This window comes from Pinus tabuliformis, chromosome 4_1 (genome assembly GCF_031772625.1).
Source record: "Pinus tabuliformis cultivar Carrire ecotype Pingquan chromosome 4_1, CPIR1, whole genome shotgun sequence".
In the NCBI taxonomy this organism is placed as follows: Eukaryota; Viridiplantae; Streptophyta; class Pinopsida; order Pinales; family Pinaceae; genus Pinus; species Pinus tabuliformis.
The window spans coordinates 499,986,033-500,058,121 of record NC_142303.1 but is presented as its reverse complement, the minus strand read 5'-3'; the positions used below and the strand labels follow the sequence as shown (position 1 = coordinate 500,058,121).

At 37.0% G+C, this 72,089-nt stretch overlaps 1 protein-coding gene and 1 pseudogene across 1 annotated transcript; both read right to left on the bottom strand.

The window, feature by feature from the left end:
• Positions 1-48,843: 48,843 nt before the first annotated feature.
• On the bottom strand, positions 48,844-49,940 carry LOC149176719 (protein BPS1, chloroplastic-like; annotated as a pseudogene).
• A 12,438-nt stretch (positions 49,941-62,378) lies between these two features.
• LOC149176718 (uncharacterized) lies at positions 62,379-63,043 on the bottom strand. The gene is made up of 2 exons (XM_089421547.1): positions 62,872-63,043; positions 62,379-62,781 (listed from the first exon to the last, which is right to left on the bottom strand). Exons 1-2 carry the CDS (start codon positions 63,009-63,011, stop codon positions 62,379-62,381), a joined length of 543 nt encoding a protein of 180 aa, XP_089277673.1. The 5' UTR covers positions 63,012-63,043.
• Positions 63,044-72,089: the final 9,046 nt, after the last annotated feature.

The window sequence follows — 72,089 nt, the reverse complement described above, 5'->3', positions numbered from 1 at the left end:
ATCCTTATAAGTACCAATCTGTATATCTACCTTGCATTGTTCTGTCACAATAACCTGATGTCCTTTTTGCATCCATGACAATTTGTAAGGACTATTACTAGTCCTAACTTGTTCACCATTTCTGTAGAAACAAGGCTATCAGCACTTCCATTATCAATTATCACTTTACAAAATTTTCCTTTGGACTTGCATGTAGTTCTGAATAAACTCTTTCTCTGAGCTAGTTCTCCTGTCTCTTTCTCTGCCTTAAGCGATACCCTTTCCAACAACAAGGATTCTCCTACTTCAGGTGATTCTTCATTGTTTGCAATTTGAGGTTTTTCTTCCCTTGCTTCAGCCACATTCACATTACTCTGACTCATTACTTTGTTATGAGGATATTCCCATGATCCGTGTCCCTATTCTACAAATGTATAACACTGAATTTCTCTTCCTCGGCCTCTTCCTCTAAGTGCAAATCTTCATCTAATAAATTCTTCTCTCTGTCATGGTCTACTACTTGAACCTACTGCTTCACCCTAACAGTGAATAAATCTTCATATGGTAGTTCCTCTACCTCTTGCTGAACTTTTTCCTCTATTCATCTGATTTTGCTTCCTCAACATCTTCTCTTCTGCCTTGAAAGCTGCTTGATAGGCATCTTCAATTGTCTTAAGACTCACCAAGCTTATTTCGTCCTATATGTCATATCTCAACCCATTTATGTATCTGGCTACCTTTTCCACATCATCTTCTGGATGTACTCCTCTAATGCTCATCTTATAAAACTCTTACGTGTATTCTTTGACAACCATTCCTTTTTGCCTCAAATTTTGGAACTTTCTGAAAAGATTTTATTAATAATCTTTTGGCATAAATTTTTCTTTCAATCTACTTACCATTTTATACCATTGTTTGATCTTAGGCTTTCCCTTTCTCCCTCTACATGTTTGTAATTCATCCCACTAGATAGCTGCATGACCCTTCAATTTGGTAACTAAAAATTTCACCTTATTTTTATCATCAACCTCCTCATAGTTAAAATACTTGTCTAATGAACTGATCCAGTCCATCAATTCTTCTACATTGAGGTTTCCATCATAAAAATGTATTTCGACCTTTGGTATTCCACTTTCTTTCGCCAATATCTTGAGAAATTTGGTAGCTTCATTTTCATCCTCTTCTTCTTCCTCAAAATATTATTCTACAGCACTGACATCTCCTTCATCAGGTGCTTTCATCTGAGCAGTCTCCATTGTCTCCATCCTTGTATGCAGATTTCAGATCTCATCTAGCAGAACTGCATTCACTACAGGTCTTCCCTGACCTATGCCATCTCCTCTCCTCGGTGGCATGTTTACTGTAGCAAAACTTAGTCCTTGATCTGATACCAAAATAATGTAGGAGGTTGACAAAAATGGGGTGGTAGTCTAGAATTAGACTACTAGTTAACTTTAGAACCAATCAGCTATGCTTTAATCAGATTCTTTACGTGTATTTCCTCCTGAGGGTCCCACCTTCATGATCAATCACCGTCGGTCCTTCTTTGACTTTTCCTTTTGTCAGGCACTTCAATCCACACTGTCAATTTCACTCATTCAGATCTAATGGATATCACGCAATCTCGCATGAAATCTTGCACCACTGATATCATGTCGAAAGCATGTAAAATTTATGGTTTTCTCATGCTACATGTCACCCACTTAGGCTGATCACGTGAATTTTAGAAATACCATTTACCACTTTTAGGGCATGTGAGATATTGCTTATCACTTTCCATACACTACCCACGTGCTTAATTCATACTTTCAAGAAAGACGTTTAAGGAAACGTTTAGTGCTTAAGCTCAATATTAACCCTTAATACTAATCGACTATGATTATCAATAAAATGTATAAATAGAGAAAAATGCTCAAATCGGTCCAGAATATCAAAACAAAAATAAAAATGAATTTCTACCCCAAGATTAACATGCAACACCACACATAATCATTTATTCAATCAAATAAAATTTCTGGAGTCTTGGCCCTCTTGGCTCGCTTACAACAGTTTATTTGACCTTTGTTCACTCTCCAACCCTATCTCTCACACACCTCTCACTTACTTACACTATTCTCGATCATGTGATCTCTCTGTCATTACATTATTTCCTCTTTTATGAATCAAATCCTATCCTAACTGCATTGACAACTCAATCTCTATTTTTATCAACTCAACCATTAAATCTCTATTCTCAATCTCTCATACACACCTATACTAACAACTTATCTCCTATTCTAAAAATAATACAATATTCTAATTATTACAATAATTGGTGTAAAAATAATTTTCGAGATATCCAACCCTCTCTACTAAGAATTGATTTTGACCACTCAGGTCAATGAAATTCATCTCTTGTTAGCCACAACATGTGAACTTGCAATCACATTCTTGGCTAAGTCCGGATTCTCCTGCATCAAGAGATTAGATGAAGAGACAGACCATTCAAACAAATAGAGTGTAATGATTACCTTTGACAAGATATGGATCACAGAAGCCTAAATTCAAACTTACTTAATCTATTTTATGCATCAAAACACGTGCTTTATGGTACATCTCGTTTTTGCTAAAATAAAAAAATCCATAAAAACTAACTAAATTATAAATTTATTTTGAATTATATATATATATATATATATATATATATATATATATGTATGTATGTATGTATGTATGTATGTATGTATGTATGTATGTATCTGTATATGTATATGTATATGTATATGTATATGTATAAGTTAATGTGAGATCCCCAACAAATGTAATTATTTATTTAATGCAGAACTCAACAAAACGATTATTATTATTTTATAAAAAGCAAAATTGTTTGCTAATTTAAGTTATGCAAGAACGAATAACAGTTATATGTAAATATTGTCTTTTACATGTTGAGTAGTTAGGATTGATAGTTACTTGTCCCTAACTAATTTCTTGAAGACTTATTCAAGAAACATCAAGAGGATAGGGGTATCTGAGATCAATAGGAGGAAGAGAGAGAGAAAAGAAAGAAAAAGAGGAAACTGCGCTGAAGTGTGAGGCAAAATTCCAAAGCTAAGTCTAGTTTGGACTCGATAACTGTTTCCATGAGAAATATAGTCTCAGGATAGTTCTTTTCTATTAGGAACAACTCGAGGGGAGACAACGCTTCAAGGTAGTCTCACAGTTTGAAGGAAAAAGAGCAACATATGTAACAGCCTGGTGGCAGACCCTTGTCAGGAAATTGGCTTTATAGAGATAAGTAAATTTCCAGATTTCCTACTATAGTGGATTATCCAGAGAAGGGAAAGCATAGAATTGTTAGCAAGTTTTTCTCCATTTGTTATCAGTAAAGTTATAACTCGTTTACTGAAAAGCTATGATATTTGTAAGAGTAAACAATAGATAATAAGTGAATGTAGAGGTAAAATTACAATCAGACTTGCATTCCCCTATGCTAGAGAGGATATTTTCTTTAGGCCTATTACTACAAAGATGTTATAAATAATTAAGGATAAACAGGGTTTACTTCCATAAACAATTTAATAACTCGAAAACAGGGTTTTAGCTCCACAGACATTATATTAATAGAGCTCCACCCCAAATAATAAATCGAGAATGTTAAGGAAACTTGATGATGGTTCCATAATTTGATTCCAAGCTAAACCCAAGTCACAAGAAACCCTAAATCATTTCGCAGGGTTTTAGCATGACCTTTAAATCTCAACAATAGTCGAAAACTAAGAAATGCAACTGATATAATTGAAATTGTAGAATATGAAAAATTCAGAAACATTGAAATAGTATTATAATAGAGGATAACACGCAAACGGAACCCAGAAATTTCAAGGCGCTGCGAAAATTAACCCAGCAGAATTTCAGGGATTTAACAAGACTAGATACAATCTATATATTTTAACAAATAACTCCATTATCAGAAAACTCAGAAGGAAAGAATTAATCCATTAAGGCGAATGTTATTTCTAATGATTAAGGGAGACAACCCTTACCGTAGACGACCAATACTATCATCCATTATACAAAAATAGTAACACAGCTAATAACCAGAAAGATGCAATGAGTATAGGCGTGAAAATTTTAAGTGTGGAACCACAACCATATGATTAACAGCAACCGAGAAATATATAAAATGTATGTGCATAAGACATAAATACATTCTTATCTAAAGATTCCAGTCCAGAACATGGTTTACAATCCAAACAACAATGAAGTAAAAAAGTGAGTACGACTTGCCCAGAATAAGTCTCCACCAACCCCTTAACCAACTTAAATAAGCCAACCACGAGGGTTAAAAAATTACATTATATTAAACTCAAATGCCTGATATATTGGATAAATAGCAATTACAATGCTCTAACAGATTATAGGATAGAAGACAATGCCTCCATTTAGATTGTACCCAGAGAATAAGCTTGGCGGGTCTTCTCTAAAGGAACTAAATGCAAACCCCAGATTCCTGCTCCTATAGATAGCCTTTCCCTCTACCTCGCAAAATAACAGGGAAGCACTAGTCAGAATGAGTAATGAAATAGGTACAACAGCAAAACTAAAACTCATTTCCACAATTTAATAAATAAATATAACAACAAGAGGAAAACCCATGGTCATGACTTGGAAGAATCGTTACATGAGATAAAAATCAGGCTGGAGTCACCTCCAGGTAGCCATTTTCCATGGAGAAAATTCACGGCCTCCATGTGCAAAACCAACAATAAAATCCCTCGTTGACCAGAGACTCAAACCAAAGAACCTTAACCCCCACATGGTGGAAAAGAGAAAAATGAATTGTGAACAATACCATTACCGCATCAAAAAAAAATTCCCTGTAGAGAACGCCAAGGGATAGACTTCAACAGTTGCATCAGGAAGCACAATAAACCTCCTTCATTCAATGAAGAGCAGTGATCGCCACCGTAGATGGACACAAGGTACCGAGGCCAAGAGGCCCAGCTAGAGTCCAACAGAGAGTCTAGATCCATTCCATTGACGGATCTAGCAAGACATACTACCAACCAATTAATTGCAGATTTAAACAATCAATAGAATAGTAAATCCAAAGGAGTCGACAAGCTAGAATATTTAACATGGCAAGTTGTATAAAAACCTTAATCTGACTATGTATTAACCAACAACAATAAATGAATGTGACTTAAATTAAATACAGAATGGTGTAGATACTTGGGATAATTTTACCGCTTAAAACATGAACAATGTATTTTTATGTTTACAATAATTAAAAGAAATAATTAATTTTTTTCAGTCATTTATATATCATATGTATTTCAGTTAGATGGGTTTGTGACATGTGGTATTAGAGCGCTAAGCTTGCAAAAATGAGACCTCTGGAATATAAGTAAATAACAAAGTTTGTGATGTGCATAGAGAGAAAGCAGACAACATGAGGAGAACTAGAATGACATCACACCGCACCGTAATAGGAACAGGGCCAGCGTCCTTTTAGGAAACCAACCCTGAAGTATGGGTACAGTTGGGGGAAGAGTCGCGGAATACTAATACTGCAATCTTGGAAACTCTACAAGAACTAAAGGATGAGATGGCTCAGTTATGAGTAGATACCGAGAGGCTAATGCAACATGAGGAGAAAATTATGAAGAGCCTGTTGAATAGACATAATCATTAACCAGCAATTCCTAGTCCTAAGCACGGAAATATGGCTGGAGAAAAAGAATATCGGATTGAGAACGTGGAAATGGAAGGTGGCAAAGAAAATCATGAGGAAGAATCCAATAATGTATTGGAACAAAAGACATAGAAAAGATAGAAAATATAACTTCAAGGGGAATTTCGGAAAATAAAATCTCCCCTCTTTGACGGTGAATAAGAGGAAGCAGCGGAAGCCTGGCTCACCAATATGAACACGTATTTTTAGTTTTATGAATACGATCATAACTTAAAGGTTCATCTGACTATTTTTCAGTTGCAAGGGAAAGCCACCCTCTAGTGGGAAGAGGTAAAAACGGTACGAGGAGTAAATAAGCAAACCATAACCTGGGAAAAATTTCAAAGGTATTTTAATGAAAAATATATAACCAAAAGATTTTATGATGAAAAAGCAAAGGAGCTTCATGATCTTCAATTGGGTCAGCTGTCTATGGATGAGTTCAAAGTGAAATTCACATTCATGCTTTGGTATGTTCCTTATATATGAGAAGAAAAGGCGAAAGTACAACTATTTATCAGCAGTTTGTCGTTGTTCATGAAGGAGTTCCTTGAGTCTGATAACCCAAAAACCATGGATGAAGTTATATGAAAAGCTCAAATATGTTATTAGCAAAACAAGAAAAAGGGAGATGTGGGAAAGAGATGGGTTGACAAAAAGGGAATAAAATTTACCTCCAGCCATAAGAATGATATGGCTATAGCCAATAAAGAACCATACAAGGGTTAAACAAATAGAAACTTGAACAAGAATCAACCTAGATTTAAGCTTCCATGGGAAACAAAGACAAATGAACAGTCAGGAAGAATTGAAGTGGAATTAAAAACTAGACCCCCTAAACGGTGTTAGGGATGTGGTGGGCCCCATTATGTTAAAAATTGTCCACACCGCAAGCTGATCAGACTTCACATATTCAAGAAGCATCTAATGTAGGAGAAGTGGCAAGGAGTATACCTAAGATTAATTCTACTCTAGAGAACCATCAGACAGAATACCAACCAATCATGATAGAATTTGAACGTAAAGCCTTTGACCTAACTATATCTATTTTAATTGATTCAGGAGCTACTTTGAGTTATATTAGCCCCAACATAGTAGAATAATGTTGTTTGCAAGCTGTTAAATTTAAAAATACTTGGTTAGTACAACTAGCCACAGGAGCAAAAATAAGGGTGTTGGCCAAGGTAGTAGCTATCCTATTAAGTTAGCTGGTCAGTCTATTATGGCAGACCTGAATGTGTTACCTCAGGGATATTACGATATCTCTATAGGTATGGATTGGTTGAAAAAACACTGGTCCCTCATTAACTGTAAAACCAAAACTATTAACTACATGGATGAGGAAGGAAAGTGGTAGGAAATCTAAGGCATACTAAGACCTCCGAAGCTGAGATCCGTGACAACCTCCTAGTTGGCTAAGTATATTAGAAAAGGTTTCCAAATTTATGCAATACAAGTAGGATATACTAATGCAAAGGTAAATCTATCACTCTAGAAAATATACCCATGGCATAGAACTTTCCAGATGTATTTCTGTGTATCACCTTGGGGAGCTCTGGTGGTCTTTTTTGAAAGGGAAGATTGAACCTTGTGGATGTGCATGAATTACCGTCAGTGAAATAAACTAACTATCAAAAATAAATACACCATAACTCGTATAAATGAGCTATTTGACCAAGTGAAAGGAGCGACTGTGTTCTCAAAGATATACCTTCATTTTGGTTATCATCAGATTAGGATTAAGGAATAGGATATACAAAAACTACTTTTAGGACTCGTTATGGACATTATGAGTTTTTGGTGCTACCCTTTGGGTTGACTAATTCTCTCGCTACCTTCATGTGCCTCATGAATGGTATATTTCATCAGTATTTGGATAAATTTGTGTTAATTTTTAACCATGACATACTAATCTACTCTCAAAACATAGAAGAACATAAGGAGCACCTCTGAATCATTCTGCAAGTTATAAGAGAGCATCAACTGTACGTCAAATACAATAAATGTTACTTCTTCAAGGAACAAACCAGTACTTAGGACATGTCATCACTAAGGATGGGACTGTTTTTCACCCAAAAATGATAAAAACTATCATGGAATGGATGGTACCAAAGGACGTGGTTGATATAAGGTCATTCATGGGTCTAGCCAGATATTATAGGCACTTTGTTGAAGGTTTTTCTAGAGTGGCATACCCGATCACTTCCTTGTAGAAGAAAGGAAAATATTTTAAGTGGACCATGGACCATAAAAAAAAAATTGAGTAGCTCAAACATTTACTTGCCGCTGCACCAATTTTGAGCATTGCTGATCCAAACAAATATTATGTGCTTTGTACGGATGCTAGCAAGGAAGGCGTAGGTTGGGTATTAATGCAGGAAGGCAGAGTGGTTTCCTATGACTCTAGAAAGCTTAAGTATAATGAGTAGAAATATTCAACCTATGATTTAGAACTGACATTAGTCAATCACACCTTAAAGATGTGGCGACACTACTTAATGGGTAAGAAATTTCTGCTAATCATTGATCACCACAGTTTGACTAATTATTTCAAACATCCCACCTTGAATGCTAGATAATCTCATTGGATGGACTTCCTAAGTGAATTCGATTTTGAAATCAAGCATTTGAAAGGAAAGGAGAACCAGGTTGTGGATGCCTTAAGTCGAAAGGTAAATTGTTCATATGAGATCACTTTCAGTGAATCATGAACTACCTTTTAGGAGAAAATTAGAGACGTGGTAACACAAGATTTAGAGTATAACTATTTATGGTAGCAAGCTCAAATTTTGAATAGTTGTGAGCAGCAAATGGGATATGAGGTAAATTTAGAAAATTTAATGATTTATAGAAAAATAGTATATGTGCCTAACCAGAAAAATCTTAAAAATTTAATTCTAGACGAATATCATAAGAGTCTGTATGCAGGCCATCCCAGTTACCAGAAGTTAATTACTGCACTTAGGAAGGAATATTTCTGGTCTGGCATGAAGAAGGAGGTGGTAGAGTATTTAGCCCATTGTCTAGAATGCCAACAAGCAAAAACGAAGCACCAACACCCGACGGATTACTCCACCCATTACCTATTCCAGAATGGAAATGGGAAACCATTTCCATTGATTTTATTACTGGTCTACCAAAGTCAAAGAGGAAAAAGACTCCATAATGGTAGTGGTTGACAAACTAATAAAATATGCTCATTTCATACTGGTACAGTCAACCTTCAAAGTGCGCAGATTTCTAACAGATTTATGCAAACCATTTTTAGATTGCATGGGATGCTCAAGATGATAATTTCTAACCGATATGTGAACTTCACCTCATATTTCTAGAAAGCTTTGTTTATAGGTTTTGGCACAAAGTTGCACTTCATCACTGCTTACCATCCTCAAATGGAGGGACAGACTGAACGAGTAAATCAAGTGGTAGAAGATATGTTGCAGACTTATGTAATGCAACAGTCATCCAAATGGGAAGACTACTTGATTTTGGTGGAGTTTGCATATAATGATGGATACCACACATCATTACAAATGAGTCGAATTGAAGTATTATATGGAAGTAAGTGCAGGACCCCCTTGAGTTGGGGTGGCCCAGAAGACAAATTGGTGCAAGGATCAGACATGTTAAAAGGAATGGAGGAAATGGTTAAGAAGGTACATTCCAGCATTTAGCTCCTCAGGATCGACAAAAGAATTATGTTGATCAGAAGAGAATTTTCCGAGAATTTCAAGTGGGAGATCACGTGTATGTACGAGTACAGCCCAAGAATAGTTCATTGCAATGGACCGGGTGTGCTAAGTTGGCACCCTGATTATGTCGTCCCTTTCAAATTTTGGCCCAAATCGGGCCAGTAGCCTACCAACTTGCTCTACCCAGGAATATTCAGGTGCATAATGTTTTTCACGTTTCTGTACTTAAGAGATACATATATGATTCTAAACATTTAATCAATTTGTAGGACATCTAGGTAATTTACAAAGATTACTTAAAGATAGGGCATCCTATAATAGGTTGATTAATAGTAAAGAAGATTGAATAACTTCTGTCTTCTTGTGTATAGGTCGAATTTTTTAGTACCTGGATCTACCTCAGGCTGAAGGTAGGTAAGTATAGGGTAACATCAAACCATGCTTAACTTGGTAGCTAACCCTACCAAGTCTGGAGAGGGCTCTATCCTTGTCAATCTCAGTTAGATATTGGCAATTAAGACTTGAGATGATTGAACTTAATATAGATTTTAGGCTAGGTATAGTAGCTCTGGGTTTCTGGTTTGTTTTTTAGGTTTTGGTTGTTGGATCAATTGGAGAAGGCAGATGAGTCCAGGAAATTAACTCAGGGATACAGTCATGTTCTGTGGGGAAAGGTAGACAAGGGTTTATGTACTCAAAATGGATTGAGATGGTAGATTAAGTCAGCTAAGGAGTTGAGGAGGGCATAAAGAAACTATGAATCCTCTTCAAACAGTTGAAAACATTGAAAACCAAATGCATTCCCAAGACAAATCACAGCAATGTATTTTGTCCATTCACCTTGATTCATTTAGTTTTAGAAGAGAAATATGGATTTGGATACATATAAAACACAAGAAAAGGTAATTACAACGAAGAAATACTACATAAACTCACTTTCATAAGAATCCCACGAAAGTCGCTATGAAACCTGGTTTTATTCCTTGCCAAACTGCTAATACAAATGTTCAATGAGTGCCAACACTCCTGCCAAAGTCCAACCTTTACAAATGACTAAGAAATTACATAATATAGGCAAGGAAAAAACTCATGCTAACTATCAGGGTCAAATCCATGAGAAAAGGGGTGGTTTCAACCATATCTAAACTAGGAACACAAAAGTACATAGTGGAATAGCTTGCCTCTAAAACTTAGGAAACCAGTTCATTATAGCTCAAAACCACTTGGAACTTGATGTATCTACCCAATGAGGAAATTTTCATCTATATTTACATCAAATACATCATTTTCCATGCATACATTTACCTAAACGAGAAGAAAAGTCAACCACTGAAGAAACTGGGCGAAATTTTTAGTTTAGGGAAAATTGACAAAATCTGCCTGATGTGCAGCACCCCGAGCCTGATGCGCAGTGCCGCTTCAAGAATGCTTTTGGAGGCCTTGCGCTTCACCAAATCAGGCCCAAGATAGCTTGTTAGAAATATCTACTTGTCTAGTTTCTGGAACATCTTTAATTTCAGGATTTGTAGTTGATTTCCCCTTCAAAAATCATTTCTCCCAAGACAACTTCTTGTGGGTCCAAAAAGTTGTAGAGAGGGCATCTTTTGGGTGTTTTTTTCCCTTTAGGTTACCCATATCTTCTCCAAAACTGATGAAATTTTCTGGGTTTGGTTTTTTTTTTTTATGCTGAATCCAAATATACAAGCGATTTGTCAGCAATATGCACCAATTTAATGCGTAGTGCCGGTGGCGCTACGTATCAGTCGGAATTTCCTCTATTTCTATTTTCAAAAATGCAAAACGACAAAAAGTTTCCAAAATTTCCTCAAATTTGGTAAGAGGAAACCTCATTAGGTGCTTTGCTGAGCTAATGAAGCTTTAGCCAAGATTTTGAGTTTATCATGTTCTTTCTTGGCCCTCAAGGCTCTCCTTAATTTGTATTTTAGCCTCTTTACCCTTGTTTTGCAAATCTTGTTCCGGGTTAGGTAGTGATAGGCCATATGGCGCAACATTTTCTTCTCTTTGTTGGCTTTCTCAAGCAACTTCTCAAGCTGAATGTTAACCCTTTCCAACCATGTCTCTCAGTCATTCTCAATTTCTTGCTCAAGGGGGGTCATCTGGATCTCTCTTTTCTTTGCCTCTTGCCTATCTTACCTAATCATTTATAGCTCCATAATAGTTTGTTTATCTGTCAACTGTTTTTTTTCCTGCTCAGGAAAGTTGATGATCCATTTGGTCCTCTCAAGGTTAAGTGAAAAGGCTTTTATTTTAGCCTCCTTCTCTTTGATAATCATGTCCTTGAGTCTAGAGCTTTGAGAGCCCAAATCAGTGACATCCTCCTCAATCAAAATAAACTCTCTGTCTTGCCCTTTAGTAGCGCTCTCCTTATGCATCTTTTGCTTTCCTCTATCTCTTCCCTTCTGTTGTTGTACAACTTGTACTTGTTTAGCCGAAGAAGAAGGAAAATCCCATTCTACCCCTTATGGAGATAGTACTTGCTTGGCAATTGCAAAGAGCATCCTAGTGCCTCTTTCATAGGTGAAAAACACAAGAATAGGAACCTCCTCTGTTTTATTTTTAGGCTCCTTTTGTTTCCCAAAAGGTTCACCTTCCTCTTGAGGATATAAAAATATTTGAGGCCCCTTGAAGCACTCATGGGCAATGAAACTTTCCCATGGCATTCCAAACTGAGTGAGTTGATGCAAAACAACAAATTTGATGATAGAAAAATGATAAATGCTATTTAGTTTCTCTGTATATGGTTTTCTTTTTGCAATCACTATCACCCTCTCTATGTTTTTGCATATGAAATAAGGGATGCTCATCATTCTGACCCTAGTGAAGTGCATGAGTAATCTGAAGTGGTAGGAATCAAGTCTGGAGAACCTACCTTCACATGTAAAGTATTTAATGATAAGTTTCATGAGTGGAACATACCGGTCCTCCAGGTATTTAAAAGGAAGCACCCTGTTGATTTTGCCATGCTGCTTGGCCTTGACATAACGCTCAGAATCCTGCTTACTAATGCTTTGCCTTTTGTTCCACTTTTCCCCTACATCTGGAATTCTTGTGGCCTCTACAATGATAGTTGGTGAAAGAGTGAAGTTCACCCCACCAAGAAGTACCATATTGTTATTCGTGTTTATCACAAACTGCCTTGCTAACTCATGGTGAAATTTGACCCTCTCAACCATTTCACAAAACTCAAAGCAAGACTGATATCTGAAACATGTGGTGGCTAGTGGGCAAGCAAGGAGTTCACTCATGCTGATAGGTTCCTCCCTGATGATTTTTCCACCTTTGTGAGGTTTCCTGGATTGCACATTTCTTTCCCTTGAGTTATCACTAAGTGTATCCTCTTCAAAATCTAATTCACTGCTTCTTTCCATGCTTGTCTCTATGAGAATAATGGATAATAGGTGGGAACAAAAGGTGAGTATGGAGAGATTTTTTAAATGGAGCAATAGTAATGAGATGGGGTAGGGGAATGAAGGGAAGGATTTGGGGAGCTAGGGTTTTGATTTATGAGGGACTTAGGGTTTAATAAAGGGGATTAGGGGAATAGGGAAAGGGAAAATAGAATCAAGGGGTAGTTTTAGTGCAATGAAGTTTGGGAAAAGGGACAAGGGAAAAGGATTTTGCAGTGATGTGAAGGTTTTGCAATGATGTGAAATAAGGTATGGAGCAAGCTAGGGTTTTACCTTTAAGAAGCAAAAAGTATGAACCAAATATGAAAAAACCTTATTTCAGCTTAGAATGTATGAGAAATTACTTGTTAGGAGGTCAATGCAACATTTGGGAGGATTTGAGATGAATTTGTTTGATTTTGAAGCCTCACTGGCCAATGCGCAGCACACTGAGCCCAATGCGTAGTGCCTGCTTGATGTGCAACACCAGTGTATTTTTCACACAGAAAAGCTATCTGATGCGCAGTTCCCCTCTGATTCGGAACGCTGACCCTCTGATGCGCAGCACCAGGCCAACTTGCTCCAAATTTAGGGTTTTCTTCCTCTTGTGCTCAATTTTCCTTCAAAATGCAATTTTGGCACTTCAATTGATTTATTGCACAATAGAATGACTTGCTAACATGAATTTTATTTATATACCATGCACTTCTATTTTTTGTTCATTCTTAACCCACTTTTCTAATGTCTTAGTCACTTTTATAAAAACTCTATTTTTTAGTTTGAAGTTTGACTTCTTTTCTTGGAAATTTCATGGACTAATGTCTTGATGCTTTTGTTTTTGCAGTGGTATGAGTTGGAAAGGTGACCAGGAATAGCTGCTGAGTGCTTGTTACATATAGAAACATTTTAATTACATGAAATTCTTACAAAAATGGAAAAACATTGTTTTCACCTCAAAATAGAGTTTTGAGGTGAAAAAGATTTATTGAGCATATCATAAGTAAACTTATAACTTTATGAACCTTCATGTGCCTGTTGACCTCTTTATTAGGGCATGATAGGAAAACCCTAAAACCTAATGGAACTAAACACTAGGACTATTTGTTATACATGAAATGAAACATGATGACTGTGAATGACTAAAAGAAATGTGTAAACAAGTCAGCAAGTGGAGGTCATGAGGGAAACTGACATGAAACCACTACCATTAGTTGATCCATGACCTAATGGAATGCATATGATCGAATGAGACACCTAATATGCATGAAAAAGAGAAATTTGATCACCGATGGAAGTGTGAAGACACTCACACTAACATTGGCTCCAATGGGGATGGTAGCTCCTAGGAGGTGCCAAGAACCATAGATCTTTGGAAAGCAGACAAGTGCCTTCATCCATTGGGCAATATGTAGTCAATAACTTCAGAACACCCAAAAAAAAGAAAAAAAACACACCTTGACTCAAGACTCATAGCTAAACCGACTCAACTGAGACTAACTCAAACTATTGACATTAAATATTCAAAAAATGAAGCCAAACATTCAACTTTATAGCCTTCACTTCGGGCCCCAAGCTAAATGAATGGTGATAGTACAAACCTTGCAATAAAAGGAACAAAATGGTACGTACAATGACAAAATGTGATAGCAGAAAACTCCTTTGAGATAGTACCGTTTCAGAAGCCGACCATTTACTGGTCCTCTTGGAAAATCTTCCCTGTTAATTTCTCTGAGTAGAAGAGCATTTTTCACTCTATATGGAGCAATTATATATGGTCCCTTCCATAGGTTCTCGAACTTTCCATGCTTGCCTTTATCCTTGCTGATCTCTTTTCTGCATTAGTGTTGCTACCATAGTATGTTCAGAAGTGAATGAAAATAATATGAAATCCTGTGAATAATCCAAACTAATCAAAATCGGCGTTGAAGATAGAGCCAACTTTACCGAGTTAAAATACTTCATGGTATCCTCAGTCCACTTGGCCACACTATCCTTCTTCAATATATTAGTAATTTCCCTCAAGTTTTCAGCAAGATTAGGCACAAACTGACACAAGAAATTCATCTTACCATTAAATGCTTGGATCACTTTCATATTACGAGGAAAATATATCTTCTGTATAGCTTCCACCCTTGCAAGATCGACGCAAATTCCTTTCTTTGATATTATGTGACCGAGTAGCTTCCCTTCATCCATAACAAAAAGGCTCTTTTTAGGATTTAGTGATATTCCATATTTTCTGCAATGTTGAAAAACGATTTTCAGATGGTAAAGATGCTCTTCATCTGAATTTGAAAAGACGCTCAAATCATCAAGATATACTACTAAAAACACGTCTTTTTCATTTGCGAAGGCAATGTCCATGGCGTGCTGAAATGTTGCTCCAACATTCTTTAAACCAAACATCATCTTGGCATAGTGGAATGTCCCCCAAGGAGTGGTGAATGTTGTGTTTTCCTTGTCATCTTCATGCACTATAATTTGATTGTAGCCTGAATATCCATCGAGCAGCAACATACGAGATGCTCCAACTACTCTCTCGAGAATGTGGTCCATTTTCAGCAGCGGGTAGTTATCTTTTAATGACAATTTATTCAAATTTCTTAAATCTATGCACAATCTGATCTCACCTGTCTTCTTCCTCACAGGAACCAAATTGGAGATCCAATCTGAAAATCTGATTAGAATAATTATGCCAGCTTTGTACAATCAATTTTCCTCTTTTTCTATTGACGACGGAAACTTTAGATTTATCCTTCTCAGCTTTTTGAAAAACGGCTTCTGATTTGGCTTAATAAGAATTATATGTTGAATTATACTTTTTTCATACTCCTTTAAATCTGTATAATCCCAAGCAAATACATCAGAAAATTAAGATAGTAAACTAATGTATTTAGCTTTTACCTGAGCAGGTAATGCCTTTGACAACTTCACCAACTTTGGATTTTTGGTTGTTCCAATATTTACATCTTCAACACCCTTCTCGGTCGGCACTAAGCTTGGCTTCTGGGCTACATCATCTTGATCAAATAGTTCCTCTAAATGTATAAGGCCTTTAGGGATGACATTGTCTTTCAACTGCAATACTTTCATCTCATTTACCTCTATTTCTGGTTCACCATCATCTTGATCACCATCTATAGAGGTGTCTTTATACTTGCCTTCATTTTGCAGAAAATCATTAATTTCTTTGTCATCCTGAAACACCTGCCAATATCTTAGATTATTAGGAACAGTTGGGCGATGCTTCACATGAATTTCAAACTTATTTCTTGAATTCATTGGGATCTTCAAATTGCTTGCAGTTGTAGCAAGAGAATCTGCAATGGCATTTTGAGTACGAGGGACACATGTCAAGGTATAATCTGGAAACAATCTCAAAATATCTAAAACTACATTACAGTAAGCCCTCATTCGTGGCTGTTTGGCTTGGTATTCACCCTTAACTTGTTTGATTACTAATTCTGAATCTCCATAAATAGAAACTCTCTTTGTTTTCAACTTCTTGAGTGTCTTCAACCTTGCAATCAGGGCCTCATACTCGGCTTCATTGTTAGAACAATCGAAAGCGAATTTATATGAACAAATTCTTACATTGCTTGGGACTTTATTTGGTAAGGAAAAAGGGTTGCGTATCCAAATCCAATACCTGCACCATCCTTACCTACTGCTCCATCGAAATCCAAACTCCAAAAGCCAGCTTCTCCCTCCAAGTGCTGGAATTCTATCTGCTCTTCTACCTTTGGCTGCAGTCCATCAATTTTTTGTTGTTCTTGGAACATAGACTGCCCAGCGATAATTGCAAGCTTTTGTCTCTCTTGACTAAGTACTGCCCTGAAATTTTTTGTTATCTTTGGAATATCTTCCACTTCAATTAACTGGTTATTTACATCATTAAAACCACTATCTGAATAAAGAACAAAAGATTCTAAATATGTATGTACAGAGTTAATTGGATGATTCAAAGGTTTCTTCTTGCTTATGATCACATACTTCATCTTCTTCTCCCTATATAATTTTCTCAGCTGACCAAACATGGAAATAGTGGAATAAGAAAAGTCTAATTGCAATGTCCCTTTTAGTTTTTCACCCCACGACCTAGATAAAAGCATGCCAAATCTAGGGGGAATGTTTGCCACAACTACATCTATGAGAACATTCTTTGCTGGAATCTGATATAAAGTTACAGCCAAATCCTTAATGAGACCAATACATCTGACCCTACCAAAATCAAAAGAATAAAGATCATGATATTGACGAGTGATATTGAGACCAAATTTTTCCATAATTGCCTTTAGCATCAGATTGTGGGATGCTCTTGAATCAAACATGGCATTGTGCAAGACATACTCATGTAATCTAAGGCTGATGTAAAACGGGGCTACTTCGGTATCCTCAGATTGGCCTTCTAATGCTGGACCAAAAATAGCTCAGGTTGGTCATCCTCCACATTAACGATATCAGACAGGGGATCTACATTCAAAATATTTGACACTTGACTCTTCTAACTACTATTCTTCATTAATTCTATTAGAGGTATCGACACTTTTAACTTGGCAATATCATTCTCTAAGCTAAATGTTGTAGTTTTATCTACCTCTTTGACCGAAGAATCCTTCTTTTCAGGCTTTTCCTTGGCTGTACTTTTTTGATTTGTCTTCTCATTTGCATATTGTACTTTGTTGGAAGTAGGATCTGTTGGCTCTTTTCCTTTTTCCTGAACATTTGAAGAATCATTCTTAGGCTATGTTTCTTCCTTTCACTTTTGAACCAGATTGATTGGTACATCCTTGCTCCTGAGTGAATATTGTCTTGTTGCACTGTGAGTGCATTCATATATCCCCTCTGATATTCACTTGATTCTTCTTCCAGGATTATTTCATTGGCTAGTATAAAATCCTCATCCTTCTATACAACTAGGATCTCTGAATATTACTCATCCTCTGTGATATAGATAGGTAAACCATCTACTGTAAAAAATTGATTTTCTTCTCCTATTGGATCTTCATCATCCTCTGACTCTGGGCCATGCACATAATTCTGTTCTAGAGGTGTTTGACTTGCTTTTGTGCTAATTGATCTTGTGCTCTTTGCTCTCGCTATTTGATCCTGAACTCTGGTTGCTACTGGCCGTGGAAATTTGGATTTCTTATTGGTGTCTCAGGCTTATCTGCAATTGTCAATCTATCAAACATTTTCTCAATTTTACGAAGAAAATGATCAGCCTTTACATCTGAGGAAGAAGAATCTTCCTTTATGGTCACTTTTTTCTTGGTCTTCATCCTAGCTCTCTTATCTAGCAGATTTGCCTCCACACTCACGACATTTTTCTACCTATCCTCCAATGTAGCAAGATCTCGTTCCCTCAATTAGTATGCCATGTCAGGATCAAAACCATCGGGGAATTTTATCAAAGGCAACCCCATTGATGGCTTGATATCAATTGGAATAGCATTATAGACAGTATTGAATCTCACATAGTAATCTTGAACACTTTCACTAGCATTCCTCTTTATATTTTCATACTCAGAAAGAATTTGGAGTTGATTTTTCTTTACCTCCCAATGATCCAGGGAATTGTCTATGAAGAACCTGTAATTTATTGATAGTCCCCGCGGGTAGTGCTCTGAACCACTTTCGAACCTCACCACCAAAACTTTGCACAAATAATCACATGGTTACATTCTCTTCATCTAGGTCATGAAGATCAAAGAAGTCATTCATCCTCTCAACATGTTGTTGTGTTGTGATACCTTGACTAGCATCAAACAACAATATGTTACTTTGGCAATCAGTAAGCATAGCATCCAAGTTCTATGGCAAAATGAGATGTGAATATTTGGCAGCCATTATTCGAGGTGGATTAGAAACTAGCCTTGGGGAAACATGAGGATTTATAATAACAAGGGCAGTTGATGTGATGGGTGATTAAGGGGTTGAAGGAGGAGTATAGGGGACAGATATCTGATCAGATATGCTGGGCTGAATGGGAAGGCTGGGGATAAACTGAGGTTGAGAATGAACCTCAAAACTAGATAAGATAGTGTGTGAACCAAACGTAGCAGATGCAAATTCTAGAAGCTCAGGGATATTGGTAGCTACAATGGATGATTAAAGAGAATTTAAGATATAATCATGAATTAATCAATTCGCCCTTTCATCTTCAAGGTCTTCAACAAATTGCGGATTTAAAATGGTATCACCAGTCGGAAATTTAGATTTGGTTTCAAACAAAGAAAGATCAAAATGTTCATCAAAAGGGAGATCTTCAAGATATTGAAACTCGACTGGGCAGGAATGAGATCTGAAAACCGGCCTAGGACTCAATGAACTTTCTTTCCCGAGTATTCTTAAATGAGATTAGGATTTTCAAACACGAGAGGATGATTAGGATCAAGATTGGCCCTGGTGTATATTCTTGAAGTGAGTATGTTTGATTTTTCCAGAAAATTCAAATGGACATTACAAATTTTCCAGCCTAATGAATTCTAAACCTATGATCCAAAAGTCTAGAATTTTGTTTTACAATTATTGGGGTAATATATTTCAATTCTTCCCCAGTATGGTAACCACTATGTTAGTAACTAGATCTACCTTAGGCTGAAGGAAGGCAGGTCTAGGGTAACATCAAACCACGCTTAACCTGGTAGCTAGCCCTACCAGGTCGGGATAGGGCTCTCTCTTTGTCAATCTCAATTAGGATATTGGCAATGAGGGATTGAGATGACTAAATTTAATATAGATTTTAGGCTAGGTATAGTAACTCTAGGTTTCTGGTTTGTTTTAGAGGTTTTGGTTGTTGGATCAGTTGGACAAGGCAGATGAGTCCAGGAAATCAACTAAGGGATACAGTCATATTCTGTGGGGCAAGGTAGACAAGGGTTTATGTACTCAAAATGGATTGAGATGGGAGATTAAGATAGCTAAGGAGTTGAGGAGGGCATAAAGAAACTATGAATCCTCTTCAAACAGTTGAAAACATTGAAAACCAAATGCATTCCCAAGACAAAGCACAGTAGTGTATTTTGTCCGTTCACCTTGATTCATTTAGTTTTAGAAGAGAAAGATGGATTTGGATACATATAAAACATAAGAAAAACTCATTACAAATAAGAAATAATACATAAACTCACTGTCACAATAATCCCACAAAAATAGCTGTGAAACCTCGTTTTATTCCTTGCCAAACTGCTGATACAAATGTTCAATGAGTGCCAACACTTCTGCAAAAGTCCAACATTTACAAATGACTAATAAATTATATAATATAGGTAAGGAAAACAATCATGCTAGCTATCAGGGTCGAATCCATGAGAAAAGGGGTGGTTTCAACCATATCTAAACTAGGAACACAAAAGTAGGCAGTGGAACAACTTGCCTCTAAAACTTAGGAAACCAATTCATTACAGCTCAAAACCACTTGGAACTTGATGTATCTACCCTATGAGGCAATTTTCATCTATACTTACATCAAATACATCATTTACCATGCATACATTTACCTAAACAAGCAGAAAAGTCAACCATTGAAGAAACTGGGTGAAATTTTGAGTTTAGGCAAAATTGACAAAATCTGACTGATGCATAGTGCACTGAGCCTGATGCGCAGCGCCACTTCAAGACTACTTTTGGAGGCCTTGCACTTCACCAAATCAGGGCCAAGATATCTTGTTAGAAAGCTCTACCTGTCTAGTTTCTGGAACATCTTGAACTTCATGATTTGGAGTTGATTTTCTGCTTCAAAAATCATTTCTCCCAATACTGCTTCCCCTCGGTCCAAAAAGTGATAGAGAGGGCATTTTTTGGGTGTTTTTTGCCCTTTAGGTGACCTAAATCTTCTCCAACATTGATGAAATTTTCTAGGTATGGTTGTTTTCTGATGTTGAATCCAAATCGATAAGCCATTTTTCAAGATGATGCACCAATTCAATGCATCGTTGTGGTGGCACTACACATGAGCTAGAATTTCCTATGTTTCTATTTTCAAAAATGCAAAATGACAAAAAGCTTCCAAATTTTCCTCAAATTTGGTAAGAGGCAACCTCATTAAGTGCTTTGCTAAGCTAGTGAAGCCTCAACCAATATTTTGAGTTTATCATGTTCTTTCTTGGCCCTCAAGGCTCTCCTTAGTTTGGCTTTTAACATCTTTACCCTTGGTTTGAAAATCTTGCTCCGGGTTACGTAGTGATAGGCCATATGGCACAAAATTTTCTTCTCTTTGTTGGCTTTCACAAGCAACTTCTCAAGGTGAATGTTCACCCTTTCCAACCATGTCTCTCGGTCATTCTCAATTTCTTGCTCAACGGAGGTCATCTCGATCTTTATTTTTTCTGCCTCTTGCCTATCTTCCCTAATCATATGCAGCTGCATAATAGTTTTCTTATCTATCAACTTCTTGTTTTCCTGCTCAAGAAAGTTGTTGATCCATTTGGCCCTCTCAAGGTTAAGTGATAGGGCTTGTATTTCAGCCTACTTCTCTTTGATAATCATGTCCTTGAGTCTTGAGTTTTGAGAGCCCAAATCAGTGACATCCTCCTCAATCAAAATAAACTCTCTGTCTTGCCCTTCAGTAGGGCTCTCCTTATGCATCTTTTGCTTTCCTTTATCTCCGACCTTCTGTTTCTGCCCAACCTGTACCTGTATAGTTGGAGAAGAAGGCAAAGCCCTTTCCACCCTGGGTGGAAATAGCATTTGCCTATTCCCTGGTGAAGAAAACGAGACCCCTTCCACCCCTTATGGAGATAGTACTTGCTTGGTAGCTGCAAAGAGCATCCTAGTGCCTCTTTCATAGGTGACAAACATAAGAACATGAAACTCCTCTGTTTTATTTTCAGGCTCCTTTTTGTTGCTCGAAAGGTTCACCTTCCTCTTGAGGATCTGAAAATATTTGAGGCCCCTTGAAGCATTCATGGGCAATGAAAGTTTCCCATGGCATTCCAAACTGAGTGAGCTGATGCAAAACAATAATTTTGATGACAGAAAAATGATAAATGCTATTGAGTTGCTGTGGATATGGTTTTCCTTTTGCAATCATTATCATCCTCTCTATGTTTTTGCATATGAAATAAGGGATGCTCAACATTTTGACCCTGGTGAAGTGCATGAGTAATCTGATGTGGTAGGCATAAATTCTAGAGAACCTACCTTCACATGTAAAGTATTTAATGATAAGTTTCATGAGTGGAACATACCGGTTCTCCAGGTATTTAAAAAGAAACACCCTGTTGAGTTTGCCATGCTACTTGGCCTTGATATAAGGCTCATAATGCTACTTAGTAATATTTTTCCTTTTGTTCCACTTTTGCCCTACATCTGGAATTCTTGTGGCCTCTGTAATGATTGTTTGTGAAAGAGTGAAGTTCACCCCACCAAGAAGTAACATATTTTTATCCTTGTTTATCACAAACTGCCTTGCTAACTCATGGTGAAATTTCACCCTCTTAACCATTTCAAAAAACTCAAAACAAGACTGATATCTGAAACATGTCGTGGCTTGTGGGCAAGCAAGGAGTTCACTCATGATGATAGGTTCCTCCCTGATGATTTTTCCACCTCTTTGAGGTTTCCTAGATTGCACATTTCTTTCCCTTGAGCTATCACTAAGTTGATCCTCTTGAAAATCTGATTCACTACTTCTTTCTATGCTTGTCTCTATAAGAATAATGGATATGGTCAATAATGGATAATAGGTGGGAACAAAAGGTGAGTATGAATAGATTTCATAAATGGAGAAATAGTAATGAGATGGGGTAGGGGAATGAAGGGAATGATTTGGGGAGCTAGGGTTTTGATTTATGAGGGACTTAGGGTTTAATAAAGGGGATTAGGGGAATAGGGAAAGGGAAAATAGAATGAAGGGCTAGTTTTAGTGCAATGAAGTTTGGGGAAAGGGACAAGGGAAAAAGATTTTGTAGTGATGTGAAGGTTTTTCAATGATGTGCAATAGGGTATGGAGCAAGCTAGGGTTTTACCTTTAAGAAGCAAAAAGCATGAACCAAATATGAAAAAACTTTATTTCAGCTTAAAATGTATGAACACTTACTTGTTAGGAGGTGAATGCAGGGTTTGGGAGGATTTGAGATGAATTTGTGTGATTTTGAAGCCTCACTGGACAATGCGCAGTGCACTGAGACCAATGCATAGCGCTTGCTTGATGCGCAGTACCAGGGTATTTTTTCATAGGGAAAAGCTATCTGATGTAGAATGTCGACCCTCTGATGCGTAGCGCTAGGCCAACTTGCTGCAAATTTCAGGTTTTCTTCCTCTTTTGCTCAATTTTCACTCAAAATGCGATTTTGTCTCTTGACTTGACTTCTCACACAATAGAATGAATTGCTAGCATGAATTTGCTTTATATATCATACACTTTTACTTTTTGTTCATTCTCAACCCACTTTTCTAAAGTCTTAGTCACTTTTATAAAAACACTGTTTTTCAGTTTGAAGTTTGACTTCTTTTCTTGGCAATTTGATGGACTAATGTCTTGATGCTTTTGTTTTTACAGTGGCATGGGTTGGCAAGGTGACCAGGAACATCTGTTCAGTGCTTGTTACATATAGAAACATTTAAATTACATGAAATTCTTACAAAAATGGAAAAACTTTGTTTTCACCTCAAAACAGAGTTTTGAGGTGAAAAAGGTTTATTGAGCATATCATAAGTAAAATTACAACTTTATGAACCTTGATGTGCCTGCTGACCACTTTATTAGGGCATGATAGACAAACCTTAAAACCTATTGGAACTAAACCCTAGGGCTATTTTTTATACATGAAATGAAACATGATGACTGTGAATGACTAAAAAAATATGTAAACAAGTCAGTAGGTGGAGGTCATGAGGGAAACTGACATGAAACCAATACCACTGGTTGATCCATGACCAAATGGAATGTAGTTGATCAAGTGAGACACCTAATATGCATGCAAAAGAGAAATTTGATCATTGATGGAAGTGTGAAGACACTGACACTAACTGAATCAGAGGGTGAGTTCTTGGTTGAACCGCTGGGTATACTTGATCGAAGAGAAGTAATGTTTCCAAAATGAGTTATCACCAAAGTTAGAGTGATATTGAAGCACTATGGGCCATAGGAGGCTACCTAGGAAGATGAGCAGGTTATGAAAGAGGCCTATACAAATCTATTTTTAGAAGAGAAATATCGGGACGATTTTTAATCTTAAAGGGGGAAGATGTGAGATACCTAACAAATGTAATTATCTATTAACTGAAGAACTCAACAAACTGATTATTATTATTTTATTAACAAAATGTTTGCTAATTTAAGTTATGCAAGAATGAATAACAATTATATTTAAATATTGTCTTTTACATGTTAAGTAGTTGGGATTGATAGTTACCTGTCCCTAACTAATGTCTTCAAGACTTATTCAAGAAATATCAAGAGGATAGGAATATATGAGATCAATAGGAGGAACATAGAGAGAAAAGAAAGAAAAAGAAGAAATTGCACTGAAGTGTCAAGTAGAATTCTAGAGCTAAGTCTGGTTTGGACTAGATAGTTGTTTCCATGAGAAATATAGTCTCAGGATAGTTCCGATGTGTAAGGAACAACTCAGGGGGAGACAATGCTTCATGGAAGTCTCACGGTTGGGAGGAAAAAGAGAAACACAAGTCACTGCCTAGTGGAAAACCCTGGTTGAGAAATCAGCTTTATACAGATAAGTAAATTTCCAGATTTCCTAGCATAGTGGACTATCCAGAGAAGGGAAATCATAGAACTGTTAATAAGTTTTTCTCTGTTTGTTATCAATAAAGTTATAACTAGTTTACTTAAAATCTATGATATTCGTAAGAGTAAACAATAGACAGTAAGTGAATGCAGAGGTAAAATTACAACTAGACTTGCATTCCCCTCTGCTAGAGAGGATATTTTCTTAAGACCTGTTACTACGAAGATATTGTAAATACTAAAGGAAAAACAGGGTTTACTTCCAAAAACAATTTAATAACTGACAAACAAGGTTTTATCTCCATAAACATTATATTAATAGAGCTCCACCCAAAATAATAAATTGAGAATATCAAGGAAACCTGATGATGGTTCCAGAATTTGGTTCCAAAGCTAAGTCCAAGCCACAAGAAACCCTAAATCATTTCGCAGCGTTTTAGCTTGACCTTTAAATATCACCAATAGTCACAAACCGAGAAATGAAACTAATATAATTGAAAGCATAGAAGATGACAAATTCAAAAATAATGAAATAGTATTATAACAAAGGATAAAACACAAACCGAACCCAGAAAGTTCAAGGTGTTGTGAAAATTACCCCAGCGGAATTTGTGGCATTTGACAGGACTAGATATAGTCTATATATTTTAACAAATAACTTCATTATTAGAAAACTCAAAAGGCAGGAATTAAGCCGTTAAGGTGAATGTTATTTCTCATGACTTAGGGAGATAACCCTAACCGCAGACGGCCAATACTATCATCCATTATACAAATATAGTAACACAACTAATAACTAGAAAGATGCAATGAGAATAGGCATGAAAATGTTGAGTGCGGAAACCACAACCATGCGCTTAACAACAACCAAGAAATATATAAATTGTATGTGCATAAGACATAAATAAATTATTATATAAAGATTCCAATCCAGAATGTGTTTCACAATCCAAACAACAGACAAGTAAACAAGTGACTAGGGCTCACCCGGAATAAGTCTTCGCGAACCTCTTACCCAACTTAAACAAGCCAACCGCGAGGGTCAACATAAATTACATTACATTAATCTCAGATGCCTAGTATCCTAGATAAATAACAATTACAGTTCTTTAAAAAGGAGTCTGCCTCATCTAATCGAATCATGCCATGAAACCCTACAGACTATAGGATAGGAGACAATGCCTCCATTTAGATTGTACACAAAGAATAATCTTGGCCAGTATTCTCTAGAGGAACTAAATGCAAACCCCATATTCCTGCTTAGATCGACATCATTGCCCTCTACCTCGCAAGAGAACAGGGAATCACGTGTTAGAACAGGTAATGCAATAGGTAGAACAACAAAACTAAAAATCATTTCCGCAATTTAGTAAATAAATATAACATCAAGAGGAAATCACATGGTCATGAGTTGGGAGAAGCCTTACCTGAGATATAAATTGGGCTTGAGTCGCCTCCAGGTAGCAGTTTTCCATGGATCAAATTGACAGCATGTAGGTGCAAACCAAAGACTAGATACGCAAACCAGATAACCTTAACCCCCATCTAACATGGTGGAAAAGATGAAAATGAATTGCAAATAATACCATTAATGCATAGGAAAAATAAACAATACCCCATAGAAAATGCCAAGGGATAGACTTCAACAATTGCATCGAGAAGCACAAGAAACCTCCTCTATTCGATGAAGAGCAACGATTGCCATCTTAGATGGAGAATAGGTATGGAGGCTAGGAGGGCTAGTTGGAGTCCAATAGAGGAGTCCAGATCCATTCCATCGATGGATCTAGGCAGACATACCAAAAACCAATTAAATGCATATTTAAACAAGTCACTGGAATAGTAAATTCAGAGGGGTCGACAGGCCAAAACATTTACCATGGCAAGCTATATAGAGACCTTAATCTGACTATGTATTAACCAACAGCAGTAAATGAACGTGGCTGTAATTAAATATAGAATCTTGTACATACTTGGAACAGTTTTACCGCTAAAAACATGAATAATGTATTTTTATTGTAACAACCACGAAATAAAAACATGTAATTAATTAGATTAATCATGCGATTTATAATCTAAACATTATTTATCAGCTAGTTAACATCAAATTTCAGAAATATGAGTAGAGACAACATACCTGTGGCGATGATGTTTATCACTTGTGATTTCGGGGTTGAACACTCGTTGAATTCTACTAACTGCAACAAAGTCTTTGGGACAAATCTCCACCCAACAGTAGGCTCAATTGCACAAAATCTTGCTACAAATGGCCACCCCCAACCACTCAATCAACGTACTACTGCCAGGAAATCCTTTGTCTCACAACACATTTCTCCCAAGAGAATGGATGATGGAATCATGGAATGATAGAATTCCTCTCATCCTCCTCACCATTTATTAAATAGAGTAAACATTGGAAGGGGAACCACATGCACACACTCCATGTGTCAACATGCAACTTTACTGCTTTCTTGTTTTTTTTTTTTGATAAGTAAGAGACGAACCTTCTATTAAACTGGACAAAATACATAATTTACAAAGAGCCTCAGACAGCTGGGGCGACAGGACCATGAACTGAAGTAAACAACAACCTTATTGGTCAAGACAGGGAGCTTACTGTGATCCACAAATGGACCCACCTGCAACATTACAGGAGGTCACTAAACAAAACAGGTTCAAAACCCTCATGCAACCAGCAAGAACCAAACCATGCTTATGAGTAAAAAATCCCCAACCCATCAGCCAATAAGCAGCAAGCCCTGATCCATCTGAGCCGTCAAAAACAGAGTCCCAATCCAACGGCCAACATGGATATCACGTAGACAAGAAGCACGGAGGTTAACCACGTGATGAGAGTAGTTTTCTCTCACCTCTCCTTGCCACGTGTTACCCCCTGAATGGAATCGCATGCATCTGCCCCAAAACCTGATACCACCCATGCCCTGCGCAATATACCACTTGTGGTTTTTGGGTGTTGTGTTCGCGGTATCATGGTAAGTTAGGGGCCCACAGTGGGACCCATAGTGGAGCCCATTATCCCCAGCACCCGGACCCGAAATCAACTCTAGAATGGGTCCACAAGGCCAACTCAGGTCTGTGACCCTGAGACAAATAGCCCGACCAATCCTAGCCATCGAAACCATTGTCCCAATCCAACGGCCAGCGCGGATATCGCACTGCCTAGAAGCTCAAGCATTAATCACGTGATAAGAGTGGTTTCCCTCACTATGCATTGCCACGTGGTGTCCTCTGAGTGGAATCGTGCACATTTGCCAAAATACCACATACCATTTGAGTCCCATGCAATAAACCATTTATGGTTTTGAGTCAATGGTTTCGTGTCGGAAGCAGCTCACTCATTGGCCAAACACGGAGCCTCCAGGCCATTTCACCATTCTTTCTGAGCCTTCCATCTATAGTCGCCAACAGAAAACTTCTGAGCCAGAAACACACAGACCGCCCGTTCTGTGTCTCTGTCCATCTTGTGACCATCGTCATTTATCCAAATTGAAACATAAATGTGGAAAGCTGCCATAGATATGTATGAATTATGTTATACAATTTGCATCCCTATCTCCTAACTCCCTCTGATCAGTTCTATTCAACCACAGATCCCAATCATTGGTTGCCAGGAATAGACACTCTTCTCTCGGTTTACCTACAAGTGCCTGTTACTAAGCATGTCGAGAATTCCTGTTCTTATTGACCACGCCTTCATTGGCCAACCAATCCACAAGCATGTTTGCTTTCCGTCTGACATGAAAAAATCTTATCATTTGAAGAGTTTGTAGATGATATTGTATGCGATGAAAAATCTTCATAAACTTCCAATGCTTCGACACTTTATCCAACGAAGTTCCATAGTGAATCCTCTTTGTTGCTCTGATGGTAAGTTCTAAATCTGCTTCAATTACAACATTTTGTAAATTAGCTTCCAACATGATCTCCAAGCATTGTTCCAAGGCGAGGAGTTTAGCCATGTTATTGGTGCCCTTTTCCAAGTGGCCATGGAAGATGAATTTTATATGCCCCTGTTGATCTTGCATAGCACCCCCAAAGCCCGCTTCCCTTGGATTACCCTTAGAAGATCCATCAATGTTTACTTTGAGGAAGCACTATGGAGGGGGCTACAACCTACTAGCCCCTGAGCTTATTGTTCTTACTTCCTTAGGAGTTCCTTGAGGAATTATGGATTCAGACCCAAATTGAGATCAGTGATCTCCTCGTGAGGTAGAGGAGGGTTAGTCGGAGTTGACCTTACAAGGATTTTGACCATTTCTTTGAGCTGGTTCATGATATGAGTGATTATGTGTTGTGGCTCGTTGGCTTTGTTTTTGAATATTTTTCTATTGTGTTCTTTCCAAACATTCCAAATGATAAATCCCAGAAGTAGCATCGAGGATTTGTTGTTGATTTCATTCTCTGAGAAGTTATTCCTCTAGTTTTTCAAAGTGTTGGAGATACTGAGATTGTCCTGGTTGGTTTGTCAAAAGGTTGAGGCCACCCAGTTCCATACCCTGGCAAAAAAAGGGCAGAGGTTGAGCAGGTGCTTAATCGTTTCCTGATGTGAGCTGCAGAGGTGAAATTTGGAAGGTCCTATGAAGCCTTTCTTAAGGAGGTTTTCCCAAGTTAGTATCTTTATTTGGTGCACTAACCAGATAAATATCTTTATTTTCATCTAGTGAGAGGTTTTCCAAAGCTTCTTCCAGACTATGTTAGTATTGACAAAGTTAAAACATGTTATTGCCTTTTTTGCCTCTTTGAGATTAAAGTTTCCTTCATTATTCTTCCCCCATCTTAATTGGTCGGGTGAGGATGAGACCATAATCTATCTCTACTCTAAGTCCATGGTGAGAGCATCTGCCATATCCTTCAAAGGACTTTCATTGTTGTAATATAGATCCTTCCATTTCCTCCATTTTCCATTATTACTCTCCTGGTCCCAGAAATCTTGTACCAAGAAGAGATCTTTGTTTTCTGTGTCTCTCTTGAGAGCTGCCCATTCATTCATGTTTAATATGGGTTCTTGTTGCCAACTATCCTCCCAAAAACGAGCCCGGTCCCCAACACAGTTTTCCCAAAAGCAGTGTTGTTGAACAATGCCTTTGTTCTCCTAAGCAAGGTTCCAACTATGTGACCCCCTAATTTGTCCTGACATTCTGATGTGATCCTTTTCCTGCTATTATTTAGTGTAATTTTGTTTCAAAATCTTGGCCCATGGGGCATTTAGCTCCTTAATCCATCGCCACCACAGTTTAGCTCCCAAAGCCTTTCTTAGAGTCTCTGGATCATGCAGCCCCAAGCCACTATGGCTTTTGGGCTTGCAAAGCTTGTCCCAGGCAACTAAAGGCCATTTTTTATTTTCTTCCCCTCCACCCCACAAAAAGTACCTTTGAATGTTACTTACCTACTGCTTGATACTTTGAGGAGCAGGTATGGTTGCAAACATGAAGATGGGAATGGCCTGCAATACTGCGTGAGTGAGCACCAGTCGCCTTGCTAAGTTTAAAGCTCTGTATGTCCATTTACTGATTTTGTCCTAAGTTTTGTTCAAAATAGGTTTCCATATTTTCTTGCTTAGAGGGTTATGAGTGAAAGGAATGCCAAGATATTTGGAAGATAGCTATTCCCTTTGAAAACCAAGAATCCTAGTAATGTTTCTTTGTATAGCAATATTACTGTTAAAGAAAAAAAAATTGGACTCGTTTTGGCTTACCTCTATACCTGCGCCCATAGCAAAGTCATCCAAGATTTCTTTGATTTCCCTTGCCTCTCTAACTGTGGGTATGCCCTGCAACATAGTATCATCCACAAATTGTTGATGAGTGTTAACCTCTCCATCTGGGGTGAGCCTGATCCCCTGAATTCAACCTTCAACATTTGCCATCTTGATTTCCCTACCTAGCCCTTCCATCATGAGGACAAAGAGGAAAGGTGATAACAGATCTCCCTGCTTGAGCCCTCTGGAAGGTGTAAAAGTTTTTGAAGGAGCCCCATTGAGCAGAATGGAAAATTTGTTCGTGGTGACTAGTGCCATAACCCATCTTATCTAGTTTTGGTCAAATCCATAGGCTTTAAGAATAGATCTTATATAAGACAAGCTAAGTTTCAAGGTCCAAATGAATTATCATCCCTACTTGCTTGTTGCTTTTGAGTGAGTGTACCACCTCATATACTTGGATGATGTTGTTGAGAATTTTTCTACCCTCCACATGGCCTATTTTCTCTTCTAAGATGAGGGTAGGTAGTAGGGGCTTGAGCCTATTGGCTATCACTTTGGCGCTGATTTTATACACCACATTACTTAAGGCTATGGGCCTGAATCCATCCAGAGTCATAGCGTTTTCCTTTTTGCGGATTAAAGCTATAAAGGAAGCATTAAGTGCTTTCAGAAACTTTTTTTCTTCTTAAGTCTTACACAACCTCAAGGATATCCTATTTGACTGTATTCCGACAGGGTTTGAAGAAATCAACATTGAAACCATCCGGTCCTGGTGCTTTTCTACTTTGCATTTCCTTGATCACCTCACTTACCTCCTCTTTTGAGACCAGTCGGTTGAGATTATGGTTATCCTCTCTGGTGACCAACTTGGGAATGTACTGTGTGAACTGAGCAATGTACCTATATCTATCCTCCATAGGCTCCTTTGCAATGTTAGAAAAGTGTTGAACTAGGTTCGATTCCATATCCTTGTGAGCGACCAGTTCAATACCCTGAGAATCCTTAATTTTTGTGATTCTATTATGCACCCTGTGGGCCATAGTGGATTTGTGGAAGAACTTGGTATTTATTTCTCCCTCTTTAATCCATTGAATCATGGATTTTTTTCTCCATAAAGTTTCCTCCTATAGGCAACGATCCTCCCATTCTCCCTGCAAAGTGTTAGTTAGTTTTTGCCTTTCCTCATTGAATCCCTCTGAGATATTGATCTGATTGACTTCTTGGAGTTTTTGCTCAGTTTCAATTCTAGCCTTGATGATGTCTCCAAAGTCCTCTTTGTTCCAATTCTTGAGTTTGAATTTAATATATTTCAGTCTTTGCTGAAGCATGTACATCTTAGTACCCTGAATGTTCAAATTCTCCTTCCACCATTTATCAATGTTGCTGGTAAAATTGGGGTGTGAGAGCCAGGAATTTTCAAATATGAAAGGCCTATTTCTCGGTGTGCCCATAAAGTTGGCTTCTAGTTGAACTGGCCAATGATCTGATCCTCCAAAGGGTAGAATGGACATTGTGATGGCTGGTCTTGTTAGGATGAGATCCTCAAAAACTATGAATCTATCAAGTTTTGACGCCACTTGGGATGCCCCTCCCCTTCTGTTGTTCCAAGTGAAGGTTCCATTTATTGTCTCTATATTTGCTAGTCCCATATTCATGATGAAATCTTGGAAAGCTTCATAATCTCTGCCTAGCTGTCTGGTCTCTGATTTTTTTCCGAAAGAGATCTTATCACGTTGAAATCACCTGCAACTATCCAAGGAATATTAGGATGTCGTGCTCTGAGACCTTCCAGGGATGCAAGAAACTTGAGTTTATCTGCTTGCTGTTGAGGTCCATAAACATTTGTTATCATGTAAGTATCTTTGTCACCTAAAGGACTACACACCAAAGAAAGATAGTTTATGGATGCTTCAACATCTAGGATTCCAAATTTCTTTGGATCCCACAGCATGAGAATCCCACCTACATTGTTATTGGATTTAACTTCTAAATATTCATACTTGATTAACCACTTAATGTAAATTTCTCTTATTTTTTCCATTGAGAGTTTGGTTTCCTGAATAAAAACCATGTCTGGTTTTTCTTCTTTTATTCAGATTACCTAGATTTCTCTGTTTCCTTCTACTACCTAAACCTCTAATATGCCAAGTTGTGAACTTCATTAAGAAAGGTTGGTAATGGAATAGCTGGTGAGATCTTTCATATTACCTGAGTTAATCAATAGTTTCCCACATTCATTTAGTAGTTCATTCTGTCTTTTTCTTCCACTTTTCCTCCTTGGGTTCTTTGGAGGTTGTGTCTGTGGGTTCTCCATCACTTTGACCCCACTTTGCTCCTGGATTTGATGGTTTCTTTTGAGACCAGTTCCCTTCGATTGTGCCCTCCATAAATAAAGTTGTTGAACTCGATAATAGCCTTCTTTTGGTAATGATTCCACTACTTTATTCTTTCCTTGTTCCAGAAAATGTTCTAGATCTATATTTTCCCTATCATGAATCTCTTGTAATTCTTGGTCCTCTGCTCCTAACTCACTTGGAGTAATCTCTTGGTCCTTACTAATCTCCATGCCATTTTTAATTTCCTCCATCTGCTGGTTATTTGGTGGGATGTCCTCCATTTCAGCTTCCATGTCTTACTCCTTAAGTGCATTCTTCGTGTCCTAGACGGTCTCCACATTCTCCTCCACTTCCTCTAGGGTTTTGAAACTATTGTGTTTCATCTATCTGTCTTCATTAGTCTTCTTGTGTGATCATTTACCCCCTTCCCTTTGCCCCCAACCTTGGTAAAACCCTCATGATCTCTGTCCACAGAGGTTTTCCCATTGCCTTCCATATTATTTGTTGGGCAGTCTCTGAATAGGTGGCCATGTTCATGACATTTGTGGCATCTCAATGGTATGTGCTCATAGTCCACTATTTGTACCCATTCTTCATCATATACCTCCAAAATTATTACTTCCGGAAGAGCTCCAAATAGATCCATTTCCACACATATTCGGGCGAAGGAGGTATATTTACCTTTTAGAGTTGCCTCTGATATCTTTAGAAAATGCCCCAGCTTGTTGCCTATGGTTTTCAAGGATTCTGGTTGCCAGTAGTCTAGGGGTAGTGAGTAAAGTCTGATCCAAACCGATACTGATGTAAATGTTTCACATTCTAGAACAAAATTCATTGTCCATGGCTGCATGTAGAGTCCTGCCGCAGCATAGAAGTAAGGCCCCCTTCAAATACTCTATATCTTTCCTCTAGGCTCGCGAACACCACCGTGAAGAAGCCCTTAGAACCCAGATGTAATGTATTTCTCCCTTTGGCTTCCAATGACTCCTGATCCAGATATATAATGCCCTCTCCATTGGCCATAACACCATGAAGTTGCAAATGATCACATGTTCTTTCATGTGTTTCTTGTGCACGTGAATTGCCGAATCACTCAAAATGACCCAGGGATGATGCTTGATTTGGGTTTGCAAACTCCCGTAGTTTTCATGGGAGGCATTTTTCTATTGTTGCTTGCCTTCTCATTGTCTTTACTTGTTTCCTGTTGCTTTCCTTCCTCATCCTGGGTTTCGTTTCTTCCCACTGTTTCCTAGCCTCTTGCTTCTGAAATCTTTTCCAACGGTTTTTTGAAATACTTTCCTCCTTCTTCCTTGCCTCCCTCTGTGACTGCTTGATTGTAGGAGGGAGAGGCACTCCCCCCTGCACGTCCTACCATGGAACCCTAATGCAGAACTCATCGCCAATGTTAGAACTCGTTCTGGTTACAGAACCCAAATTTCACAATCAAAATATTGTCCTTATTTCTTTCGTTTTTTAGTTTTTGATAGCTTTACTGATTTTTACTGCTTTCTTGTTGTATTTCTTTTGTTTTTACTTTTTGATACCTTTACTGATTTTTAATATTTTTCTATTTATTTTTATTTATATTTATTTAGAGCTTTAGTATTGTTATTTATTATTTTATTATTATTTATTATTTATTTACTATTACTATTTTTATTTATTAAAATACAATAAATAAATAATAAACAATAAATAAAAATAGTAATAGTAAATAAATAATAAATAATAATACTAAAGCTATAAATAAATATAAATAAAAGTAAACAGAAAAATAGTAAAGATCAAATAAAGCTATCAAAAAGTAAAAACAAAAAAAATAAAACAAGAAAGAAGTAAAGTTGCATGTTGACACATGGAGTGTGTGCATGTGGTTCCTCTTCCAATGTTTGCTCTATTTAATAGACGGTGAGGAGGATGAGAGGCATTCCATCATTCCATGATTCCATCATCCATTCTCTTGGGAGAATAGTGTTGTGAGACAAAGGATTCCCTGGTAGTAGTACGTTGATTGAGGGCTCAGGAGTGGCCAGTTGTAGCAAGATTTTGTGCAATTGAGCCTAGGGTTGGGTGGAGAGTTGCCCCCAAGACTTTGTTTGGCTAAACTAGTGATTTCTGCCATTGTGATGGGTTTCCACATGGCGACTTCCGCTCGGACCAAGGGATCGAGTCCATGCAGGAATCTTTCATCTTAACGTTGATCATTAGCCATATAGTCCACGTGATGGACCAACGCATAGAATTCTACTTCATAGTCCTCAATAGATCTACGATTCTATCATACTATATGGAAAGCCCCTACTTCTTGGTGTTTGTACTCCTCTAATAGGTACCTAGTTCAGAAGGCTTCCTCAAACATTTCCCAAGTCACTCACAATGGGGTGACTTGCATCTTCATTTCTTCATTTACCAACCATAATAGAGCATCTCCTTTTAATAGACTCATTGATATTTGGGCCTTTTCCCTTGAAGTGTATGCCTTAAAGCTAAGTGCTCTTTTGACACCAATTACCCACACTTCTGCTTTTGAACCCCCCTCTTGACTCGTAAACTCTAGTAATTTGGCTTTTTGGACTTCTTTCATAATATCGAGGGGTGTTTGTCCATCTTTGGCATTGAATTGAGAATTTAGGTCTTACCTCTGTTTTCATTCCAACTCCCTTACTTTACCTTGATCATTTCCTTGATCTTGTCATTTACCCAAGGGAATGTAAGATAGCTTTCTCAGTTGGGGTTCCAATCTCTATAGTGGTGGGAGGTGGGGTTTCCACCTCAAGGTTGCTTTGGGTTTGTCTTAGACGTTTAGGAGCCATGATCTCCCCTATGTTTAATCAAGTTGAATTTTACATCACTTCCAATGTTATACTTACTCATGTGACAAAAGCTAAAATAAATCTAGGATATACCTTGATTTCAGAATATGCAATTAGTTACATCAACCTATTCAAGACACAATTTATTTTCCATTCATCCAAAGTTATTTATTATAATACTTAAACAATAAATTATCAATAACCACTAATTTTATAGTATTATATTATATTATTTATACCATGGAAAACATGAGTTGGAAGGTAATAGAGATGTCCGAAAAAAGCTTAGAAAGTTGTCTCAACATAAAATCGAAGTTCGAATGATTGTGAAAATAAAGCTTTAGAATATTGGTGGCATTATAGGAATGAAGATTTTTTTTTAATAGGTATGATTATTTTTTAATAGGGTACTTGAATCCTGGAAAGAAAATTTATTCACCAACTGAATTTTGAAATTATATGTCACACCATTCACATATAAATTTGATGGACCATCACAATATTAAGTCTACAGATTAATGACCCATATGTGCTACGATAGATTGAAATTGTGTGCAGTAGAGTGAAATATTTTGAGTATCTGGTTATTATGTGCCCTCAAATAACTTAGAGGTCGATGGTTCTTAGAACTGTTGTAACAACTATGCTTGGTATTTACGGAGATCAGCAAATGTTTTAATTTATTGTTGCTGATATATTAAAATGGTTTTGAGACATTACAGTGAAATGCATCATATTTAAGCCATATTTCCATAAATATACTTATCACAAACTACCCTACAATGTAAACCATAGAGCTCATGTAAATTAAAGTGTATTGAATAGTTTTTAGTGCCCAACTACTTAGGCTATGATTTCATGTATTTAGATACCAGCAACGGGCCAATAAATTGTATCAGCAAGTTGGATTACCGAATTAGAACAATGCTAACAATCCCATACCATTAAATCTAAATTATCCATTCATCATGTGTGCTAATAGCTGAAAGAGAACTCAAGAAAATTCATGCTGATTTATTTAGCATCTACGTAAAACTATTCGTTCCTCTATAAATTGTTTGCAAAGTTAAATGACACTAGGTCTCAAATGGTCATAAGGGTGAACTATTTAACTTAGTTAATTACAAAATTGTGTTTGGGTTTCTACATCAGTAATGAGAGATCAGTTACATAAACACCACAAAAATATATTTAAAGAACTGATTTCAGTTGAAGAAAATACATGAAACCAGAGAATGAAATAGCAACAATAAATTAATTCTAATTCAAATTAGACATTTAATCAAACAAAACTCTTTCAAATCTTAAGTCTATCTTGGAGAATATCTAGACCGCTTTGTCAAAGTCTTCTTGGATGACATCCTCATTTATTCCCACAATGAGAAGGAGCATCTAGAACACTTGAGATTGGTACTTCAATGCCTTATAGAACATAAGCTATATTGGAAACTTACTAACTATTCCTTCATTGAGAAATAAATTCAATATCTAGGCCACACCATTAGTGGGAAAGACATTGCAATGGATTACAGTAAGATTAAAACTATAATTGATTGGCCTAGTCCTCAGAATGTCAAGGAAGTATGAAAAAATGCCTTCAGGACTATGTTAACAGAAACTGAAGCAAGAACAGAACAAGATATGGGTATAGGGTTATTTTTATGTATTAAAGTTCAAGGGTGCCTTAATGTTTAGAATTCCATAGTGGATTAGCTAACTCTGTTTCTGTAGAACTTATCATATTGTTTTTAGTCATGATGTAGTTCCTTCGACTTCGTTTAGTCATTATTTGAACTAACAAGTGGTAGGTATGTATTATAACAACTGTTGTAATGAAATTGAAAGCCCATAATGCACGATGTATCTTATCTATTATAGAACAGTGAACATTGAATTGATGCATCTCGACAGAGACTATTGGTATTAGTTGGTAAAATTATTGTCATGATATTCTCTTGTGCTAACAAAGATAAAATGTTTTGAGAGTCTTATATTGGTGTTTGCTTGGTGTTTATTGAGGCAATTCAGTGTTGCTGTTTTTCAGGGAATGAATTCATTTTATGGAAAATATTGAAGCTCTTTTTAGTTGGTCAAAGAGGTCATCTATTCGAGGCATGGGGTACCTGTTCCGAATGGTGGCCATTTTTAGATCTCAGTAATCAATACATAACCTAAGAGTTCCATCCTTCTTCTTTACAAAGATCACTGGTGCACCCCAAGGTGACACACTAGGTCGGATAAATCCTTGATCAAGAAGTTCTTTAAGCTGTATACTCAACTCATTAAGCTCTGGGACAGTCATTTGATAAGGTGTTCTGGATATGGTTTTATTCCTAGTTTCAAAGGAATGGAGAAATCGATTTCTCAAACTGGAGGAAAACCTAGTAGCTCTAGAGGGAATACATCTGCAAATTCGGGAAATAGTAGGTGAAACTTATCCAAGCACTTCTTGTTGGCACAAACCATCACTACCGCATAAATATTGCACCCTTTCTTCATACACTTATTAACCTTCTTGGCTTATATGCGGTGCAACATAACATCACGCCAAATCCCTCTTATTACTATGGTTTCTCCTTGGTCATTTTTTAGGAGAATTGTCTTATTATAGCAATCCAGTATACCTCGATGAGATTCAAGCCAATCCATTCCTACAATTAAGACATAAGTCCCTAGAGTCATCCTATGCAGGTTCATCTCCCCCAATGTTAACATTGCAATGTCTTACCATTGACCCTACTGATTGCTGAGAGCCTAATGCCATTTCTACCATTTAAAGTTACTTTGATCATGAGCTGTCAATCCACATCTAAGTATTGTTGAAGGAGAAATAAAACTATCAGTGGCACCTGAATCAATTGACACAGATAGAGGGATGTTATTCATCATACCTATGGACTCCACCACTGTGGCTTGGTGCTCAGCCTGGCGATGGTTTGTGGCTACATGAATTCGGTGTGGCTTTTTTGGTCTTCCTCCTTTTGCTTTGTGCCCTTGTTGTTTAATCCTGGTTTGATACCTTGGATAATCCCTTCTATAATGTGGACCTCCACATTGCCAACATTCTACTTGTTCGCGATTCTTACATCGTACCTGTCCTTGGCCACCAAATCCTCTACCCCCACCATTAGTGTTTCTCAATTAGGGCTGACCCCTACGTCCTCCTGGAGGCAACCGAGAAGTTGCACTAGTGATCTGAGAAACATTGGAGGGGGAACCACATGCACACACTCCATGTGTCAACATGCAATTTTACTGCTTTCTTGTTTTATTTATTTTGTTTTTACTTTTTGATAGCTTTACTAAATTTTGCTACTTTTTTGTTTTATTTCTTTTGTTTTTACTTTTTCATAGCTTTGCTCATTTTTACTATTTTTCTGTTTATTTTTATTTATATTTATTCAGAGCTTTGATATTGTTATTTATTATTTTATTATTATTTATTATTTATTATTTATTTACTATTAATATTTATTATTTATGGTTTATTATTTATTTGTTGTAGTTTAATATTATATTTTATTATTTATTATTTATTATTTTTATTATTGTTATTATTTATTATTTATTATTAGGGGACAATACATTTATGTTTACAATAATTAAACTAAAAAATAAATACTAATTAATACATAGTATTTATTTCATTACTAAAATTATAATTCATTTTATGATTTCTATCATGATATTGATATTTATGAAATGGAATGAATTCAAATAATTAAGAATTATAATTCATTTTATGATTTCTATCATGATATTGATATTTATGAAATGGAATGAATTCAAATAATTAAGAATTAATATATACGAGTGATTAATTCAAAAATCATATTTAAGTAAAAAAATAGTTTTTTACAATGCAATGGCTTACATATTTGCTAAATGTAGATTTCCACCTAAATCTTTATCAAGGAAATAATTTTGAAAGACATCATTGGTAAAAGTAGAAAGCTAAAAATAGAAAATGTTATAAATCTTATTATCTTACTTGACACACACAATTGAATTTCATTTTCATTTGATTCATATATTATAAAAATTATTTGAAAATTGTAAGATCATATAAAATTATATATTATAAAAATTATGTGAACATTATAAAATTATAGAAATTTACATATTAAGATTTAAAATAAAGGGTCACATTTTAACAAGGAGTATTATAACAGTGCACTCATTGAACTATTTTGGTAAGGATTGCCATAACATTGCATCTGTTTCATCAATCTATTTTTAAGCTCATACCCAAGAGGATTTGAACTTGTAACCTTTGTAGAAGGATTATCTTAACAATACACCCATTCACTATCAATTCAAAGCCTTAAAAGACTTTTAAGGAGAAAAGACATAAAGCGAAATTTGATCCTCTTATATATGCATGAATCACAAAACCATACTATATTTAATATGATCTCTCTAAATACAACTACAAATTTAAATACTAATATTTCTATAATTTAAAATTAAATCTTCATACAAATTAAACTTGCCTCCTTAAATACTCACTATTAACCTATTTATATTTTCTCAAATATACATGGTATTAAATTATGCAACTCTAATGGGAAATACTTACCTGCATTTCTTAAAAATATATTTTAAAAGTTTAAAAAATTGAATAAATTGAACGAAGTAAGTTTATCTCTGCATATCCCTTGAATGTCAAGCTTTATTTGTTTCAAAGATTTATAATGACGTGATTATAATGGTCAGATAACTTAAAATGTGATAAATAAATCCCTTAAATATCAAGCTTTAATTTATTTCAAAGATTTATAATGACGCGATTATCGTGTACAGATAACTTAAAATGTAATAAATAAATACTTCGGACATAAAACTTAAAACGTAATAAATAAACACTTCATAAAAATTTAAAGACATGGTTATGTCAGGTATTATTATTAAGCAATATATTTTGATACACCAGTATATATTTATTTTAATCAGTGATCTAATACGAGTGAGAGTTTAGAAGGGATCAAATTTTTTCGATCTAATACGAGTTAGCTTATTAAGCAATATATTTTGATATAGGTGATATACTGGAATACTACACCGGTATATATTTATTTTAATCAGTGATCTAATGCGAGTGAGAGTACGAGGGAGAGAGTGAGAGTAGGAGTTTTGAGTGCAAATTTATTTTAAAATTTAAAAAATTATATTTTTATAATTTAAATTGTATTTTTTTGATATTATAGAAATTAATAATTTGTAGATTGAATCATTTTAAATATAAATAACATATTTTCTTTTTATTATAGCTGACACTGAGTTGTAAAATTAATCTCTTAATTCAATGAAATGATTTAATTCATATTTATAAAATCACATAAATTTAAAATAAAAATAAAAAATCAACTAAAACCATCACTATTTTTTTTTTTCTTCATTTATCATTTTGGAAACTATTTTTTTTTGGTTTCTCATCTTTCAATTTGGAAATGAGACTATTGACCTGCCAAATTTGCGCTCTTCATAGTGCTATTGCATATGACTACATAGCTCGCTATGAGGGTATGTACATTAAAGAAACATTGGGACAATGTACGTTTAATGTGAAATTATAGTGGGTGAGTGAAAATGAGGGCACATGAAGGATAAACATGATTACAAAATTATTAGGATTATAAGACATCGATATAAGGATGTTATATGATATTTTATGAGATCACAATGAGCTTCAAGAGGATCCTTTCTGCTCTCAAGCTACAGTACTCGGGCATGATATTTTTATCGTTATTTTGATAGCAAATTCTTGGATTAAGTTGTGAAAGGAAAAAGTATGAGATAGCAAAATTTTTTAAACCGTCATTCTTAATATCTATTTTCTTATATGAATAAAAAGTCTCTAAGATTATCTATCTATATATTTCATTAAACATATAATTATGCTGTCGGGAAATACTGAAAATACCAAAAAAACAGAGAAAGATAAGTTGTTATAATCAAAAGTGTCATGGAAGGTTGAGTGGCCCTTTTCCTATGTAGTGTTGTCCACAGTGAATCGATTCAGTGGAGTTCTGCATTGTTATTTTTGGATAATTTGTCTGCTTCCTTGTTTTCTCTATAAATGTGAGTGATAATGTATACTTAGTGATCCAATATGTGCTTGGTCTTCTTTATCTAACCAACTCAATAATGTGGTGTGACCAAATATGAGTGTCCCATGATTCTGAAAAATTTGGAAGAGAAATTTGGAATAAGATCAATCTGATCTTAACATCAGAATATTTGGAATCTGCACGCTGGAATTTGCATTTTGATCCATCATAGATTCAGGACTGCTCACAAATATAAAACACGAAGTACCTTCTCATAATATAAAACAACAAAGTCCCTTCTCATAAGTTCCCCTGCTAGCTGAAATGATCACAAGCAAACAAAATTCTGGCACATGTTGAGCGCGAAGCATGAACTGTTTAAAACAGTTTGTTCTATATCCGCAAAATAATCATTTCAAATATGAGATAGAAGACTACTTGCAGATAGACAAATGAAAACTCTGCCACACCTTTCTATATAAATGACAGTGAGGCCTTTAGTTTATCATGAAAATGGTATGCTCTGCGTCACATAACATCCATGACTCAACCAAAACAAACAATTGCATGTGACGCGTTTAGTGCAATACCTTTTCATGTGACCCCTCGAGAACAGCAAGTCATGCTATTCGTGTGGTAGCAAAACAGAATTTCATGTAAAAATAATTAGATGGAATCTTTTATCAGTGAACCAATGCAGATTACATGGTCAAAATCAAAACTACAAATGCACTGGAACACCTTTCCTGATGGAGATTACACCTGGAATGCACTTGGAATAATAATTAGATGGAATCTTTGATCTTTGATCCAAGATGTATTTATTGTAACAAACTTTTTCCTATACACTTTGCGAAAGATTCTAGTTGACGTATTTAGTAACATAATGTTTTAACTCATGATTTATCAAGAGCATAAGGGAATATAAAAAATAATATCTATTAATATTGCAACTCTTCACAATTAGAAGCATCATGATAATGGTATTTATGGTACATAGAGTTGTGATGAGATTGAGAGGATCCAACCACTATTAGACTTAGAGGTGGGCTGTACCAGCATATTAATGAAAGGAGGAAGGGTAACAGTCTAAAGTTCCTGTGTGTTTTTTAATTTTACATTAAAGTATCGAAGAAGCATTGATTTAGAGTATTAATTTTAAATAAAACTAAATCATATTTGAAAATTATGAAACTACTAGAATTGAAATAAGTATTTACTCAAAATCTTTAATTTCGAATCGGTTTCGGAGATTCTAAAAAATGTTAGACACTTTGGCATAGACCTTGTGAAAGTCGTAACAATCTGGACATCAAATCGGTATGTAGTTTAGAAGATAAAGCAATCTCGAGGCATCCCATAATGTGTCCCAGCTGGTGATGAGTCCAAACATAGATATGTTACCATGTGTTGTTGAATTCAATGTAAATATTTTCAATTTTGATGTGAAAGTGACACCATGTTTAAGTCATATTTTGTAGGTGATGTCCAATCAGAATTAAGAGTTGGTGCTTGCAAGAAGATTTATACATATTCATGGATTGTTAATATATACCTTTTAAAAAATAAGAATGTCGTTGTTAGGTATGAATGTAATAGCATTGGTATGTGTTTGGTATTTTTTTCTCAATAATTTTTTATTCGTTTAGAGGTTGGGAGCTAATTATTGTGAGATGTAAGAAATTAAGGCTATGGGACAAGTGAATCTTAGACTTAGAATAAAGAGGATTAAAACGTAGAGGTAAATAGCTTGAAAGAGTATAGGGGTAAGAATACGACGCTAATGAAAGGGGGATACTGAAGGAATAGGGCCCTAGGGTAGAGGAGATAGTGAAGAAATAAGGCTTTACGATAATGAAGGAATATGGCCCTAGGGAAGAGAGTCTAGGGGTAGCACAACTCTTTAAGTGCTCTTCATGCTACTTTTCATTCTTGGAATATATGAGAATATCATCCAAAAATACTTGGACAAAGTGGTCCAGAAGCTTATGGAACAAGCCATTCATGAGGTTCATGAACATATTCACTGCATTGGTCAAACCAAACCTCACTATAACAAACTCATAATGCCTCAAGTGAGTTATAAAGATGGTTTTGGGATGTCACCTTCCTTAATCCTTAACTCATCATATATAGTCACAATATCTATTTTAAAGAAAGTTGTTGCTCCTATCATTTGATCAAATAGATCATCTCTTCTAGGTATAGTATACATATTCTTTAATGTCGTAAATAATCTCACTCACAGTGTGGTAGCTTGGTTCAATGTTGATTTCACATTCATTCTCAAACATAAATAAAATATATCTCTCTCCAAATGAAGTAATATAATTTTATAGCAACTTTGGAGAGATAAAATAATTAAATGTGAAAAAATAATTATATATATACTTTTGAATAGTAGAGAGATGTATAATTTTATATTTTTTTTAAAAAATTCATTAAGAAATTTAAATAAATGACTTGAATATCCATATTAACTAATTTGTTTCAATATAATTTTTTCTAGAAGACAGATATACGTAAAGAACAAACTACCATTATTATGGGGCCTAATTTAATTAACTATTCTCGAGGTGGCATTCTAGGAAGATTATTTGATGGAATGTAACAGGTCATTGGAACTGGAATGAGAAGATCTACACGATGGGATGAACAGGAATGAAAGGACCTACAGGATGGTGGCATTCCAGGAAGATTATTTGATGGAATGTAACAGCTCGTTGGAACCAGAATGAGAAGATCTACATGATGGGATGTTGAGAAGTGACTTCCAGTGGATGGGGAGAGTATGGTGGGCAATTTTTTATTTTCCTTAATTAAAAATGACTTTAATTATTCATTTAATTAAGGAAAAATAACTAATTGGAGAAAAAGGCTCAATAGTGACTGAAGTGAAGTAAAATAAAATTAAAAAGTCACTTAAGATAAATTCAATGGACAAACTTGAAGTGAAATAAAATAAAATTAAAAACTAAGGCTTCTAGAATAATAAAAGAATAAAAAAAGAAGGTGTTTTAAAGGCTTGGAGATCTATCCATCAGATATATAAAAGAGAAGGAGGAGTTCATTTTGAGACATGTTGGATTTGTGCATTGTCTTTGTGATGGGGTTTTTAGAACTTAGTTCTCTACTTCAGTAGTAGCCCTAGGACGAAAACCCTAGGGTGATTCAGTGAGAGTGAACGAGCACCCATATCTTCCTTTGGTGGATCCATTCAAGATTCACAAGTCGTAGTTTATTGATTTTAAGTTTTTTTTGGAGGCTAGTTGTGACATTATTCTAGATCTGCTTGGGGCTATCATCTCAACCATACTCTTTCTCTTGTACTAGCTTATTTACATATTAATAAAATAAGGCTTCTACCTATTATTCAATTGCAAATTATATTTTCTTTTTTGCGATAAATTTTGTAGTTTGATGTGTGCAAATTGTTTATGGTGTTGACGACATAAATTTGGAAGCTATTTTCTACAAAATTTATATTTGGGTCATTACAAGTCAAGTACCAAAATTGTGAATGAGATCCTTTTGTTTATGGGACAAGGAATTTGTGCCAACATAGCTATTTAACTTCTAATATTTAAAAAGATATACATATTTTATCTCTCTAAATTTAAATTTGTAACATTTTATAAAAAAACACTTACTCTTAATTATTAATTAATTTTCAAATAAATAACTAATTTTAATTATATGTAATATTATAACTAGCATTTGCACCAGATGTTGCAAAGGAAACGTCGTAAGCATAAATTGAAGAACACAAATACAACACAAGAATACTTTGATAAAGAATAAAAATATATTGAATGCTCAAATCAATGCCCCATTAACTGGAACCACTTAGTAGACATATCTATCAACATTAGGATTATATACAATGTTCAAAAAATTTCCCATATACAAACAACACCTTCCACAACAACCTTTTGTCACATTCACATTTAAAAAATATATTGAACGCTCAAATAAATGCCCCATTAACTGGAACCACTTAGTAGACATATCTATCGACATTTGGATTATACACAATGATAAAAAAAAATTCCCATATACAAACAGCACCTTCCACAACAACCTTTTGTCACATGCACATTTTGAAAAATGCCTTGGAACATGATTGGAATCTCCCATATTGCCTTTTTCATTATGCAAATAAATCTTCCATATTGCTATTTTCATCAAGAATATTGTTAGCTTATTGTTGTAAAGTGTTAGTGTGTTAAAATATACAAATAGCGCCTTCCACAACAACCTTTTTTCACATCCACATTTTTAAAAATGCCTTGGAATGTGATTGGAATCTCCCATATTGCCTTTTTCATTATGCAGATAAATCTTCCATACTGCTATTTTCATCATGAATATTGTTAGTTCATTGTTGTAAAGTGCTAGTGTGTTAAATTCAATACTATAAGTTTGACAAACAAAAAACATTCCTCAATTAGCATAATATGTATTTTTCTCTCACCGTGTATTTTTCAGTCATGCATTACAAAACTTCCATCAAAGAGCACAACAGATTAACATGTATTTTCCCTTCATTATTTTCATCATAGAGCCAAGAAATATACGCCTTATCTATAAAGGAACAAAAACATTTTGAAATAAGTTTAATATTTCAAGCCAGTGTCTAACCTATAAAGTAACAAAAACTTTTTGAAATAAATTTAATATTTTAAGCAATTGACTAACCTAATTTAATAATTGAAAACTTCTCAAAGATGAATTATACTCCATAATAAGAGAGCCAAAATTGGAGCCCATACTTTCAATAAAACCAAAAGAAACACAACAACTTGTTAAGGAGAAATTCAAGTAATAATAATAAAACAAAAATAATAAACATTAAAGTATAAAATGGTTTTCCCAACACACAGGTATAAATATACATGCTCTATGTCCATTGTTAGATTAAATGGGTGTGGAGAAAATTAGTAGAGAACCCAAAATTGTATTTCTGATTAGGAGAGGGGTGGAGAAATGCTTTAAATTCCGGTTGTTGTCATTCTAATGAAACCCTTTGCAAAGGGGATGCTAAGATTCTGAGAGAGAAGCTAGGCTTGGTAGAGAACACATTCCTTATGAAGACAGAATGTCAGTGTTTGGTTGCTCAGATTTATTCTCCTAAAAAAAGGGGTAGATGAGTTTTAAAGATTTGCAGGATGACTTGTAGAACTATGAAAATTCCTTCCATATAGATGCTTGGCATCTTCTATTTCTGACCAATGTAAGTTTATGACATATTATATGAAAGTTGTGACCAATACCTCTCACATCATGAGCCATTTATGATGGGGGATTCACAGGCTAAATAGGTAACATCTCTTGAGAAACAATTATTTGTTATATTGGCTAATGATTCCTTTGACATAGAGATATTTTTGTAATTTATGTTTCCTTTCTTGTCAAGTCAAGTTGGGAGAGCATTGTAGTTAGGCTTATATATAGCTAGAATGAGTAGAGTGAATCTACCTGGTAATAGCCTTGGGCCATTTCTGTGTCTCTGGCTCCATCCATGGATAGTTGGTTCAGGTTGGCTAATCCTATGATAGCATAATAAAAAACAACATTTTTCGGCATGTGTAAGAGAATCAAGGGAATTCAAAAATATTAAATGTAAATATAGTGGCTCTGTTAGGATGGTTCAAGTACATTTTGGTGATCATAAACTGACTTAAATATGACTTTTATATGCAGTGATACAGTTACAAGAGCCATACATATAATCTAACTAATAGACCATATATTCATACAATCCCCACCAGTCATCGAGCGGCTTTCCATCATGGCTGCTGCCATTAGTAAAGGATATTAGAGTTTCCTCCAACAATCTAAAAAATAAAATCTAAACATTTCATGCTGGTCTGCTTCACTGATATATTCATGATTGATCATCTCTGATGGGTGTGCCTTCTACAAATAGCCTGAGACTATCAAGAAATGCCTTCCTTCCACTCAGAATAACATGAAAGAAGTCATTAACATGTTTAGAGAGAGGATCTAACCCCTGGGCAAGCAATTGTGCACTTTGTTGTAATTCCTGTATAGCAATTCTAATATGTTCCACTTTCTCTGTTCCATCAACAATGTCAGCAGAAGATAATTTCTCAACTATAGGGTGAACATTTTCAATCACTGCATCCAACAATTCTAGCTCTTTCAAAACTCTAATCTCCGTCATTCACAAAACATCTCTCGATTTCATCATTAATCCCTCGCTGCAAACTCATGAATGCTATAGACCACAAAAACTGATAAGGAATATGCAATTCAATCAATGGGCCAGAGTGCCCAGCAAGAGCAAAAGCCACCACACTTCAGAGAAATATAGTTGTTGCCTTCACTCCATACACCGCTCTCAAGAAAAAACTACCCTTTGACAATGACATTACCTTCCCAAATTGAAGACTTTTGCTCAAATTTTGTAATATCAAAATGCAAATTTAAATCCTACTATTCCTTTGGGTGTTTGCACCATTTTTCCCCTTCGAATCCATTTTTTCCTTCAACTCTTGGAGAGAACCTTTGACATGGAAGAGCTTGTCGTTAGACCAAATGCCATTTGAAAAGTCCAACAAATGCAAAGCATAATGAAAAAGAAGTTGGAAATATTCAAGCTTTGAAATATTGACATTTAATGCAAGGAAAATGTCTAAAAGCTTTACAGTGTCATCCAGGTATTCGTCCATTTATTTCTCATCCCATTCTACAATAGGAAATTGGAGATCTGTAATAAGGGACTTGAGGTGCGCATGTCTAGTAGATAAAACTGCCATGGCTTGTTGGATCCACGACAGATTTATCGTGTTGAATCTCTGGCTCAAGTTTCTTTAATATTCTTGTTAAGGAAATCACAAAGGCATTCAATATCTCATTAAAGTTTGCAGACTGATCAAGCGATCAATTAGAAGCAACCATTCTGAAAGGATTTCAAAAGTTTAGGAACAAAGAAGGGCCATCATGTGGGAAACTCATTGCTGAAGCAGTTCACAAACCAAATGACGAAAATAGGGGAAACACTTGGTAACAGAAACAAAATAGCAAGACAACCAAGAGCTTGCAAAGAAAGTGTGTGTCGTTAATTTTTTAGGTGCAAGACACGGAAGCTCGTCCCTTGATATTATTACCCACAAAGACAGGCAGCACAATCTATAAAGCTTGAAATCTTATTCCATAGTTTTACACTCTGTTTTCTTATTGGTCCACCGAGAGTTTTGTCTAAAGGATCCCTGGACTTTATATGCAGTGATAAGGTTACAAGAGAAATACATATAATCTGACTAATGGACCAGATATTCATACAATCCCCACCAGTCATGGAGCGGCTTTCTAGCATGGTTGTTGCCATTAGTAAAGGATATTGGAGTTTCCTCTAGCAATCTAAAAAATAAAAACTAAACATTTCATGCTGGTCAACTTTACTGATATATTCATGATTGATCATCTCTCATTGGTGTGCCTTCTACGGATAACCTGAGACTATCAAGCAATGCATTCCTTCCACTCAGAATAACATGAAAGAAGTCATTAACCTGTTTAGAGAGAGTATCTAACCCCTGGGCAAGCAATTGTGCACTTTGTTGTAATTCCTGTATAGTAATTCTGATATGTTCCACTTTCTATGTTCCATCAACAATGTTAGCAGAAGGTAATTTCTCAACTATAGGGTGAACATTTTCAATCACTGCATCCAACAATTCTATCTCTTTCAAAACTCGATCTCGACCCTTGGAAAAACATCTCCTTATATCGTCATTAATACCTCGCTAGAAACTCATGAATGTTGTGGACCACAAAAATTGATAAGGAATATGCATTTCAATCAATGGGCCAGAGTGCCCAGCGAGAGAAAAAGCCACCACACTATAGAGAAATATAGTTGTTTCCTTCAGTCCATACATTGCTCTCAAGAAAACACTACCCTTTGATGATGACTTTACCTTCCCAAACATAAGGATTTTGCTCATATGCTGTAATATCACAATGCAATTTTGAATCCTACTATTCCTTTGGGTGTTTGCACCATTTTTCCCCTTCGAATCCATTTTTTCCTTCAACTCTTGGAGAGAACCTTTGAGATGGAAACACTTTTCGTTAGACCAAATGCCATCTGAAAAGTCCAGCAAATGCAAAGTATAATGAAAAAGAAGCTGGAAATATTCAAGCTTTGAAATTTCGATATTTAATGCAAGGCAAATGTATAAAAGATTTACAGTGTCATCCAGGTATTCGTCCATCCATTTCTCATCCCATTCTACTGTAGGAAATTGGAGATCTGTAATAAGGGACTTGAGGTCCGTGTGTGTAGCAAATAAAACTGCCATGGCTTGCTGCATCCACGACAAATTTATCGTGTTCTTCAGGATCTTTGGCTTGAGTTGCTTTAATTTCTTGTTAAGGAAATCTCAAAGGCGTTCAATATTTCATTAAACTTTGCAGATTGATTAGACGATCGATTAGAAGCAACCATTCTAAAAGGATTTCCAATGTTTAGGAACAAAGAATGGCCATCATGTGGGCGATTCATTGCTGAAGCAGCTCACAAACCAAATGATGAAAAAAGGGGAAACGCTTGGTAACAAAAACAAAATAGCAAGACAACCAAGAGCTTGCAAAGAAAGTGTGTGCCGTTAATTTTTTAGGTGTAAGACATGGAAGCTCGTCCCATGATATTATCACCTTCAAAGAGAGGCAGCACAACCTATAAAGCTCGAAAACTTATTCCACGATTTTACACTCTGTTTTCTTATTGGTCCGCTGAGGGTTTTGTCTAAAGGCTCCCTGGCACAGAGGTTGCATTGGATGTGTTGAGGTGTTATGTCGATACCCTACCAAACACGCATTAACGTATCAGATCTATTAAGGTATTTCTGAGCAAGAAAATCTAATTAATTCTCTCCGACTCAATGAAAGATTATATACCTACGTCCAAAGACAAGTGAAATGGGTGAAGTAGAATTACAGCCCATTCAGAAAATGAGATGAGAAATAATTCCAGGGATGACAAGATCAACTGATGTTTTTAAAAGATGTAAAAGTCTACAAGCATATTATCCCCGACTCTCTATACAAAACATCATCGAGGAATGAAAATGACAATACTCACCAATTTATTTTCAAGAAAAATCCTGACTCGCTGAACACACGCCACAAAATTATCATCGTCCAAAATCAGCAAAGAAAAAAACAGCTGGAGCAGTCAACCTCCATGAAGGAGGATTTTTTTAAAGCTATTATGAAAGGCAACTACAAGCATACTATCCCTCACTCTCTATACGACTTAAATAAACTGACTTTAACTGATTCGTTTGGAGATCATAAACTGGAAAGGTCCTGAAACTTTTTGAGTTCCATACCTAAACCAAGAAAATGAAAAACCCTAAGAGACCCTAAACCAAGAAAATGAAAAACCCTAAGAAACCCTAAACCAAGAAACATTTCATGCTGGTCAGCTTTACTGATATATTCATGACTGATCATCTCCGATGGGTGTTCCTTCTGCGGATAACCTGTGACTATCAAGCAATGCATTCCTTGCACTCAGAATAACATGAAAGAAGTCATTAACCTGTTTAGAGAGAGGATCTAACCCTTGCGCAAGCAGTTGTGCACTTTGTTGTAATTCCTGTGTTGAAATGCTTATATGTTCCACTTTCTCTGTTCCATCGACCATGTCAGCAGAAGATAATTTCTCAACTATAGGGTGAAAATTTTCAATCGCTGCATCCAACAATTCTAGCTCTTTCCAAACTCGATCTCGACCATTGGAAAAAACATCTCTTGATTTCGTCATTAATCCCTCGGTGCAAACTCATGAATTTTGTGGACCAAAAATACTGATCAGGAATATGCAATTCAATCAATGGGCTAAAGTGCCCACTCCATATATCGCTCTCAATAAAACACTACCCTTTGACGATGACTTTACCTTCCCAAACTAAAGGCTTTTGCTCATATGCTATAATATCACAATGCAATTTTGAATCCTACTATTCCTTTGGGTGTTTGCACCATTTTTCCCCTTCGAATCCTTTTTGTCCTTCACCTCTTGGAGAGAACCTTTGAAATGGAAGGGATTGCCATTAGACCAAACACCATATGAAAAGTCCAGCAAATGCAAAGCATAATGAAACAAGAAGCTGGAAATATTCAAGCTTTGAAATTTTGACATTTAATGCAAGGCAAATGTCTAAAAGCTTCACAGTGTCATCCAGGTATTCATCCATCCATTTCTAATCCCATTCTGCTGTAGGAAATTGGAGATCTGTAATAAGGGACTTGAGGTCTGCGTGTGTAGTAGATAAAACTGCCATGGCTTGTTGCATCTCTGAAAGATTTATAATGTTCTTCAGAAAACCAAGATCTTGCAAAGAAAGTGTGTCCCATTAATTTTTTAGGTGCAATACACAGAAGCTCGTCCGACGATATTATCACCCGCAAAGACAGGCAGAACAACTTATAAATCTTGAAACCTTATTCCACAGTTTTACACTCTATTTTCTTATTGGTCCACCGAGGGTTTTGTACAAAGGCTCCATGGCACAGAGGTTGCATTGCATGTGTTGAGGTGTTATTTTGATACCCTACCAAACACACGCTGACGTATGGGATCTGTTAAGGTATTTCTAACCAAGAAAATCTAATTAATTCTCTCTGGCTCAATGAAAGGTTATATACCTGTGTCCAAAGACAAGTAGAATGGGTGAAGTAGAATTACAGCCCATTCAGAAAATGAGATGAGAAAGAATTCCAAAGACGACAAGTCACCCTATGCTTTTAAAATATGAAAAGTCATACAAGCATATTATCCATGAATCTCTATATGAAACATCATCGAGGAATGAAAATGACAATATTCACCAATTTATTTTCAAGAAAAATCCTGACTGCCTCAACACAAGGAAATGCCACAAAATTCACATCATCCAAAATTAGCAAAGAAAATAATAACTGGAGCAGTCAACCTCTGTGAAGGAGGATTTTTTTAAAGCTGTTGTGAAAGGAAACTACAAGCATACTATCCCCGACTCTCTATACGACCTAAATAAACTGACTTAAACTGATTTTTTTCGAGGTCATAAAGTGGAAAAGCCCTGTAACTTTTCGAGTTCCATACCTAAACCAAGAAAATGAAAAAACCTAAGAAACCCTAAACCAATAAAATGAAAAACAATAAGAAACCCTAAACCTGTAGGTTTTAACCCTGTAGAGAAATTACCTGCATACGAATTCTTAAACAAAGAAAATAAACAATGCGAGATCATAACCCATAAAACACATATGCACAAAGATTTTTCCCTGGACCCCAAAACCGGGACTACCAGCTTGATTTTTCATTATGTTCCTTTAAATGTTACAATACATATTTATACATGTCGAAGCATCCAATACCATGGACCGAAAACCATCGCGTCCAAAAAACATGTGCGAAAATCATGCACAAAACCATAGGTGGGTCCACCCAACCTAACATATGGTCCAAAACCAAAATTTTCCGGGGCGCTGCCCCGGACCCCATAAAGTGGGGTTACGGGTGCCCTTTAAACCCCCTATTAACTACGTGGAAAGAATATAACACAACCCAACAATCTCCCACTTGTTGTTTTCTTTCCACAGGGGGCTACAGGAGAGCTTAGTCATTTTTTCAGCCCTGAGATTCCCATTGCTTCTCTACACCAAGAGAACTTCTCATAGCTCACAGATTTTGTCAATGCATCTGCAGTATTCTTCAAAGTGTCCACCTTTACCAGCAACACCTTTCTGTCTTCTATCATATCCCTCACAAAGTGATACTGAACATCAATGTGCTTTGTCTTTGAATGATAAGCAGGGTTCTTTGCCAAGAAAATTGCACTTTGGCTGTCACAGTCTATTCTTCTAGCTCCCTGTACTAACCCCATACTTGAACACAATCTCTGCAACCAAACTGCTTCCTTGCTTGCATGAGTGGCTGCCATGTATTCTGCCTCTGTAGTTGATAGTGCCACTACAGATTGTTTCTTACTCATCCAACTGACTGCACCTCCAAATAGGTTAAACACATACCCACTTGTAGATCTTCTCTGATCCATATCTCCAGCCCAGTCTGCATCAACAAAGCCATGAATATCCAACACTCTATCCAATCCTGGTCTTCCTTGGTAGCACAAACCATAATCACTAGTGCCACGCAAATACCTGAAACCCTGCTTCACTGTAGTCCAGTGCTCCTTCCGAGGTTTTGACATAAACCTACTCAATACTCCCACTGCATGTGCAATGTCTGGTCTAGTACAGACCATTGCATACATCAGGCTACCCATTGCACTTGCATATGGAACACGGGACATGTCCTCTTCCTCTTCTTGTGTCTTCGGACACTGTTCAGCAGATAACCTCACACCTACAGGAATAGGAACCTTCACCGGTTTACTATCCTGCATATTAAACCTCTGGAGTATTGTCTCGACATACTTCCTCTGGTTTAACCAAAGCTTCCTCCTTGACCGATCTCTTTTAATCTCCATGCCCAAAATATAGTTTGCAACACCAATATCTTTCATGTCGAATTTGGAGGACAATTGGGTCTTCAAATCCTGGATAATTTCTTTGTCATTTCCAACCAGCAACATATCATCCACATACAAGACCAGATAAATAATACGGTCACCAATTAATTTATAATACACACAATGATCTGCTTTGCTTCTGGTGAAGCCAAGTCCCCATATAAATGTATCAAATTTCTGATACCACATCCTTGGTGACTATTTTAACCCATACAGAGACTTCTTTAACTTGCATACCAGTTCTTTCTTACCCTTCACCGCAAAGCCTTCAGCTTGCTTCATGTAGATTTCCTCTTCCAAATCCCCGTGAAGAAATGTTGTCTTCACATCCATCTGTTCTACCTCAAAATCAAAAGCAGCAGCAATAGATAAAAGTAATCTAATAGAAGTTACCTTGGCAACAGGAGAAAAAATATCACCAAAATCAATTCCCGGCACCTGGGAATAACCTTTTGCTACCAACCGAGCTTTGTATTTCTCCACCTTTCCTTCTGCATCTGTCTTCTTCTTGAACACGCATTTGCTGCCAATGGGTTTCCTTCCAGCCGGCAACTCCACCAGATCCCAAGCCTCATTTTTGTGCAAAGATGCCACATCATCGACCATGGCCTCTTTCCAGAGTTTTCCATCCTCTGAATCCACTGCTTCCTTCACAGTTCTGGGATCATTATCAGTAACAGAAAAAGAAAAATTTGAATTGAAAGCAGATGGACTATACCTTTCTAGCTGCCTTCTTTCTCGAACTGATCTTCTCACAGCCGGAGTTTGTGGCTCTTCATCTTCTGATTCCTCCTCTGCTGCAGAGTCTGATTCTTCCTCCTTTGGCTCAAAATCTATCTTCTCAGGTTCCTTTGGTTGGACTTCAGGTTCAATAACATCTTTTACCTCTCTGAACAACACATCTCGGCTGTACACAACCTTCCGTGTGACTGGGTTCCAAAGCTTATAACCCTTTAAACCATCCTTATACCCAATAAAGATGCACTTTTCAGGATTACTATCCAACTTGGTTCATTTCTCCTATGGAACATGTACATATGCATCACATCCAAATACCCTTAGATGTGAAAGAGAGGGTTTCTTACCAGTCCATACTTCTTGTGGAGTCTTATCCTCCAACGCTGATGAAGGTGATCTATTGATCAGATAACATGCAGTATCCACCGCCTCTGCCCATAATTCCTGTCCTAACCTGGCACCATTGAGCATGCTTCTTGCCCTTTCCATCAACGTCTTGTTCATTCTTTTTGCGACTCCATTTTGCTGAGGTGTATATGGAGTAGTCTTCTGCCGTGCTATACCACACTTCTTACAAAATTCTTCAAATCCCTTGCTGCAAAATTCTCCACCATTATCTGTCCTCAGCATCTTTATCTTCTTCTCTGTCTGATTTTCCACCAGAGCCTTAAATTCTTTAAACCTGTCAAAGACTTCAGATTTCTTCTTAAGAAAATATATCCATGTATTCCTTGAGAAGTCATCTATGAATGATACATAGTACACAGACTTACCCAGTGATGGAACCTTCACAGGTCCAAACACATCACTGTGCACAAGCTCTAATATATGTTTCGTCCTCTTGCCACCAGAGGGGGAACTCACCCGATTTTGCTTCCCATATACACAATTTTCACAGAAATCAAAATCCAGAGAGCTATTATTAATACCTTCTACCATACCTTTACCATGAAGTATTCGAAGGCCCTTCTCTCCAATATGTCCAAGCCTTTGATGCCACAACATGGTCTTCTCTCCAGAGACCACTAGATTCTCTACTCCATTTTCAGGAACCATAGAACTATTGCACCCATCAACACCAGTGCTACCTTGCAGCTTGTACAAAGTTCCAATCCGAACTCCCCGCATTAATATCAGTGCTCGTCAAACAATCTTGCAGGTATCTTTCTCGAACACCAGCTTTACACCTGCATCATCCAACTTGCTTACAGAAATCAGATTTCTGGCCAATGCAGAAATATGTAGAACACCCGGAAGTGTTCTAACCCTTCCACCTTGCAACTTCAACTTTACTTTTCCCTTACCAATGATTCTACCCTTCCTATCAACTTCTAAGGAGACATCACCACCATCGTATTTCTCATACTCGCAGAACCACTCTCTATGGGGAGTGAAGTGAAAGGATGCACCTGAGTCAATCAACCATGCCTCATGATCTACATGTGTACTTGAAGAAGCCAAGTACACATCCCCACCTTCTTCTGAGGTGGTTTTCGCCTCTGCAGAAGGAGCATCATTAAATCCCTTTCCGTTATCAGGAGCTTTAGGTTTATAATCCCTTCTGGAGTGCCCTTCCTTTCTGCATTTCTAGCACACCACCTTTGTAGGTTTTCCTGGAGATTTAGATCTCCCTCTAGATTTAGATCTCCCACTCGATGACGTATTTTTGTTTCTCTTGTGGGACCGTCCTCGTACAGACAAGGCATCACCATTCTGGTTGTCCATATTTTTCCGTCTCATCTCCTCCGTCAGCAAGGCTGAGACTATTTCATCAAATTGTAAAGCAGTTGCATTGCTACCTATGCAATAACCAGACTATCCCACGAATCTGGTAGAGAACACAACAGACTGATGCACTTATCTTCATCTAAAATTTTAATATCAATAGATAATAATTGACTTACCACAGTATTTAACGCATTCAGATGCTCTGTCACTGAGTCTCCATCTTTCATCCTCAGGTTATACAGCTTTTTCCGCAGGAACAGTTTATTCACCAGAGACTTAGATTCGTACAAAGTCCCTAACTTGACCCACAAAGCCTTTGCCATAGCTTCCCTTGATACATTCAGCAATACTGAATCCGAGACACACAATCATATTGTGCTCTCTGCCTTCCGATCCAACTTCTTCCATTCTTCATCGGTCACTCCCAATGGTTTAGTACCCGGATCTACCGCGATCCATTGATCTTTATCCACCAACAAATCCTCCATCTTGAGTTTCCACAACTCAAAATTCTGACCATTGAACTTCTCAATCTCTATCTTTCCACTGCTCGCCATCTTCTTTCACCACCAGAATCGATCTCACAGATCTCCCACTAAACAAGCTCTACCACAGGCCCGAGCGAAACCCCTCAGCAACAAAGGCGTCCCCTTGAAGCCAAAAAAGCTCTGATACCAAATGTAGGTTTTAACCCTGTACAGAAATTACCTGCATACGAATTCTTAAACAAAGAAAATAAACAATGCGAGAGCATAACCCATAAAAGACATATGCACAAAGATTTTTCCCTGGATCCCAAAACCGGGACTACCAGCTTGATTTTTCATTATGTTCCTTTCAATGTTACAATACATATTTATACATGGCGAAGCATCCAATACCATGGACCGAAAACCATCGCGTCCAATACCATGGACCGAAAACCATCGCGTCCAAAAAAAATGTGCGAAAATCATGCACAAAACCATAGGTGGGTCCACGCAACCTAACATATGGTCCAAAACCAAAGTTTTCCAGGGTGCTGCCCCGGACCCCATAAAGTGGGGTTACGGGTGCCCTTCAAACCCCCTATTAACTACGTGGAAAGAATATAACACAACCCAACAAAACCAAGAAACATTTCATGTTGGTCAACTTTACTGATATATTCATGACTAATCATATCTGATGGGTGTGACTTCTACGGATAAACTGAGACTATCAAGCAATGCATTCCTTCCACTCAGAATAACATGAAAGATGTCATTAACCTGTTTAGAGAAAGGATCTAACCCCTGGGCAAGCAATTGTGCACTTTGTTGTAATTCCTATGTAGCAATTCTGATATGTTCCACTTTCTTTGTTCCATCGACAATGTCATCAGAAGATAATTTCTCAACTATAGGGTGGACATTTTCAATCGCTGCATCCAAAAATTCTAGCTCTTTCAAAACTTGATCTCGGCCATTGGAAAAACATCTCTTGATTTCGTCATTAATCCCTCGCTGCAAACTCATGAATGCTGTGGACCACAAAAACTGATTAGGAATATGCAATTCAATCAATGGGCCAGAGTGCCCAGCGAGAGCAGAAGCCACCACATTGCAAAGAAATATAGTTGTTGCCTTCACTCCATACATTGCTCTCAAGAAGACACTACCCTTTGACGATGACTTTACCTTCCCAAACTGAAGGCTTTTGCTCATATGCTATAATATCACAATGTAATTTTCAATCCTACTATTCCTTTGGGTGTTTGCACCATTTTTCGCCTTCGAATCCATTTTTTCCTTCAACTCTTGGAGAGAACCTTTGACATAGAAGAGCTTGTCGGTAGACCAAACACCATTTGAAAAGTCCAGCAAATGCAAAGCATAATGAACAAGAAGGTGGAAATATTCAAGCTTTGAGATTTCGACATTTAATGCAAGGAAAATTTCTAAAAACTTTACAGTGTTATCCAGGTATTCGTCCATCGATTTCTCATCCCATTCTGTTGTAGGAAATTGGAGATATGTAATAAGGGACTTGAGGTCCACGTGTCTAGTAGAAAAAACTGCCATGGCTTGCTACATCCATGACATATTTATCGTGTTCTTCAAAATCTTTGGCCCGAGTTGATTTAATCTTCTTGTTAAGGAAATCTCAAAGGTGTTCAATATCTCATTAAACTTTGCAGACTGATCATATGATCGATTAGAAGCAACCATTCTGAAAGGATTTCCAAAGTTTAGGAATAGAGAATGGCCATCATGTGAGCGACTCATTGCTGAAGCAGTTCACAAACCAAATGACAAAAATAGGGGAAACACTTGGTAACATAAACAAAATAGCAAGACAACCGAGAGCTTGCAAAGAAAGTGTGTGCCATTAATTTTTTAGGTGAAAGACACGGAAGCTTGTCCCACGATATTATCACCTGCAAAGACAAGCAGAGCAACCTATAAAGCTCGAAACCTTATTCCATAGTTTTACACTTTGTTTTATTATTGGTCCACTGAGGGTTTTGTCCAAAGGCTCCCTGGCATAGAGGTTGCTTTGGATGTGTTGAGGTGTTATGTCGATATCCTACCAAACACGCAATGACGTATGGGATCTATTAAGGTATTTCTGAGAAAGAAAATCTGATTAATTCTCTCTGACTCAATGAAAGCTTATATACCTGCATCCAAAGACAAGTAAAATAGGTGAAGTAGAATTACAGCCCATTCAAAAAATGAGATGAGAAAGAATTCCAGGGATGTCAAGATCAACCGATGTTTTTAAAAGATGCAAAAGCCTATAAGCATATTATCCCCGAGTCTCTATACAAAACGTCATCGAGGAATGAAAATGACAATATTCACCAATTTATTTTCAAGAAAAATCCTAACTGCATCAACACAAGGAAACGCCACAAAATTCGCATCATCCACAACTAGAAAAGAAAAAAACAGATGGAGTAGTCAACCTCCATGAAGGAGGATTTTTTTAAAGCTGTTGCGAAAGGTAACTGCAAGCATACTATCCCTGACTCTCTATACTTCTTAAATAAACTAACTTAAACTGATTTTTTTTTAGATCATAAACTAGAAAAGCCCTGAAACTTTTCGAGTTCCATACCTAAACCAAGAAAATGAAAAACCCTAAGAAACCCTAAACCAAGAAAATGAAAAACCCTAAGAAACCCTAAACCAAGAAACATTTCATCCTGGTCCGCTTTACTAATATATTCATGACTGATCATCTCTAATGGGTGTGCCTTCTACGGATAACTTGAAATTTCGACATTTAATGCAAGGCAAATGTCTAAAAGATTTACAGTGTCATCCAGGTATTCGTCCATCCATTTCTCATCCCATTCTGCTATAGGAAATTGGAGATCTGTAATAAGGGACTTGAGGTCCGCATGTGTAGTAGATAAAACCACCATGGTTTGCTGCATCCATGACAGATTTATCGTGTTCTTTAGAATCTTTGGCTCGAGTTGCTTTAATCTTCTTGTAAGGAAATCTCAAAGGTGTTCAATATCTCATTAAGCTTTGCAGACTGATCAGATGATCGATTAGAAGCAACCATTCTGAAAGGATTTATAAAGTTTAGGAACAGAGACTGGCCATCATGTGGGTGACTCATTGCTAAAGTAGTACACAAACCAAATGAAGAAAACAAGGGAAACGCTTGGTAACAAAAAAAAAATAGCAAGACAACCAAGATCTTGCAAAGAAAGTGTGTGGCGTTAATTTTTTAGGTGCAAGGCAAGGAAGCTCGGCGAACCGCCCCCGGGCTCTGATCTTTCTCACTACCTTCAGGGCAATCTCAATCGATATCAGATGCAGGCATTCACAATCCTGATCTTGGTCCTAAGAAGCACAACTTCCGAAGAAGTGTTTCCCAACCTTTAATTGATGATGCGAAGCCGAAACCAGAAGCTAATCCAAAACTGTTATGGAGGTTCAAATTTTCCCTAGTCAGGCGGTTAGGGAGTTGCAACTACCTTAGTGTAATAAAACAACTCAACATCGCTCAATCATCTAACATGTCATCTAATGGTACAAAGTAATGACACGTAGGCAGAGAGCAAACTTTATTTCATAGGGCACGCCTTACGGTGTAAATATAAAAAGAAAAAATATAAACCTATAGAAAAAGACTAATGATATATGTCAACTTTAACATATCCCATCTTAAATAAGGGAGGTTGCATGGCAACTAGTCCCTGCCTTGGGGATATTGTTAGAAAATTTACAAAGCGTCTCAAGTTCATGGTGCTAGCAGTGTTGTTAAATTGTGGGCAAAGCCGAAGTTCTGGGAGGGACATCCAACCTTCAGCCTACAACCTGTAACCTATCAAAAGAAGAACCCATAGTTTTCCTTTATTACTGGAACTTGAAACCATGCTGCTAGAAGGATAGTTTGATTAGATAATGGTTTGAGACTTATATTTTGCAACATTATGTGCAATCCTTACCCTGGACTTAGCTTGAGCAGGCTGTGGAGATGTGTTCTGTGATAGAATGCCATCCCATCCCAAGCTTTTGGACACCTTAGCCTGTTGTTGTTGTTGTTTCTATATTTGACTTTGGGGCTATGACTTTGACTTGCTAGCGACCTGTAAACTTTGTCCAGGTGCCTGAGCAAGGTTTAGTTGCTACTGTGGAGTACTTTGGAAAGGTCGATTTACAGGTGAAGCACCACCCTGATGAAGTGTCAACGTTGGAGGTGGAGGTGACAATCACTGTTGTTGAGATGCTGTCTATTGATGGCATGCTGTGACAAAACATGTTGTTGTTGATGCTCCTGTGAGAGAAAATGTAGCTGAGATGAAAGAGAATGCTACATATGAGAAAGAGCATATGGCTGTGACTGTGTCAATCGAGATAACTGAGAACTACTTGCAGGAAATTACTGTTGTGATTGAAGATACAGGTTCTGTTGTTGTTGCTATTGTTGATGCTATTAGTGATGCTACTGATGCGGTTGGCGAACTACATGCACATAGGCTTGATTATGGTTTTGATTTTGAGGTTGAGGATACTATTGGTTACTATGCCCTTGCTGCTGCTGAGGCTTCTAAAGATGATGTTGACCCGAAAAACTCCGATTTGTTGAAGAAACCATCTGATTAAAGTAGGCAGTGTTCACGCCATTGAATGAAGAGGCTATTTAAACCATTATTCTAGCTGGCCTGAATTGGAAGCTCTTGCATAAGCATCTGCTGCACTCTTGACTGGTCTGTAAACCCAAGCATACACAAAAACAATTGTGAATTATCACAAGTCTGCCTACAATATTAAACTTCAACCTACAGAAATGGAAGGCAAGTTCTAGAGATATCAAAGAGAGCAGCACTTACAGATTCCACTTTAACTTTAAAGGTATTATCTGCTTAAGTTACAGCTAAATGGTAACAACATTGTGCCCATCAGAAATTGTAGTTATGTAGTGGGAACTGATTTAAGGAACACTAAGCAAAAGGATAAAGCATCATAGATGGAATGCTTTCATTCCTAGGCAAAAAAAATCCCTGCAAACTGTTGATTACCATGACTATCCAAGAAAATATCATCACTCTTTTTATTGTACATTACTCAGATTTTTCATCAGGAAGCAGCAATACGTGTCAGACATCACAGAATATAAAGGAAGCCTACAGAAAAGTTTCTAACCCTTTATAACATCAAAGTTTCAAATGGAATTCCTTCCTAGTGTCTCAACTTACATTTGTCTAAATTTCCTCTCTATTTATCTTTCCATGGCTTCAAGTTCAGAACTGCAATAATCATTATTTTGTTTCTTCTGGGCAATACAGAAAGATTACCACATAACAGCTGAGCAAGGAACTCAAGTACCTAGTCTCCATTAAAATTACAGTAGCATTATCCTCCAGCATGCTCATGATGGTAGACAATACGTTACAGGGATGAAAAAACATTATAAAGATTTTTTTGTCAAGGAAAGACTGGTGAAATATAGGAGGTTACCTGCAACATCTACACATCTCTTGGCCTCTGAATCATACTTCCTGGAACATGCATGGTTCCAGAAGGAGCTGGACCACTGACAGGCAACCGAAGACCATTATAAGAAAGCATGTCACTAATTCCTGAAGAAACCATCCTAGGAATTCCTACTGATCCTAATACTGGAAATCCTGGCCTTGGCAATGCCATTCTTCTTCCAAGTCCACACATCATTCTAGTGCCATTTCCTATGGTTGGCACTGCACAATCATTTGAATTGGGTAAGCCAATAATTGGAAAACCAGCAGAAACAGTGACAACAGATGGTTGCAGGCTTCTTCCTGCCACCAGTCGATTATAATGTTGCAACCGTTGTTGTTGCTCATCAATGGAGACAGAGAGGGACCTTCCTGAAGCAAATCTTTGCACATCCCTGCCACAAAACAAAGAAAAAATAAGTGTGCATCCAGAATGTATGAAAGCAATTAAATCTAGCCATATTAGGCACATAATGATACATTACCTTGCAGTGGCTCCAACGTTCAGACCTACCAATGAAGCTACCAAACCAGAACCCAACTGCACACTGTTCGTCCCCTGCAACAGAGTAAGTCCAGCTGACATAGGCTGTATCCCTGAAGATGCTCCTAGAATGTTGGCCATTGCCAGGCCACTAGCATGTGGAGAATGTAACTGATAAGGATAGAGGCAACATTACAAAACCACAGTAGGGTTAGCCTAGCGCCAATAACTTGAACAACTCTAAACCGAACCATAAATTCATCTTTCTTTCAGCTCTGCTTCAAACTGGAGCAATCTATTCTGAATTGGAGACAAGAATGACGTAAGATATTTAATAATCATACTTCTTTTGGAGTCCTGGATTCCCTTGTCAGCGTCCAAAGACATGTTCAACTCCCAAAAAATGAAGACAACGAAATTTAGTAATCATGTTTTTGAATATCATATATGATTGGCAGACTTTTAAACTAGTTTTAAAAAGTATGTCTATTATTCACATCGAATTTTGTCTTGAGACAAATTCCACAAACATGAAAAAATAAAATAGCTACCAAACCAAAACTAATATTAGACACATGAACAATGATTCTAAAACAAAAGCTAAGCAGGACTCGCAAACATAATTATAAAACACATTGAATTTCTTGACAACAATATAAAATAAACAATAGGACCAGTTGGGATCCATGCTATTTAGATGACGATAATTTACCAACATTGATTTACGCAGCAGATCTTAGAATGACGACACTTTAAAATAAAATTGTTTCTCAACATCCTCACAACTTTCTGAGAATAAACCATGATAGCTTAACGTTTTATGGTTCAAACAACATTTACAAAGCATCTATACAGAGATAACAAACATTGCTAGAATGGTTTGAGATTCGAATCCAGAAACCAAAAGTTCTTTTTCAGGAGATAAATGCCAGTAATTTTGGTTCGCCAACTTATCTGGGATGATGTCTGTATATAAGGAACATCCATCTGGTAAAGGCTGAAACTTTGTGGTGTTTACCAATGGCCCACTCCAGATTCTAAATAAATATAAGCCAGAAAACATGCGTGTTTACATTACTATTTCTCTCTCAAATAGTATTTTTGGTTTCTGCTCCATTTATGCTCTCCTTGCAGAGACCACGAAAGAGACCTATTTGTGATCCAGAAAATAGGTATGCTTACATAATTACTACTATTTTATCAAGTGTTTTGGATTTCGGCTCCATTGATATTCTCCTAACACAGCCTGAAAGGAGCCATTTGTGGTTATGGATAACTAATAACTCCCCACCTACTATTAGTTGGCTTTTAGGAGCTGGTTTGAATACAATCAACTAGGTAGGTGCTAAAGATGAGGTTCTTTCCTCTCATTGATGGCAGGCAAAAAATTCCTCGAATGCCCTTTGCTAATCTCTTCATATTGTAGACGTAAAGTGGAAGCAAAAGCACATGATCCATGCCAAGCAATACTATAGTTCCAACAAGTAAAACAAAGTTTAAGGTTGAGACACAAACCATTCCTTGTGTTGGCCTTAACCCCAGATCTATCCCTTCTTGAAACATGATAATATCCAAGGAATGATGATCTCCTTGTAAAATTCTACAAGGGTTTCTGAGACAGTCCAACAAGTAAAATGAAATGGCCTTTTCATTCCCAATTGATTTTACTAAGTGAAACACATTCATTTTTAAGCTTACTGTTTCCCACCTCAAGCCATTGGAGTGCAGGAAAATTACTTAGCAAATGTGTAATTTACTTCCCTGTTCTATTGGATGTGTTGAGTGGAATTTGTGGTGGGAATGTGCACAACATCCTACTAACCAAGTTTATGTCCGAGACACAGACCATTCCTTGTCCTGGCCTTAACCCCAGATTTATTCCTCCTTGAAACATGATAATATCCAAGGAATGATGGACTCCCTGTAAAATTCTGTAAGGGTTTCTGAGACACCATTGGGAAACCTTTTAAATGTGTGCTTGGAAGCTCTTCATCTAGAACCACCTATAGAGCAAACTAATGTTTACATCATCAATATAAACCATAGCTTGGCCAACAGGAACTCAATTAATGATCCTAGGCTAATCATTCTACTTTACGTGGCTTACAAGACTCCTTCAGAAGTATTAACCACAAAAAAATTAGGCTTGAAAACTATCTAGTGGGCTGGAGAAATTCATCAAGAAGATCTGCTCCTCAAGACTGATTCTGATAAAGTCCTATGCAGATTAGAATGGTATATTACTTCAGATATGATGACATGGATTGGTATCCTAAGGTCAAAAAAGCAATGAGGTACAACGTTGAGAACATAACCAATCAAGTTATTCTGCAATGGTCCATCAGAAAGGGTTTTCTTTGTCCAATAAAACATTTCATCGCAGCTAATGCTCTAGGTTAGCTAGAGTCAAGTGAAAATCGAAGGAATGGTCTTTATAAGGTGCCTACAAGATGTTTTAAAATCCACTTTGTAGATGACTCTATGCTCTCTCTAGAATTAGCCCAATCTTTGGATATGATGATGTGTTGGATTTGGCCCAAGTTCAAGAAAGTAGTGAGCATTATGTTCACCAAAGCATCTATTAAGTTTCAAGCTAGGCATCTAGCATTAAGAAACAAGTTATAACTAAATCATAATTAACAATTACATCTGAATCAGGTGATTTTTTATTCAAACATGTATGGCATGACAATGTTGACAATGTGAACATGGAAGAACTTCTACAAGCTGGTGTTGAGATAACACCCAGTCAACCCAACGACAAACTAATTAGGTTCTGATGGATGTGCAACAATCACAAGCGGATGTACATTTCCATTACACATATAAATCAACACAAATCCATGGTATAATTTTGCTCTAAAATGGAAATTCCATTGAACTTTTGAAGTTTTCGATTGTGCTATGAGATAGCTAAAGCTGCTAACCTGCTCAAGCCCGGCTGTATATATATGGAAGGTGCAATACGGCAATGTGGCCTCAAGCTTTCTTAATCAAATACTCCAACAACACCATCGATGAAGCTAACATAGATTAGAAGGCCGTCACATGAGTATGTTGCATTTGAAATTGATGCAGACAGTGAATCATGGGGCGTCCACTGCAATGCAGACATGTACAACAATCATGCGTCATTTTAACAGCTTTTTAGATTCCCTGGCAATCTTGCCGTTAAAAGATGATACATAAACCAATCTTGCTAGCCAGAGATAAAAAGTAAGAAACAAGGAAAATACTTGTCTAATTTGTACTGTATAAGATTGCTCACATTATAAGATGTTACACTGAAAACACAGGCTTACATGGCACTAAATCTATAATTACAGTAATTAAATACAAATAGAAAAGGTAGTGCTATCAAAATTCATAGGAGGAGGAGGCTATTAATGTAAAAGGAGTTCTCAATGAGGAAAGAAGCAGCAAAGACAAAATACCATCCCCCCACAATATGCCACCATTACAGAAATCAAATACAAATAGTGCTATCAATATTAATGATAGAGGAACGACGGTATCAATGTAACATGGGATCCCAGCAAAGGATATGCAAACTCCAAAACGAAGGACAATATCAATGTAACACCAGATTTCAACGAACAAACTTTCCAGTATTTCCTGAAATTGGATTTCCAATTTCAGGGGCAAATTTGTGGCCAATTTACACTATGGCTAATCCGATTCGAGAGGGATTTATAATCAAGATTTCACCTATAAATCAATTACATCAAACCAGAAAATCACACTCCAATGCAATAGGATCTGGTCGCACTTCACAGAAAATCCACTACCTCAGAAAGTTTAAGTCAATAGTTCCATTTGACTGATGGAAATAGAACATTTTTTCCAAATCTTTTCGCCAAAGTGGAACGTTTCTTCTACATAACGAAATATAGAGGTCAGAAAGATTAGGTTCATCAGATTGAGGCATTTTCTAGTAAAACTGCAAAATTGTTGTCAATGATTCAAAAATTGTAACTTCCACTCCAAGATAGCTTCCAACCCTTCACCATAGTAATTTCAATCCAACAGTCCTAACAAAACCCTTCACCACAGGAATGTCAATCCAATAGTCTTAACAAAAAGCTGCAACTTCAAATATAGTTAACATAAAGAAACGTGGTCAATCGCAATAGACAAACAAGCCCCAAGTTACTGTTCAATTCCTTGCAAGGAAATGCCTCACAGAACCTCTACCTAGGATTTCAATCACTGTTGAACCTAGAACAATACACCATTGTCTGTAAAATCAAGGGAATATAAGGGTGGTAAGATATTTCTTATCAAGAAATTAACTATTGAATGCAAGCACTAGTTACTTGAAATTGTCTCGTCTGATGAATCAGAAATGCAATCCCTGTGGTCTCGACCACCACCCATATTTGTAATTGGGTTTCTCTCAGCGAGGGCAGTAATAATTTTTCTGAAATTGCATCATATCCCAAAAAATTCCTTCAGAGATTCAGCCCTCTATATTCAAAATTATGAATTGGGTTCTTCCAAACTCACTACAAAATGCTTTAATTGACAATAAAAATAATACTCATGAGTGGAGAAATGAGATGAAATTTCATGAAAATGGGATAAAATTCAATGGAAATGCCAAATGCAAATCGATTAGTTTCGCAAAAATACCTGATCAGATGCAAGACACACCGAAGAGGAAACTATGGCATATGATGAAATCCCTTACATCTTTTAAACTCGATCAACTAAGAAATGACAGTGCACCCTAAAATTTCAAATTTAAAATAAAGATGAAAAATGAATCGATTTCAATAAGAATAAAAATGAAAATCGTAACATTTATCTACCTTGTGCGCCCTACATGAGGGCCATGTGCCTAACACCTCTCTCTCCATAGCATAACATGCAAGCTTACACCTCTGTCTCCTTAAAATAGCATGCAAGCTCTAAAGTAGGCCACCTAAGGTTGCATCAGGCTAACATCTGTGAGCAGGCAGATTGAAACCCGAGCAGGAAGATTGAAACCTGAATTCTTAGATTATTCATTTACCTAGTTCCTTAGCATGAACATTCAATGAATATGAATTCATATGTCACAAAACCCTTGACTAACTGCATAAACAGCCTTAGCCTTCCTCGGTACAGTTTGTCAACAACAACTTTGAGCCCTGGAAAGTGGAGATTGCAAGCTCCACATGACTCACAGGCCCAAGGGATCAGGAGAAAACCTAATTTCTACTGCGCCCATCTAAAGATCGATTCCGTTAAGGGTCTAGATCTTACACCATCCAAGACACACACAGAGCCCAACAGATTAATGATTGAAGGTAAGGCGTATTAGCTCACTCGCTTGCTAAGGTACAAAGTTATCATGGTTGCTTTCTCTGCTTAGAGCTCGTGCCTCTAGGTCTTGACAGCGACGGGGGTACGGGTTGAGAAATGTTACACAGAAACAGTAGCTAGTTTCGAACCCTGCTTAAAAAACTTTCAGAGGTAAGAGCTTTTCTAAGTTTCCTATTACGCAGAAAGAAATCAACAGATCAAATTTGTGTGTCCTTTGAGCACAGTTGGGTGTTTTTTGAGCTGCATTTTCATTTGGAAGGAAAGTGTCGTGAGATTTCGGAAAAATGAGGAAAAGAGGCACATTTTACCTAGATGCAGTCCGTAGCAGGACAAGAGGCACCCTTGACAGGAGCTCCAGTCGGCGTATCTTTGCTTGAACCAAGTGATGCCCTTCGTTTGCTTTGCACATCTGACGACGAACCAGGCAATACTTGAGCCACTGAGTCACATTCGGCTCATCGACGTCGGAGCCGACGCCAAACCGCTGCACAAGACCGGGCGGCTCGAACGATTGGCGCACACTCTTGGCCTGCAATTCGAACTCAACCCCTCCATAGGCATAGCGGTTTCACGCAAGGAACTTCAACAAACAAACTCCCTGTGGTGAGAATAAACCCTTGCTCTGACTAATTCTTGACTAATTGATAGCTCAGTGAAAAGCCTTTGCCCCTCCCTTTTCTTCTCTGGCGTCTTCACACCTTCATAATATAGAGATAGGATCCACATGTGCACCTCAACAAGATGGCTTAATTACATATATAATACACTCCGCTTTTGGCCGCGATTACCAACATTGTGGCCTTCCAACGCCACGGCAGGAACAAACACCACCAGAACTGGTCACAGGGTATGGGCTCGCAAGAAGGGTAAGCTTTCGTGGCAGTTGCCTCACTGTAAGCCCCCGAGACTCCCTTGTAAGCAACGTAGAGATGGGATCCATGATTATTGCAGTCACGCTTCCTGATTCAGAGAATTGCAGCGTTACAGAATGATTTCCCCCTAACATAGAGAAATAAAAAAATAGCCTCTGTGAAGGGATGGCTCTGGTCAGGTATGTATTGATTTTACCAATGTTCGTTAACGTAGCTTCTTCTGGTTCTGTATTAGGCCTGCCTGAAACATAGGCTTGAATGACAGCTTGAGCTTGAATGACCAAGTGGACTTATGCCAGAGCAACATGCAGAGTAGACACTGCAGATGCATTGCAACAGGCACATGTCTTCCCATCTTCATGTAACAACCTGTAGGTCTGAAAGTACAATGTGCCAAGCATTATCCCAAGCATTAAATGCCTAGGATTAATGCTAGCATTAACGAGATGTTTTACACTGCTCTAACACTGATTGGAAAAAAATAATTATATATAACCTATGTTTTTGCCTCCGGCCTCGGGAAGAGGCCAAATAACACAATAAATTATTATGTACCAAAAAAATTTCGGTATACTCCTCAACCAACGCTAAGAAGCAGGTCACAAACAGGTCAATTAATGTTAACATCTTGGTTTCCGATTACTATAGTCCTTGGCCATTGCCAGATGGCAGGGACTAATAAGGCTTCCATGGTATTTATCCTTACCTGCGTGATTATCCTCCTCTTTATCTTGGTGTAAGGTTGTTATCCCTACTTGAATGATCATCTTGCTTGAAGGATTGTATTTCTGTTAAAGTGATTATATGATTTTGTGGTGTGTTATAAAGTTTCTAAAACTGTATTTAGTTAATCCTAATAAATATAGGTTACCTATTTGGTTATTATTGTATTATTTTTCTAATTAGGTTGACTCACTATATATATGTGAATGGTTGAAGTTTTACTATATTATCTAACACATTCTATCTGGTATCAATGTCATTATTATACTCCGAAGTATGAAGGTCATTATTATACTCCGAAAAAGTTTCAGGTATGTTGTAAAGTTTTTAAAATGCATTTAGATAATAGTAAAGAAATATGAATTTATTTGGTGGTTACTGTATGCTCTTTTTTTCTTAATTTATAAAAATGTGGAGATATTTTTTTTGTTTCTCAAAATAATTGCAAGATTAATAAATTTGTATTAATACTAAGTAAAAGAATAAAATTTTTATAATCAATATATATAATAATATTTACTAACGACCTCAATGCAGGTGCTCCCTATGTCAGTAATGAAGATTAGATGGAAGGACGGTGGGAGGCTTGGCCATAGGGCCTCCCGCATCCCCTCCTAGGCCAGATTGAAGCAAATTCATGGTGACTTGTAAGCACCATTAATATGGTGCTCAAGTCAAGAATTCTGTAAAAAGCTTAAGGTAATGGCCTCCACAGACCATAACGCAGTCTTCCCTCCTCTGATCAACAACACTTACCCTCCTCAAGCTGTGGAGCCTTGCTCTCGCACCATCACTGGCAGACAATGCTGGCTGCTATGTTGCGTCGATGTAGGAAATGGGTATCATTTATCCCAAACTATGCACTGTAATATGATTCCAACCCAGAATCCCCTTGTTTTCCCTCTGAACAGCCATTCCTCTAATTCCCCAAGTGTTAGCTCTGCGATGAATTTAGTCATGATTCACATCCGCCACTGCATGCGCAACAAAAGAGGGGGCAGTCGTGGTGGAAGCATTCGTCATCTCGTTATGCCCAACCCTGAATTTTCTTCCCCCTCCTCTTCTCCAGTCATCTCGCATCCCTATAGCACCTTCTGTGGTAGGTATTCAGACACCCGTAGTGGCAGAGGGCGGGGTCCGCCCCAAGGTGACTGCAGGATGAATGCAGCTATTCATAATACCAATTTTCCCGTTTCGCCTCACCTCGCTCCTCACACAACTCAATTTCACTTCCAAAACACTCTACACAGGCTTGTCATCACCACCACTATAACAATTACCTTCACTGAGGAAATTGACACGCAGGAAGCTCAGCCAAGGAACAACGATGAGCAACAGCGGGTCGCTCAACGGAACAGGAATGCGCGAGACCCAGGAAAGCAGCAGATGGCTGATGACTTTGCCACCCCGCAAGGAGAGGAGATGGTTGGCAGCCAGACGACCACCGAAGGCAGAGCACGAGACACAAAGGCAACCAGTGGCAGAGCAGGAGACACATCCAGCAAGCATGCAGCAGAGGGCATCTCTGCTGGCACTCAACCAGCTCATGGAATACTGCGCAACACATCAGCAGAGGAGGAGGAGTGGTACAAGTATGCATGTCGTATTGTGGAAGAGCCTGCCACAGATGACCTCTAGGAGGTCCATCCTGATTGACAACTAGGCTGCTAGGTGTCGCCCTTCTGCCAGCTGGAGTCTCTTATGCTGATTGGTTGATTTTTGTTATGTTGTGTTTTGTGAAAATTTTCCTTTTGGTCGATTTTTGCTATGTTTTGTTTTGTCAAAACTTGTAACCCCTGCGTGGGTTTTTATCTGGTTTCACAGACTGGTTTCCCCCTCGATGGGGCAGCTGAGGTGGTTTCCGCCTCGATGGGGCAGCTGAGGTTAGGCTGTGATATTTTTTGACAAACTTTGTTCAGCACTGCTGAGGCTAGAGCCTCGTTGTACTTTTATTTTGTTTCATATCAATAGAATAGTATTACTTAGAAAAAAATAAAATATTTACTAACAAGTAATGAAGATGTTATTTATTTTTGTTGAATCCTTTAATTTCTTAGCATATGGTGTTTGCAATTTTGTTGGATATATATATATAAAATAAAATGTTACTGATAAACATCATTATATGTTAATCTTTTAAAAAATAATGTTGTATGTTAAGTAAATATTTTCTTAAGTAATAGATTAGAAATTGCAATTTTATACATATTTAATATTATTTTATAAATTTATATATTAACTTATTTATATTTTCTCAATTATATATGGTATTATATTATGCAACTGTATTGGGAGATACTCACTGCATTTCTAAAAA

Bases quoted from the DNA above. Each gene is read 5' to 3' on its own strand.
- LOC149176718 (XM_089421547.1), bottom strand. From the start codon at position 63,011: ATGGCCAACATTCTAGGAGCATCTTCAGGGATACAGCCTATGTCAGCT. The intron at 62,782-62,871 runs GTAATGTATCAT...GTTTTGTGGCAG, and splicing joins AACGTTGGAGCCACTGCAAG to GGATGTGCAAAGATTTGCTT.